Below are 72089 nucleotides of genomic sequence, written 5' to 3'. Positions count from 1 at the left end.
AGAAAGTGAGAGAGAAAAATATTGATAGATTGATTCATTTGTTTTTAAGGAGCTTATTTGTCAATGGGAAGGCAGAGAGACCAGCATGTACTGGAATAGCCAGCCCCTCAATACTCGGCTGTCAGCTCCGTAATCCGCACCCCCCACACACACACATACGGGCACACACTGAGGCACATAGGCTACACACATGTATGGACACACACATACACATGCACCAAAACGCGCATGGACACACACACACAAACTGAGACAGACACATACGGTACAAACAAACACTGAAAGACTCAGCAGCACATGTACAGTACATGTTCACACAGATACATTCACACGCACACATACTATGAGCAAACACTGACAGACTCAACTCATACAAGCACACACTGAGACTCTTCCACTGATAGGACAGTCGCCTGTCAGTCACAAAGCTAGCGATAACAGGGAAACACTACTGGTTTGTCAGTGTGCTGTGGTTGGCTACGGTCTAATTTATTTTCACGGAAGAGGGAAAGCATGATGCTTCTTCATCGGCTCCTGTGAGTGAATTCATTTAAACATCCCATGCAATGTAAGTGGCAACGATTAGTTGAAATCCACTTAATTATTGTTTTGTGGCGCATTCATTTATTTATCATAGGCCTTTAGCCAGCCATGGAGTTGGGGGGCATAGGCTATTTGCTGTTCTTTGATTGACGACCGAACAGTTTGTGTTGACTAATTTATTAAAAAGGTGTCGAACTGACTGAATAAAGGCAATCTCCCACATCGATTTTCTATTCATAAATCACACAATGTGGTTATATGTCCATGTTATGGCATCGAGACAAGTAAGCCAAAGATCTTGTTTTCCTCTGAATAAAAGCCCATGTTGCTCTTGCCAGTGACCACTAAAGTTTCTTGTCAGTGTAGCCTAGTGATGGTTTGGGTTGTTCGTGAACAAACATATTTTTTAACGGATCTTTTAGGTGAACGGAACCGAATCGCATTGATGAGGTGAGAGAGCCATTAATTTGGCTCCCAACTTTGCATACTGGTAGGCTACTGCTGCTTTTTGGCAATTATCTGTAGATAAATTACAAAAACATTAGATGAATATATTGAATCCTCAGTACAATAGGTAATGAACAATAGGTAAGGGAAATAGACTCATTCTGATTCAAAACAAAAAACTGATTATAGGAGGTTATGAAAGGTAATGTGATGAAACATATATGGCATTGATATAGGCCTACTGATTCCACTTAAGTGTCAACAATGGAGTAGTCAACTACTGCTTTCTGTTTCGCAAAGCCAATCTTAGACACTTGCTTCATTCTTCAATCATTACTGGAGGTCTATTTATGGTTGCCTGACTTGGTTTAAAATTGGGGTGCACAATCTGAGGGGGGGGTCTGGGGGTCCTCCACCTGAACAATTTTGCGTTTTTAAAACCATTTTCCTGCAATTATACTGTATATTATTTCTCAATAGGGAATCCATGTTTACCTGACATAACACAACATGTATGTTATGGTTTTTGCCATAATAGACTACATTGAAAGAGTAGACTAGGTTCAGTTTTTGCTACAAAATAAATTAAATTAAAAGGCTAGACTAGACTACTTTTTCGGACGAGATTACTGTAACGGTCTTCTTCCTCCTCTGACGAGGAGTAGTAGGAAGGATCGGAGGACCAATGCGCAGCGTCGTAAGTGTCCATATTTTTTATAAAGAAATTGAACGCTGAACAAAAACAACAAAGTGAATGAACGAAACCCAAACAGTTCTGTCTGGTGCAGAATACAAACAGAACTCAACAGAAAATAATCACCCACCCCACACAGGTGGGAAAAGGCTACCTAAGTATGATTCTCAATCAGAGACGACTAACGACACCTGCCTCTGATTGAGAACCAGACCAGGCCAAACACAAAAACACCACATAGAAAAAGGAACATAGAGAACCCATCCAACTCATGCCCTGACCATACTAAAACAAAGACATAACAAATTGTGGCAGTTCATATCTTGTGGTCAAACTGTAAAGATGGATTGAATCTCAAGAGAAGACAGGTTTAATGTTATAAAAAGGGTATCTTACTTAGAAAACATTCCTGATCATATAAGTCTAGACAATAAAAGCAACTAACACAATGAATTCATTTCGGATGGAATAAATGCATTAGAATGTACCAGAGGCCACCACAATACAGCTCATTCTACAAAACAAAATCCCGGGAGGTATGCACCTGCTGGCTAGTTTTTCTATTTGTCTGGCTATTCCATATACTTATGGAAAACACTACACTACACTACACACACACACACACTCTCCTCTCTCTCTCTCTCTCTCTCTCTCTCCCCTTCCTCACCCACACATGACTGAAAGTGTTATCCTTCGGGAGGCCCCAGGTCAGTAGCGAGCCAGGCCTGTCTAAGAGGCAGCAGAATGCAGGCCATCTGACACCGTGTTCACCTGCAGGTTTAAGACTGGCAAGGTAGGATCTCGCTCTCTCGCTCACTGACACACAGAGTTCACTCTGAGTGCACTTACGTAACCTGTCACGAATATATAAAACTATGAATACATTATCAACACGCTGGCTCTTCAGGTGAGAGGACGTTTGACTGTTTAAACATTACATTATACCATTTACGTGGAGCAAAAAATGTGCATGTAAAGTGCTGTGAAAAAGTATTTACCCCCTTTTCTGATTTTCTCAATTTTTGCATATTGTTGACACTGAATGGTATCAGATACTCAACCACAACCTAATATTAAATAAAGTGAACCAATAACGCAAAATGTGGAAACATTATATTTAATTAGCACAGTTATGCAACACCCAATGCCCATGTGTGGAAAAAGGAATTGCTCCCTTACACTCAATAACTGGCTGTGCCACCTTTAGCAGCAATGACTCCAACCAAACACTTCCTGTAGTTGTTGATCAGTCTCTCACATTGCTACGGAGGAATTTTGGCCCACTCTTTCATGCCAAACTGCTTTAACACAAAAACATTTTAGGTTTTTGAAGGTGAGATTGATTATCGCTAGTAGCCTAGTTAAGAATGTTGGGCCAGTAACTAAAAGGTTGCTGGTTCAAATCCATGAACAAATAAAAACTAAACAAGGTTTTCATCACTTTTGATGTTTGTTGCTTTGAACTGGACAAATTGGAAGGACCCATTTTACATACAGTATTTTATGTAAACAATAAATGAGCCCCATTGAACACAAATTAAGGTCGGTCTACACACAACATGAGGGACAGAGTTTTCCTGTGTGTGTGTTGCAAATGTATTCTTGCACTTGAGGCACGTGTACTGTGGGTTCCTGTCCTTCTTGGGTCCACACACATTGCAGCGTTTCTTCTGGTTGCTACCGGCTGCAATCTGGAATGATGAAAACACTTAGTTCAGGAATTTTACTACCAACTCACTCACATACAGAATATACTTACAGCAGGCCAAGGTAGGAGAGTCAGACACACACACATGCAACAACATCACTCACACTTACTTCCAATATTGGAGTTGATGGTTCTGTGGGTCGGGGTAATGGGGCACCAGCATCATCCTCCTGAATCCTCCTCACGATGGCTGCAGAAGCTGGGGTCCTTGGGATATGTTGTCTCCTCTGGATTTGCGGTCTTACCAATGCCTTTCCCAGCTCCTCGAGAAAGAGCTGTTTCCTCTGGAGCTGCCCTCTGTTCCAATCTGGGTTCAATGCCATCCAGATGACAAACACGTTGTACTCTGAGATGTCCAAGATGTTGAAGAATATCACACGTGGCCAGCATAGGGTTCTTCTTTTGCAGCTGTAGCCAGTAACCAGCTTGTCTTAATTGTACACCCCTCCTTATGTGGCATTGTAATCCATCAAGATTTCTGTTTTTTGATGTTCCTGGCCACAGATTCTCCCATCCCTATGCAGTGTACACATGAGTACCACATTTGTGCCTTTCTTTGGCATGTAGGGCACTAGGGACGTGTTGGCCGTGAACACAAAGGTAGAGGAATTGATATGCCTTTTCCACATATTCAATAGCTGAGGTAGGAGCTCTGGCTTGGTTTTCCGTACTGTTCCTTCCATCATCAGCTTCCTCTTGAGGAGCTCCTGTCCCAGCTTGTGCGAAGTAAAAAAGTTATCACATGTAATGTTGTGGCCACAGAGTCCCTGTGTCACGTCCAGGACAACCCGCATCCCTTGGTTCTTCTCAGCTCCATCTGTCTTCCCTTATACACTTGCAATTTCCACGCATATGATGTCGACCGCATTATCTACCAAGAGAATTCCCTTCGATTATAATCAACGCTGTATATATTCCCCCCCATGCAGACACATCGATGGCCCTGAACAAACTTTATTTGACTCTATGCAAACTGGAAACCACATATCCTGAGCCTGCATTCATTGTAACTGGGGATTTTAACAAGGCTAATCTGAAAACAAGACTCCCTAAATTCTATCAGCATATTGATTTTGCAACCAGGGCTGGTAAAACCCTGGATCATTGTTATTCTAACTTCCACGATGCATATTAGGCCCTCCCCCGCCCTCCTTTCGGAAAGGCTGACCACGACTCTATGTTATTGCTTCCAGCCTACAACCAGAAACTAAAACAGGAAGCTCGCGCGCTCAGGTCTGTTCTACGCTGGTCCAACCAATCTGATTCCACGCTTCAAGACTGCTTCGATCACGTGGATTGGGATATGTTCCGCATTGCGTCAAACAACAACATTGACGAATACGCTGATTCGGTGAGCGAGTTCATTAGAAAGTACATCGGCGATGTCGTACCCACAGCCAATATTAAAACATTCGTAAACCAGAAACCGTGGATTGATGGCAGCATTCGTGTGAAACTGAAAGCACAAACCACTGCTTTTAACCAGGGCAAGGTGACCGGAAACATGACCGAATACAAACAGTGTAGCTATTCCCTCCGCACGGCAATTAAACAAGCTAAGCATCTGTATAGAGACAAAGTAGAGTTGCAATTCAACGGCTCAGACACAAGAGGTATGTGGCAGGGTCTAAAGTCAATCACGGATTACAAAAAGAAAACCAGCCCCGTCGCGGACCAGGATGTCCTGCTCCCAGACAGACTAAATAACTTCTTTGCTCGCTTTGAGGACAATACAGTGCCACTGACACGGCCCGCTACCAAAACCTGGGGACTCTCCTTCACTGCAACCGATGTGAGTAAAACATTTAAACGTGTTAAACCTCGCAAGGCTGCAGGCCCAGACGGCATCCCAAGCCGTGTCCTCAGAGCATACGCAGACCAGCTGGCTGGTGTGTTTATGGACATATTCAATCAAACCTTATCCCAGTCTGCTGTTCCCACATGCTTCAAGAGGGCCACCATTGTTCCTGTTCCCAAGAAAGCTAAGGTAACTGAGCTAAACACAGTTGACAGGGAGAGGACATTTATTTTTCTGCTGAGTTTATGTAATATAAATGTGTAGCGAGGTGCAGAGTGTGCCCTTTATGAAAATGTGTTCTTTTATATGTCCTTCACAGAAAATTTGCCAAGGCGGATGATTCTCAGGTTGAAACAATTATTCATTGCATTTTACTTTTATTATAGAAAATGGGTCCAACAGACGTGAACACCACAAAAGATGGTGGGGGATCCTGTATCTGCATCCCTGAGCAGGTAGTTAATAACAACCTTCACCAGGGCTGTCTCAGTACTGTGCATGGTCTGAAGCCAGACTGGGTCAAGGGATGTTTTTTTGAGCAATTTTGAATACTGATGAGAGTAGGCTGAGTCTGTTTTGAACAGTGATGTTGGAATAGGGTCAAGAAGGCCACTGGTAGTTTTCATTTTTTAGATGGTCTCTTCTATGGAGTTGATTGTAGCCTTGAAGAACTCAGCAAATATGTTGCATCGTTCGGTAGTTGATGTAGGAGGGCCAGAGTCTGTAAGGTGAATTAAGGTGGAAAACAAGGTCCTGTGATTTCCTCAGTCGTTCTCTATCATGGCAGAGTAAAAGGTGGCTGCTTTTAATGCTTTGATAGCAAGCCTGGTGGTCTTTATAGGCCAGTATATGGAAAGTTAGGCCAGTTCTTCACCACAGACGCTCTAGTTTGCTGCCATGGGTTTTCATATGCAGTTCCTCTGTGAACTGTAGTCATGACTGTTGTTTTTTCAGGGGCAAGACTGTTTAAGATGTTCCGAAGAGTGCTGTTATACAGGTCAACCATCTCATCAGTGGTGAACTCATGACAGTCAGCTTGTTGGGCAGGGCAAACAGACTCCTGGAAGATGGATGTGTCAAGGAACTTGATGTTTCGGAATTTAATACTACGCTTAATACTACGCTTGGGGCAGAGCTGATGTTGAGGAGTACATTGTCACGGCCCTATGGTCAGATACACCTAGCTCGTGCACATCTAGATCTGAGGCAGGAACTTCTCCATTGGTGATGAGGTCTAGTGTACGTCCACGATTGTGTGTGGGGATGTTGACATGCTGCACCAGATTAAGGCAATCTAGCAGGTTCAGGAAGTCAGTGGAAGAGGAACATTTTGTTGAATCAATGTGAATGTTGTCCAAATCGTCCCAAAGTTTTAAGAAATGTATTGTAGCACAATAAAGTTACTTTAAGATGATTTAGACACCAAAAATCCAAATAATATCAGGGATGTAATATCTGGGATATTCACTTACTTTGGTTTAATGCTATAAATGCTAAAAAACTGGAGACAGTGACCAGGTGAACAAAACCCAAGCATGGATTGATGTCTTATATTGTTCATAGACTGCTTACAGGGTAAGGAAACCAATACGTAATTGTGTTATTTGTGTGAATTATCCCTTCAAGTACACATCCCAGACCGTTCACTGCGTAGATACACCAATATGCAAAAAACAAAAACAAACAAATGAAAAAGATAAGCACCCAATAATATCTGGAAATGTTGGTGTTGAGGAATACAGCTACACAATCAATGGCATGGGGTGTGTCTTCATCCGGTGAAAAGCAAGAGCTGGTGAACACCCCAACATTTAGTGGAGTTGCTGAATTCAACTGCAAGCTATAAAAACAAAGAGAGTTGCACACTTTACATATCAATTCACAGTCATTTATTGGGTAAACCACCAACGTTTCGACATTATCTTGTATTCATCTTGACTATTCATCTCTGAATTTGAGCGAAATGTCCCTTTAACCTCTTGATGCACCCATCCCTTCGGATGTTTGCACTCACGAGACTCCCAGTTACACAATAAATGTTCCTTTTGTTCCATGAAGATTATTTTTATATCCAAAATACCTCCATTTGGTTGGCGCGTTATTTTCAGAAATCCACAGGCTCGGAGCGGTCATGGCATTGTAGATGACCGTAATGTTCGTAGAAACATGTCAAATGTTTTTTATAATCAATCCTCAGGTTGTTTTTACAATATATAATCGATAATATATCAACCAGGACTGTAGCTTCTTCAATAGGAGAGAGAGAGAGAAATGTTTGCTCCAAGCTGTTGCGCATGCAAAACGCTGCTGGCACCCAGCCATACAATGACGCAATGTGATCTTTCTTGCTCATTTTTCAAAATAAAAGCCTGAAACTATGTCTAAAGACTTTTCACACCATGGGGAAGCCATAGGAAAATGAATCTGGTTGATATCCCTTTAAACGGAGCGAAGGCAGGCTATGGAACAGAGAGCTTTCAGGAAAAACAACACGTCCGGGTTGGATTTTCCTCAGGTTTTCGCCTGCAATATCAGTTCTGTTATACTCACAGACAATATTTTGACAGTTTTGGAAACTTTAGAGTGTTTATTATCCTAATCTGACAATTATATGCATATTCTAGATTCTGGGCCTGAGAAATAGGCTGTTTAATTTGGGTATGTTTTTCATCCAAACATCAAAATACTGCCCCCTACATTTATCAGATGTTTTCAGACCTCAAAAGTAATGTCAAGAAGAGTGCATTTCGCATGCCAACGATTACAACATCATGCTATATGCCTCAACCCCAAATTAGTGGAAAAGATAAGCAAAACAAATCAGGTTCTCTCTCAAAATTACACTTTTCAAATAAATTAATAAAACAAAAGTCCACAACAATGCTTAAACCACATCAATAAACCATTTTTGAGTTCTGGGAAAAATCTACGATTTTCATCTCAAATATGACTAGTTTGTAATGTGAATACCCATAAATGATTAAGGTGTTTGACAATGTACCACTTTAAACAGTATGTCATTGGTTTTAGTTAAAATAACTAAAATTAGTTAGTTATTCTTTATCAATTAAATGCATTTAAAGTCCTACAAAATCTACCTGGATGCATTACGATAATGAGATTTTGACTAAACATTTTATTTAAAAAAGTTTACTTATTTGATTTAAGCTGAAAACTACTTAAAGAGCCAGAAACCAAGCATAATGTTATTTAAAATGGTAGAAAATTATTTATGTTTTTGTAGAGGCTATATAACTTCATTCATCACAGATTTTGTTTCACGGCACCCATGTTGTCCAAAAAGTAGACTCAAGTCTTTCAAAAAGCGCCTGGATTTTCGTCAAGACTCCTGGAAGAAAGTAAAAGGTGGATTTTTTCTGATGACATGCATTCTACAGTACGAACCTCATACTAACGGTCAAGCATGGTGGTGGTAGTGTGATGGTTTGGGGATGCTTTGCACCCTCAGAAGCTGGATGACTTGCAGGAACCATGATTTTGGCTCTGTCACAGATTTCTAAAGGAGAATGTCAGGCCATCCGTCTGTGAGCTGAAGCTGAAGCACAGCTGGGTCATGCAGCAAGACAATGATCCAAAACACACAAGCAAGTCTACATAAGAATGGCTGAAATGCAACAATTTTTTGGAATTAAGAATGGCTGAAATGCAACAAAGTTTTGGAATGGTCAAAGGCCAGACCTAAACCCGATTGAGATGTTGTAGCAGGACCTGAAATTAGATGTTCATGTCTGAAAACCCACATATTTCACTAAGTTAAATGTTCTGCATGGAAGAGTGAGCCAACATTCCTCCACAGCGATGTGAGAGACTGATCAACAACTCCAGTCATTGCAGCTAAAAGGTGGACTGATCAACAACTACAGGAAGTGGTTGGTTGGAGTCATTGCAGCTAAAAGTGGCACAACCAGTTATTGAGTGTAAGGGGTCAAGTACTTTTTCACTCACGGGCATTAGGTGTTGCATAACTTTGTTAATAAAATAAATTAAATGATTGTCAATATTTTGTGTTATTTATTTACTCAGGTTCAGTTTGTCTAATATTAGGTTTTGGTTAACGATGTAAAAACATTGTGTCAAAAATAAGCAAAAATAGAGAAAATCTGAAAAGGGGCAAATACCTTTTCACAGCACTGCATGCTCCTAACCAAAGCTTGTCACAGTCTGAGTCAATGTATGCAGTAAAATGCCAAGGACAGATAAAATAACAATGTACAATCTAACGAATGTCAATTTGTCAATATCTTTAAAAAATAATATGCTAGCAGCTAACCAGAGAGAATATAGTGTCTTTACTTTATTTGATGGTGTACAGTAAGTCACAGACACATAGCCTATAACATTAGCACAGCCTAGGGAACACAGAGTTTCAGTGTTACTCCTGACATCATGGGGCGGCCTGGATGTTGCTTTGGGGGCATTTTTGCCTTGCCTGGAAAAACATTGCGGGGAAACACTGCTCTGTCTAGATCCCTTAGTCCTTCCTGCTACAGCTGATTGGTGGAAACATGGGCCCTGCAGGTGGCTGGGGTCCTTGGATGGGAAGAAAAAGATGATTATGTAAAGAGATAGGGATGAGGGAGAGAGAGGTGTTGGGAGACCCTGGATGGGTACATCCTACAGTAGAATGTCAGGGTCAAGAAGGAGATGAGAGAGGGATGAGGGAGGAGGAACAATACAACATTAGCAAACACATTCAGGGTGAAGGGGAGAAAATAAAAAGGTGAATTTTGCTCTAACCAACAACCCGACCCAAATCAATGCCCCCCATCCGGGCACACAGCACCCTGTATGGAGTATGGATGACAGGGACATGGCCTTGGATCTCTACCCAGGATAGGGGGCTAGGCTCTGGGCCAGAGAAGTCTGGGGACACTGGCGAGGTGGAGCAATAGGAGGTAGGTTGTTGTGTTAAGGCCGGAGGCAAAGAGAGGGAGAGGTAGAGAGAATGAAGGCAAAACAGGGATATCTAGCTAGAATCGGTACAGTGTGAAAGGCGATAGGCGTGTCAATAAGGCCGAGAGGGGACAGAATAATTTTTTTGGACCAAATTCCATTTAATTAAAAAAATATATGTTGCTTTCTTGGTCTCTTTCTCTGTCTCTTTGTCAAAGTCGTTCTGCCCCGGAACAGGCAGTTAACCCACTGTTCCTAGGCCGTCATTGAAAATAAGAATTTGTTCTTAACTGACTTGCCTAGTTAAATAAAGGTAAAAAAATAAATATAATTTAAAAAATAACAGCTATCCTCCTGGTAAATTGGACTGTGCCCCCTAGTGGTAGCCTAAAACAACTGAAGATGTTTGCCAGGCAAACGTTATCTTTCTGTTTAGAGTTCATCCGGTCAAACAAAACAAATAAATAAATACAGTAGCTTATGCTTCTTTCATCAAACATCAACTCCTCTTGCCAATCATAGTCATAGATAAAGCCCAAAGAGTCACAACAAAGTGACAACCATTATGACTTCATGCCATCTGTGTTCCAATAAATAGCAAATATCATTGAGTATTTGGATTTGTGAACAGTTCTTAGAAAGTAGCTTACACTATTACGGGGTGGATATAAGAGTTGTGTGTGTGTGTGTATAATGTCATTTAAAAAAAGTCAAAAGTCGTCTTGATAATGTATTCACAGTTTAATATATTCATGACAAGTGCACTCAGAGTGAACTGTGTGTGTGTGTGTGTGAGCGAGAGAGTCAGATCCTAGCCTGCCAGTCTTAATACCTGCAGGTGAACATTGTGTCAGATGGTCTGCATTCTGCTGCTTCTTAGACAGGCCTGGCTCGCTACTGCCCTGGTGCCTCCCGAAGGATAACACTTTCAGTCATGTGTGGGTGAGGAAGGGGTGTGTGTGTGTGTGTGTGTGTGTGTGTGTGTGTGTGTGTGTGTGTGTGTGTGTGTGTGTGTGTGTGTGTGTGTGTGTGTGTGTGTGTGCATGCCAGTGTGTGTGTACTCAAGTGTGCATGTGTGAGAGAGAAATGGTGTGAGAGAGAGAGTGATACTATGATGCATGTTTTTTAGTAGCTAAAATAGCCTCACTCTGATCTCCGGCTTGCTTGGCTAAACACTGAGTGGCCAACGGAAGAGCTATGCCTCTCTCAGAGGCATGAGGGGATCACTACTCTCCTGGCATCACTATAAACATCAGGTCCGACAACAAAATCATGTCAATAACAACATAGTCACCATGTTCATAACCCATTTGACCTTACCAGAGAGATGACTAGCAATCAGCATATTGCTGATATCCACCCAGCTAACAACAAACGTTCCCACATCAAACGTTCCCACAACTTTAGAGAACGTTCCCTTAAGGGCCTCATTAATTCATTATTAAGTAATGTTTTCAAAGGAATGTTCCCGTGAATGTTCCCACAAGTATTTCACTACACTCGCATTAACATCTGCTAACCATGTGTATGTGACAAATAACATTTGATTTGATTTGATGTGCAAGCAATGTTTCCGTGATGTGCAAGCAAGAGACCATTCCCTTAATGTCAAATACAACTTACCCAGAACATGGTTACCATGTATTCAGAACACAATACATTCGTGTTCTAGACATGTTTCATGCGAACGTTGCAAGAACATTCATATGTCCAGTTTTCTGTGGGTTAAGGGAGCTCCCAAATTAAGTAAGGCCTGGCCATTTTGTTTGTTTATACCCTACGATTTTTACCATATATATGTCAGCACCAAAACACAATATACAGTGCCTTGCGAAAGTATTCGGCCCCCTTGAACTTTGCGACCTTTTGCCACATTTCAGGCTTCAAACATAAAGATATAAAACTGTATTTTTTTGTGAAGAATCAACAACAAGTGGGACACAATAATGAAGTGGAACGATATTTATTGGATATTTCATACTTTTTTAACAAATCAAAAACTGAATAATTGGGCGTGCAAAATTATTCAGCCCCCTTAAGTTAATACTTTGTAGCGCCACCTTTTGCTGCGATTACAGCTGTAAGTCGCTTGGGGTATGTCTCTATCAGTTTTGCAAATCAAGAGACTGACATTTTTCCCATTCCTCCTTGCAAAACAGCTCGAGCTCAGTGAGGTTGGATGGAGAGCATTTGTGAACAGCAGTTTTCAGTTCTTTCCACAGATTCTCGATTGGATTCAGGTCTGGACTTTGACTTGGCCATTCTAACACCTGGATATGTTTATTTTTGAACCATTCCATTGTAGATTTTGCTTTATGTTTTGGATCATTATCTTGTTGGAAGACACATCCCCGTCCCAGTCTCAGGTCTTTTGCAGACTCCATCAGGTTTTCTTCCAGAATGGTCCTGTATTTGGCTTCATCTATCTTCCCATCAACTTCTGGAGAGAGTTTGCTGCACTGAAAGTAAAGGGGCTGAATAATTTTGCACGCCCAATTTGTCAGTTTTTGATTTGTTAAAAAAGTTTGAAATATCCAATAAATGTCGTTCCACTTCATGATTGTGTCCCACTTGTTGTTGATTCTTCACAAAAAAATACAGTTTTATATCTTTATGTTTGAAGCCTGAAATGTGGCAAAAGGTCGTCAAGTTCAAGGGGGCCGAATACTTTCGCAAGGCACTGTACCTGTTAATGAATATGTGTTAGTTATTAACTTCTTATGGTATAGGGGGCGCTTGCGTCCCACTTGGCCAAAAACCAGGGAAAATGCAGCGGGGCAAATTCAAATACATCGATATAAAAATCTAACTTTCATTAAATCACACATGTAAGATACTCAATTAAAGCTACACTCGTTGTGAATCCAGCCAACATGTCAGATTTTAAAAAGGCTTTTCGGCGAAAGCATAAGAAGCTATTATCTGATGATAGCTCAACAGTAAACAAAGAGAGTAGCATATTTCAACCCTGCAGGCGATGCACAAAACGCAGAAATAAAAAATAAAACATGCCTTACCTTTGACAAGCTTATTTTGTTGGCACTCCAATATGTCCCATAAACATCACAATTGGTCCTTTTGTTCGATAAATTCTGTCCGAATATATATGTTTAAATGTCAATTTATTTGGTGCGTTTGATCCAGAAAAAAACAGCTTCCAAAATGCGCAAGGTCACTACAAAATATTTCAAAAGTTGCCTATAAACTTTGCCAAAAAATTTAAACTACTTTTGTAATGCAACTTTAGGTATTTTTAAACATTAATAATCGATCAAATTGAAGACGGGTCTATCCGTGTTCAATACAGGAAGACAACAAACCAAGCTACAATTCAAGTCTTGCGCAACTCTCAACAGTGTTATGCAGTTCCTAGATGGCCGTACTTCTTCATTGCACAAAGGAATAACCTCAACCAAATTCCAAAGACTGGTGACATCCAGTGGAAGAGGTAGGAACTGAAAACAAGTTCCTAAGAAATATCCTTTCCCAATGAGTACTCACTGAACAGACAGAGACCTAAAAAAAGAAAATCTGAACGGTTAGTCCTCTGGCTTTTTCCTGCTACATAAGTTCTGTTATACTCACAGACATGATTCAAACAGCTTTAGAAACTTCGGAGTGTTTTCTATCCAAATCTACTAATGATATGCATATATTATATACTTGGCATGAGTAGCAGGAAGTTGAAATCGGCCACGCTATTTATCCAAAACTGAAAATGCTGCCCCCTATACTTTAAGAAGTTAACCTCTTAGAGCTCTAGGGGCGCTATTTCATTTTTGGATAAAAAACGTTCCCGTTTTAAGCGCGATATTTTGTCACGAAAAGATGCTCGACTATGCATATTCTTGAGTTTTGGAAAGAAAACACTCTGAAGTTTCAGAATCTGCAAAGATTTTGTCTGTAAGTGCCCCAGAACTCATTCTACAGGCGAAACCAAGATGATGCATCACCCAGGAATTAGCAGAATTTCTGAAGCTCTGTTTTCCATTCTCTCCTTATATGGCTGTGATTGCGCAAGGAATGAGCCTACACTTTCTGTCGTTCGCCCAAGGTCTTAGCAGCATTGTGACGTATTTGTAGGCATATCATTGGAAGATTGGCCATAAGAGACTACATTTTCCAGAGGTCCGCCCGGTGTCCTTTGTCTAAATTTGTGCGTAATCTTCAGGTGCGGGCATTTTCTCCTGGGATTCAGGAGAGAAAGCATGTGTCCAAGAACGATGTATCAATGAAGAGATATGTGAAAAACACCTTGAGGATTGATTCTAAACAACGTTTGCCATGTTTTCAGTCGATATTATGGAGTTAATTTGGAAAAAAGTTTGCGTTTTGAGGACTGAATTTATGGATTTTTTTTGGTAGCCAAATGTGATGTATAAAACGGAGCTATTTCTAATACACAAGGAATCTTTTTGGAAAAACTGAGCATCTGCTATCTAACTGAGAGTATCCTCATTGAAAACATCAGAAGTTCTTCAAAGGTAAATGATTTTATTTGAAGGCTTTTATGTTTTTGTTAATGTTGCGTGCTGGATGCTAACGCTAATGCTAACGCTAAATGCTAACGCGAAATGCTAACTCTAGCTAGCTACTTTTACACAAATGATTGTTTTCCTATGGTTGAGAAGTATATTTTGAAAATCTGAGATGACAGTGTTGTTTACAAAAGGCTAAGCTTGAGAGATGGCATATTTATTTCATTTCATTTGCGATTTTCATAAATAGTTAACGTTGTGTTATGCTAATGAGCTTGCTGATAGATTTACACAATCCTGGATACAGGGGTTTTTTCATAGCTAAACGTGACGCAGAAAACGGAGCGATTTGTCCTAAACAAATAATCTTTCAGGAAAAACTGAACATTTGCTATCTGAGAGTCTCCTCATTGAAAACATCTGAAGTTCTTCAAAGGTAAATTATTTTTTTGAATGCTTTTCTGTTTTTTTGTGTAAATGTTGCCAGCTGAATGCTAATGCTAAATGCTACGTTAGCCATCAATACTGTTGCACAAATGCTTGTTTTGCAATGGTTGAGAAGCATATTTTGAAAATCTGAGATGACAGTGTTGTTAACAAAAGGCTAAGCTTGAGAGCTAGCATATTTATTTCATTTCATTTGCGATTTTCATGAATAGTTAACGTTGCGTTATGGTAATGAGCTTGAGTCTGTATTCACGAACCCGGATCCGGGATGGGGAGATCAGAAAGGTTAATACTCTGTTTGATTTGTATTTTGGTTTTAGGATGTCGTACACAAATTAAATGTTTAAGTTTCTTTGTTTCTTTTTGGATGCACCCAAAACTCTTGATTAGAAGACATGTCCTGATGCACAACATTTTTGACATATCTTTAAATAATGTCCGAGGGACAGGAAAATAAACACTCACTTAATAGGGCTGACTGACCTTTGACCTCTGTTCTGACTTGCTGGTGAGGCCTGATCACCCTCACTAGAAAGACTGGAGACATTGGGTCAAATTTAAATGGGCTAATAATTAGAATAAGTTTATCATTGATCAATTGTCCCATGAGAAGGACAGAGCGAGTGTGTTGCCCCTGAATGGACACCTGTATCTAGTCTATTTTACCATTACCTTATGGAATACAATTATTTTCTCATGGAGTTATCAAGAGTTGTAATTCTAATTTGATTTGTTATTCTGATTTGTTTATTTTTAATTTAACAGGCAGTGGTGTTGTTTTTTTGGGCCACATGAATAACGATATGATTAATGTCTCCAAAGGGGGAATTACCATTCCACTGGGGCCCATTGATAAATATGCACATTTATTTTCTTCACATGCCTGCTTGCAAAAGGAGCAAATATATGTTGGTATTGCTTGACACTTAGTCCACATGGATTTAAGCTTTCCCCACACCAAGTGTTATATGTGTATTGCTCTTGTTGTTTTTTTTTCTTTGTTTTTGTCTTGCTTCAATATCAAATCTCACCAGATTGGGTCTGCTGGAGGGTCAGAAGTTCTCCCTAAGTATTAACTCTGCAGTGAGATCGCCAAGATGATAGGGGAGTATTAACAAATTTGGAGAGAAAAAAAATAGTTTAACTTCTTGGATATAGGGGGCGCTATTTTAATTTTTGGATGAAAAACGTTCCCGTTTTAAACAAGATATTTTGTCACGAAAAGATGCTTGACTATGCATATAATTGACAGCTTTGGAAAGAAAACACTCTAACGTTTCCAAAACTGCAAAGATATTGTCTGTGAGTGCCTCAGAACTGATGTTACAGAAAAAACCTAGATAAAAATCCAATCAGGAAGTGCCACATTTTTTGAAACCGCCTCATGGCAATGACTCCTTAAATGGCTGTGAAGGAGCTAGGAGTCAGCTTACATATTCCCCAAGGTGTCTGCAGCATTATGACGTATTTGTAGGCATATCATTGGAAGATTGACCATAAGAGACTACCAGCTGGTCGCTTGGTGTCCTCCGTCGCAATTATTGCGTAATCTCCAGCTGCAGTATTTTTCCGTTTTCTTTTGTTGAGAAGGCAACTGCCACCACTGATAGATTATCGAATAGATATGTGACAAACACCTTGAGGATTGATTCTAAACAACGTTTGCCATGTTTCTGTCGATATTATGGAGCTAATTTGGCTAAGTTTGGCGTTGTAAGTGACTGCATTTTCCGGTGTTTTTCTTAGCCAAACGTGATGAACAAAACGGAGCTATTTCGTCTACACAAATAATATTTTTGGAAAAAATGAACATTTGCTATCTAACTAAGAGTCTTGTCATTGAAAACATGCGAAGTTCTTCAAAGGTAAATTATTTTATTTGAATGCTTTTCTTGTTTTTGTGAAAATGTTGCCTGCTGAATGCTAGGCTTAATGCTATGCTAGGCTATCAATACTCTTACACAAATGCTTGTGTAGCTTTGGTTGAAAAGCATATTTTGAAAATGACAGTGTTGTTAACAAAAGGCTAAACTTGTGTTTGAATATATTTATTTAATTTAATTTGCGATTTTCATGAATAGGAAACGTTGCGTTATGGTAATGAGCTTGAGGCTATGATTACGCTCCCGGATACGGGATTGCTCGACGCTAGAGGTTAAAGTGTGTGTTGTTATTCTCTTTGACATTTCTTTTTTGAAATCTGTATTATTAATATTGGTAGTAATTTGTCATACAGTAAAGGTTTTGTCTGGAATGTGAGAGAGGGTGATACCCCTAGCCGGTCTCAACCCACAGCCACCAGCAACAATGACAAATTCCCTAACCACTGTCCCCTTAAAACCTCTTAGGGATCCATTAACGCTCGAATCCCGTTAGCGGGATAGATTTGACAACATCCGGTGAAATTGCAGGGCAAACTACAGAAATATATATTTTTTTAACATTCATCACAACAACATTCGTAATACATCAAAATAAAGCTTAACTTCGTGTTAATTTGTGTCAGATTTTAAAAAGGCTTTGCGGTGAAAGCACACCATGCGATTATCTGAGGACAGCGCCCCGCATACAAAACATGAAAACCATTTTTCATCCAGGCAGGTGCGACACAAAAGTCAGAAATAGCGATATAATAAATGACTCCTTTGAAGATCTTCATCTTTTTGCAATCCCAAATGTCTGAGTGACACAATGAATGGTCATTTTGTTCGATAAATTCCTTCTTTGTATCCCCAAAATGTCAATTTATTTGGCGCGTTTGAATCAGAAACACACCGGTTCCAAACTGCTCAACATGACTAAGGTATTGTCGTGTCTTTGGCTATGCCGGATTAAGTGATATGACATGCTTTTCTATAAAATAATTTATCCGTAATTAATATTACCTGATTAATCTAATCATGTAAATGTAATTAACTAGAGAGTCGGGGCACCATGAAATAATATTTATAGAGCTGTTATCTTCGGAATAAACTCTTAAAGACCTAGTAATATTTTACATCAATAGTAGTCAATATTAATCGTCATCTTAATTCAGTCTCATCTGAAAGTTGTAAATTCTTGGTTATCTGCATTAACCCTGGCTAACAAGTTGAATCAGCAATACAAAATTGGTTTTAATTATTTATTTACTAAATACCTAACTAATCACACAGAATTACACATACACATAATTAAATCATAACTTGATTACAAATTACATCATAAAGGAAAACGTCCCTAGCGGACGGAACAGATGACAGCTGGTTACACAAAAGAAAAGGGCTGGGTTTGAGTGAAAGAGCGGGAAGACTGAGGAACAAAGGGCGAAGCTGTGCTATCAGAATCTTATGCATTCTAAATTTCCGCCCATTTGGAAAAGGAAAATGCAATGAATATTTACTGAGCTGCGCTTCAGCAGGTTGGTGGTAGATGGAAGGCTGTGTTGCCCAACCGAGTCCTTTGTCCTTTGAAGAATGTCTCTGCTGGTTAATTGGATACGTTGTAGTAACGTCGTTGTGTGGTAGACGGGATACTCTGTCTGTTCATTCCTAACCTGCGTTTGCAGCTGCTGTTGCTAACTCAACGGCTAGGAGGTATCACTTCTGTAGTGAATAAGAGTTCAAAGTTCATACCATTCGCAACCAAAGCTCACGCTGATGTAGGCTTCATTCTGTAGTTATTATCTGAACCATTCTGACATCGGACAGTCGTCCTCACATCCTCGGAAAAGGAGGTTATACTGTCGTCAAGGCTTTATATAGGAAGGGAGAGGAGGGCGTGTTTGAAAAGTTTTATAGCCCATGTCCCTTCACAGGGGCAGGCCACTGATTGAGCAGAGCCCTAAACTTATGAAAACCCAAATCTCACATTTTAGAAGCTAAAATCATATTTCATCCCATCACAAATCATTTCATATTCAAACATTTAAATTGAACAACAATTCCATGTGAATCCAATAACTCTGATGTGTAGACTTTCCACTGTAGAGTTTATGTCATCTTATCATTTATGAGAATGTCGCAGATGACAACCGAACTGACATCATATTCATTAAGTACCACCGCATATGTTCAATTGGTCGGATTACCAGAATATAGTTAATTTCCCCCCACCTTCTGATGTTTCCAGAATCTCTATGTTAACCAAGGGTTTTGCAAATGTAACATCAGTAGGTTAGAGAGAGGAAAAAGGGGGAAAGAGGTATTTATGAATGTCATAAACCTACCCCCAGGCCAATGTCATGACAGTATCTAATAAGTTACCTGTAAACTTGGTCCAAACATTTCAAACAACGTGTCTAATCCAACCTCAGGTAACCTAATATGTAAATAATTGATCAAATGTAAGACCGAATAACCTGTTTTCAATACCGTAGAAAAACGTGGAGCTCGCTCCTGTTCACGAACACCAAAAGGCTTGAGTCCATCTAAGTGACACATGGAAAGAATAGGACTACTTCTTCATATCTCAAAAGAAAAACATTGAACAATTTCTACAGACTGTTGACATCTTGTGTAAACCATAGGAACTGCAATCTGGGCCCTAATAAATCAGGTTTCCCATAGAAGAACATTGGAAAACACAATGACCTCACAAAAATTCCTTGATGGTTTGTCCTCGGGGTTTCGCCTGCCAAATCAGTTATGTTATACTCACAGACATTATTTTAACAGTTTTAGAAACTTTAGAGTGTTTTTTATCCAATACTACCATGCATATGCATATCCTAACTTCTGGGCCTTAGTAACAGGCAATATACTTTTGGCACGCTTTTCATCCGGACATGAAAATACTGCCCCCTAGCCCAAAGAGGTTTTAATTAAGGGATATCTCTAGAACATGTGCTTATTGGGCCAGTATAGTTAGGCCCTGTCCTGTCCAGAAGAAACTCTACACCCTCCTCAAGTTTACATGTGCTTAGCTCCATTCCGTTGCTTTTTTTATCCAGGAAAATGTAAATATTACAAGCATACCCATAACATGATGCAGCCACCACCGTGCTTTAAAATATGGAGAGTGGTACTCAGTAATGTGTTGTGTTGGATCTGGTCCAAACATTACATACAGTAACAATTTGTATTCAGAACAAAAATGTAATTGCTTTGCAGTATTACTTTTGTGTCTTGTTGCAAACAGGATGCATGTTTTGGATTTTTTTTCATTTCGTACAGGCTTTCTTATTTTCACTCTGTCAATTGGGTTAGTGTTGTGGAGTAACTACAATGTTGTTGATCCATTACCCAGTGTTCTTCTAAAACAGTCATTAAACTGTTTTAAAATCACCATTGGCCTCATGGTGAAAACCCTGAATGGTTTCCTTCCTCTCTGTCTACTGAGTGTATTCATACACCATCCAAAGTGTAATTAATAACTTCACCATGCTCAAAGGGATATTCATTGTCTGCATTTTCTTATTCGTTTTTACCCATCTACCAATAGGTGCCCTTCTTTGCAAGGCATTGGAAAACCTCCCTCTTCTTTGTGGTTGAATCTGTGTTTTTAAATTCACTGCTTGACTTTGGGACCTTAGAGATAATGGTATGTGTGGGGTCCAGAGATGAAGTAGTCATTAATAACTTTTAAAAACACTATTATTCCACACAGAGAGCGTCCATGCAACTTACTAAGCAAAATACATAGTTTTACTCCTGAACTTATTTAGGCTTGACATAACAAAGGAGTTGAATAATTATTGCCTCAAGACAATCCAGCTTTACATTTGTAATGAATTTGTAAAAAATGTAGGCCAAAGACAAAACAATCTCAATTTCATAAATTTTCAATTCAGGTTGAAGCACAACAAAATGTGGAAAAGTCAAGGGGTGTGAATACTTTCTGAAGGCGCTGTAGAACAAATACCTCAGTTCTTTTTTAGCCGTTTTGCTGTGGACTCCAGCCCAACCACTGTCTTTAATTAATATTGGCTTAGGCCCCATTGCTCCTGTCACACCAGGGAGTTTCCTGAAGGCCCTGCCCATCAAATCCCCCACAACACTGGTGAAAAATCCATTGGCAGTGCCCCCATCCTCATGGTCCCACCACCCCCCTCTTCCTCTCTCCATCTCTCCATCTCTCCTACAATCAGTCTTTCATCTCTTCTCCCTCTACTATACTGTCCCCTCTATACCTCTCTTCCTCCTCCATTCTTCCCTTACTCCTCCTCTCTCCCCCACCTCTTTTCCTCTCCTCCCTCCTCCACCCAGACCAAAACTAAATTGTGTGGTGACAGTTATTAAAAGCCAACCATTCCCAGGTTTGTGGTATGCAAATAACTTGTATAATATGTGTTGCCCTTATTTGTGAAAGTACAGCAGTCTTTAAGAACATGACTGTAAAAATGGTTAAATCCCCTTGGATTGATGAGGAATTGAAAAATCGTATGCTTGAGAGGGATGAGGAAAAAGGTATGGCAATAAACTACACTATGAAACAAAGATAAATTACATAAAGAATGATAATAAAAAGCTTTGGAGCACCTTAAATGAATTTTGGGGAAAAAAAGCCAACTCGGCTCCTTCATTCATTGAATCAGATGGCTCATTCATCACAAAGCCCACTGATATTGCAAACTACTTTAATAACTTTTGCATTGGCAAGATAAGCAAACTTAGGGATGACATACCAGCAACAGACGCTGACACTACACATCCAAGTAAATCGGAACAAATTATGAAAAACAATAATTGTACTTTTTAATTCTGTAAAGTCAGTGTGGAAGAGGTGAAATAATTATTGTTCTCCATCAACAATGACAAGCCACCGGGGTCTGACAATCTGGATGGAAAATTACTGAGGATAATAGCAGATGATATTGCCACTCCTATTTGCCACATCTTCAATTTAAGCCTACTAGAGAGCATGTGCCCTAAGGCCTGGAGAAGCTATAGTAATTCCGTTACCCAAGAATAGTAAAGCCACCTTTACTGGCTCAAATAGCCGACCAATCAGCCAACCCTTAGTAAACTTATGGAAAAAATGGTGTTTGACCAGATACAATGCTATTTCACGTAAACAAATTGACAACAGAATTTCAGAATGCTTATGGGGAAGGACACTAAACAAGCACGGCACATACAAAAATTACTGATGATTGGCTGAGAGAAACTAATGATAAAATGTCTTGTTAGACTTCAGTGCAGCTTTGACATTATTGACCATAGTCTGGGGCTGTAAAAACATATGTGTTATGGCTTTACACACCCTGCTATAATGTGGATAAAGAGTTACTTGTCTAACAGAACACAGAGGGTGTTCTTTAATGGAAGCCTATCAATTATAATCCAGTTAGAATCAGAAATTCCCCAGGGTAGCTGTTTAGGCCCCTTGCATTTTTCCAAACGACATGCGACTGACTTTGAGTAAAGCCAGAGTTTCTATGTATGCGGATGACTCAACACGATACACTTCAGCTACTACAGTAACGGAAATGACTGCAACACTCAACAAAGAGCTGCAGTTAGTTTCAGAGTGGGTGTCAAGGAATAAGTTAGCCCTAAATATTTATAAAACTAAAAGCATTGAATTTGGGAACACTCACTAAACCCTAAAACTTCTAATAAACTATATGGAAATTGAGCAAGTTGAGATGACTAAACTGCTTGGAGTAACACTAGATTGTAAACTGTCATGGTCAAAACATATTGATGCAGTAGTAGCCAAGATGGGGAGAACTCTGTCTATAATAAAGTGATGCTCTGCCTTCCTAACACTATCAACAAGGCAGGTCCTACAGGCCCTAGTTTTGTCTCACCTTGACTACTGTTCAGTTACGTTGTCAGGTGCCACAAAAAAGGACACGTCCCAGGAAGAGAATGGGGATCCATAATAAATACAAATACACTGCTGCTCTCTCATTTAGCCATTTGCACCTTACGGATTGTGGTTGTTGTGGATGGCTGTTCACAAATCTACAGTATGTGTATTTTACCCAATAATGATTTAATTTAAGAAAACTGCCTTTCAATCAGTTTTTTGGGGATCAGGGTTGTATTCATTACGGAAACTGTTTACCATTTATGAACCAAACGGCGGGACCTACCTTTCTATCAGAGAAAGGTAGGTCCCTTCCTGTTTTGTTCCACTGGCTTCCATTTAAGAAACGTTTTGAACAGTGGACAGCCAGTGAAAAAAATTGCTCTTGCAACAGCTGCATAGTGCGGATCCCAGCCTATGGAATAAATGTTTGAGTTTTTCTCTTCCGGAGGGCCCCAGCCCACCAAATCCCCCCAAAACACTGGTACAAAATCCATTGGCAACGCCCCCACCCCCATGGTCCCTCCTTCCCCCTGTTCCTCTCGCCATCCCTCCTACAATCCTCATTTCATCTCTCCTCCCTCTACTATACTGTCCACTCTATACCTCTCTTCCTCCACCTTCTCCCCCTTTCTTCCCTACTCCTCCTCCTCTTTTCCTCTCCTCTCTCCTCCACCCAGAACAAAACACTGTGTGGGGACATTGATTAAAAGCCAACCTTTCCCAAGATTGTAGTATGCAAGTAACTTATATCATGGACAGTGGACAACCAGTGAAAAATGTGCTCTTGCAACAGCTGTATTGTGCAGATCCCAGCCTCTGGAATAAATGTTTGAGTTCCTCCCTTCCTGAAGGCAGTTTTTGAGTTCCCTCTCTTCTAAACTCCTCCGTGGTATTGTGCTCCATACTGTCAAAAACAAGTTTCATTTAAGAAGACCACAGGTTGGGCTTTTATTGCTCAATCTAATATGTGCTGATTCCCCCAGAAAATCCGTAGGCCTAAAGGACACATGCTCAAAATCGTACACTTTTGATACACTTCAACAGCTGCAACTTATCGAGATATCCAAGTGTCAACAAACAATAGGCCTATGGCAAATGCAGCACATGGAAAACATTTTTCACATGCAAATAGCACTTTTTGTTAGTACTCAAAGCATGCCATTCCAAGAGCAGCATTTATTTTTCAACATTACGCAACGAGCCCAATCAGTCATCCTTTGGCTAATTAGTCCTTCATTTTTTGGTTATGCTCAGGGAAAACAAGTTGGCCAATCTACAGTGCCTTGCGAAAGTATTCGGCCCCCTTGAACTTTGCGACCTTTTGCCACATTTCAGGCTTCAAACATAAACATATAAAACTGTATTTTTTTGTGAAGAGTCAACAACAAGTGGGACACAATCATGAAGTGGAACGACATTTATTGGATATTTCAAACTTTTTTAACAATTCAAAAACTGAAGAATTGGGCGTGCAAAATTATTCAGCCCCTTTACTTTCAGTGCAGCAAACTCTCTCCAGAAGTTCCGTGAGGATCTCTGAATGATCCAATGTTGACCTAAATGACTAATGATGATAAATACAATCCACCTGTGTGTAATCAAGTCTCCGTATAAATGCACCTGCACTGTGATAGTCTCAGAGGTCCGTTAAAAGCGCAGAGAGCATCATGAAGAACAAGGAACACACCAGGCAGGTCCGAGATACTGTTGTGAAGAAGTTAAAAGCCGGATTTGGATACAAAAAGATTTCCCAAGCTTTAAACATCCCAAGGAGCACTGTGCAAGCGATAATATTGAAATGGAAGGAGTATCAGACCACTGCAAATCTACCAAGACCTGGCCGTCCCTCTAAACTTTCAGCTCATACAAGGAGAAGACTGATCAGAGATGCAGCCAAGAGGCCCATGATCACTCTGGATGAACTGCAGAGATCTACAGCTGAGGTGGGAGACTCTGTCCATAGGACAACAATCAGTCGTATATTGCACAAATCTGGCCTTTATGGAAGAGTGGCAAGAAGAAAGCCATTTCTTAAAGATATCCATAAAAAGTGTCGTTTAAAGTTTGCCACAAGCCACCTGGGAGACACACCAAACATGTGGAAGAAGGTGCTCTGGTCAGATGAAACCAAAATTGAACTTTTTGGCAACAATGCAAAACGTTATGTTTGGCGTAAAAGCAACACAGCTCATCACCCTGAACACACCATCCCCACTGTCAAACATGGTGGTGGCAGCATCATGGTTTAGGCCTGCTTTTCTTCAGCAGGGACAGGGAAGATGGTTAAAATTGATGGGAAGATGGATGGAGCCAAATACAGGACCATTCTGGAAGAAAACCTGATGGAGTCTGCAAAAGACCTGAGACTGGGACGGAGATTTGTCTTCCAACAAGACAATGATCCAAAACATAAAGCAAAATCTACAATGGAATGGTTCAAAAATAAACATATCCAGGTGTTAGAATGGCCAAGTCAAAGTCCAGACCTGAATCCAATCGAGAATCTGTGGAAAGAACTGAAAACTGCTGTTCACAAATGCTCTCCATCCAACCTCACTGAGCTCGAGCTGTTTTGCAAGGAGGAATGGGAAAAAATGTCAGTCTCTCGATGTGCAAAACTGATAGAGACATACCCCAAGCGACTTACAGCTGTAATCGCAGCAAAAGGTGGCGCTACAAAGTATTAACTTAAGGGGGCTGAATAATTTTGCACGCCCAATTTTTAAGTTTTTGATTTGTTAAAAAAGTTTGAAATATCCAATAAATGTCGTTCCACTTCATGATTGTGTCCCACTTGTTGTTGATTCTTCACAAAAAGTACAGTTTTATATCTTTATGTTTGAAGCCTGAAATATGGCAAAAGGTCACAAAGTTCAAGGGGGCCGAATACTTTCGCAAGGCACTGTATATTTCCATATTTCCAAGTCCTATTCTTGAAGATCAAAGGGTTATTCAGTTAATTGAAATTACTAGAAATCTGACAGACTGTTATTTTTACCCCTTTTTCTCCCCAATTTCATGGTATCCAATCGTGTCTGATGTGGATGGACAAAATCAACATGGGTGCGATGGCACACATGGACACATGCGCGTGCATACTGTAGTAAGCATACAACGCCCCCAGCATCAGTTTTTTTATGCATGTGATATCAGAATGCACCTACTTTTCCAAAATGTGATTGTAAACCTGTGCTGCCCTCAAATTATCTTTTGGCTATGTTTCAACTTTCAATTTCAAATGATTTTCTAAGAAGTTTAATTTTCTTACAACAGTTTGGATGGATGTTGGATGCAACTATGAGATGGATGTAACACACTTCAAAATATGAGTCCCTTGCTTTGTCAGGCCAAAATAAATCCTGCATTTCCAATTTCAAAATAAGAGTCCCAATATTTGCCATGTATGTTTTTTATGTAGATTTTATTTCAATAGTAATATAACATCGAGCTTCCGGTTCCTATTTCAACATTAGGATGTTTGAGTGCCTGCTTGGCGAGAACATCCACTTCCTCATTCCCCTCTACTCCCACATGAGCTGGTACCCAGAGGAACATCACAAATACCACCATCTGTCTCACCCTATACAAGCAGGGGCAAAATCTGAATCAATACATTTGTCTGCTCTGAGAGATTCAATTCAATTAAGCTCATCAGTGCTGTACAGGAGTCAAAGCAGATAACTACTTTGTCTGGTGTCACCTCTTCCACCCTCTGCAGCCAAGAGTATGGCCAGCAACTCCATTGGTGTAAACATATACATTATCCATTGCTCTTTTTGTCAGTGCCCCCTTAAAAGCAGGAACTCTAAAAACTGCAACTGTCATCCCTGTTTTAGGACCCTTAGATCCATTTGTGAATACATTCAAGAAAGCAGAGTACTGTGTTCTTAAATGTTCACTTTCCAATATATACTGCACCTACTCCTTCTGCACCAGCTCTCACCCTCTGCAACGGCTTTATGAGTTGACTGGATTCCTGGAGTAGCTGCGCCCTCTACTGGACACTTGGTGAACCTAGCCAGATCAGTCAATTTAGACTTTGTTACATCTGATCAACAAATCATACAAACATAGCTAATAGCCTTCAATAGGCTATAGATAATAATGAATACTTAAAGCCCTGTAGATCATTAAAGTCCCGTAGATCAATTAATTGCCCCCTTTTTGTTTAGAAAGCCCTACTACACAAGCTTCCAACATTGTTGCTAACGTACAAAGGAATGAGGTACCCACACTGCTCCCAGGATTGGTTAACTGTTGAGGTCACTCTGGTCTTGACCAATTTAGGTAAATCCTCCTTTAGTTTTAGTGCCCCACATTAATGGAATAGCCTACAAAGTTCCTTGCATCTTGGTTCCCTGGTGCCTCTAGGGCAGGTTCGGGCTCTGGTGTTGAATGAATTCATTATATCAAATAACATTTTATTTGTCACATGCGCCGAATACAACAGGAGTAGACCTCACAGTGAAATGCTTACTTACAAGCCCTTAACCAACAATTCAGTTTTAAGTAAATACCTAAATGCTAGAGCAGCAGTAAAATAACAATAGCGAGGCTATGTACAGGGGGTACCGACACATAGTCAATGTGTGGGGGCAACGGTTAGTCGAGGTAATATGTACATGTAGGTAGAGTTATTAAAGTGAGAATGCATAGATAATATCAGAGAGTAGCAGCAGCGTAAAAGAGGGGGGTGGGGCAATGCAAATAGTCTGGGTAGCCATTTGATTAGATGGTCAAGAGTCTTATGTCTTGGGGGTAGAAGCTGTTTGGAAGTTTCTTGGGACCTATGCTTGGCGCTCCGATACCGCTTGCTGTGCGGTAGCAGAGAGAACAGTCGGACTAGGGTGGCTGGAGTCTTTGACAATTTTCAGGGCCTTCCTCTGACACCACCTGGTATAGAGGTCCTGGATGGCAGGAAGCTTGGCCCCAGTGATGAGCTGGGCCGTACACAGTACCCTCTGTAGTTTCTTGCGGTCGGAGGCAGAGCAGTTGCCAAACCAAGCAGAGATGCAACCCATCAGAATGCTCTTGATGGTGCAGCTGCAGAACCTTTTGAGGATCTGAGGACCAATGCCAGTTTGTTGGTGATGTGGACATCAAGGACCTTGAAGCTCTCAACCTGTTCCACTACAGCCTCATCGATGAGAATGGGGGCATGTTCGGTCCTCTTTTTCCTGTAGTCCACAATCATCTCCTTTGTCTTGATCATGTTGAGGGAGAGGTTGTTGTCTTGGCACCAAATGGCCAGGTCTCTGACCTCCTCCCTATAGGCTGTCTCGTCATTGAAGGTGATCAGGCCTACCACTGTTGTGTCATCAGCAAATTTAATGATAGTGTTGGAGTCGTTTCTGGCCGTGCAATCATGAGTGAACAGGGAGTACAGGAGGGGACTGAGCACGCACCCCTGAGGGACCCCCATGTTGAGGATCAGCGTATTTTTACTGACCCTTACCCTTACCCCCTGGGGGCGGCCCGTCAGGAAGTCCAGGATCCAGTTGCAGATGGAGGTGTTTAGTCCCAGGGTCCTTAACTTAGTGATGAGCTTTGAGGGCACTATGGTGTTGAACGCTCAGCTGTAGTCAACAAATAGCATTCTCACATAGGTGTTCCTTTTTTCCAGATGGGAAAAGGCAGTGTGGAGAGCAATAAAAATTGCATCATCTGTGGATCTGTTGGGGCGGTATGCAAATTGGAGTGGGTCTAGGGTTTCTGGGATAATGTTGTTGATGTGAGCCATGACCAGCCTTTCAAAGCACTTCACGGCTACAGATGTGGGTGCTTCGGGCGGTAGTCATTTAGGCAGGTTACCTTAGTGTTCATGGGCACAGGGACTATGGTGGTCTGCTTGAAACATGTTTGTATTACAGACTCAGACAGGGAGAGGTTGAAACTGACATTGCCAGTTGGTCAGCGCATGCTCGGAGTACACGTCCTGGTAATCCGCATGGCCCTGTGGCCTTGTGAATGTTGACCTGTTTAAAGGTCTTACTCACTTTGGCTGAACAGCTGAGAGCAGAACAGCTGATGCTCTCATGCATGTTTCGGTGTTACTTGCCTCGAAGCGAGCACAGAAGTAATTTAGCTCGTCTGGTAGGCTCGTGTCACTGGGCAGCTCTTGTTTGTGCTTCCCTTCGTAGTCTGTAATAGTTTGCAAGCCCTGCCACATCCGACGAGCGTCGGAGCCGGTGTATTATGATTAGATTTTTGTCTTGTATTTAGTCCTGTCCTGCTTTGCCTGTTAGATGGTTCGTCGGAGGGCATAGCAGGATTTCTTATAAGCTTCCGGGTTAGAGTCCCCCTCATTTAACTTCTTGGTGACAGGGGGGCAGTATTGAGTAGCTTGGATGAATAAGGTGCCCAGAGTAAACTGCCTGAAACTCTGTCCCAGATGCTAATATATGCATATTATTAGTAGCATTGGATATAAAACACTCTTAAGTTTCTAAAACTGTTTGAATGATGTCTGAGTATAACAGGACTCATATGGCAGGTTAAAACCTGAGACAAATCCAACCAGGTAGTGGGAAATCTGAGGTTTGTCGTTTCATTGAAGTGATTGCCTATCCAATATGCTGTGTCTATGGGGCCAGATTGCACTTCCCAAGACTTCCAGCAGATGTCAACAGTCTTTAGAATGTTGTTTGAGGCTTCTATTGTGGAAGGGTGTGCAATAAGAGCTGTTTCAATAAGTGGACTAGGCTGTGGCCAATCAGTTGTTTACTATGCGGGTGCGCAGTTCCTTCTTTTTCCTCTGTAATTAATACGCTATTGTTCGGTTGGAATATTATTGAAGATTTATTATAAAAAGACCCTAAGGATATATTGTAAACATCGTTTGACATGTTTCTACCAACTGTAATGGAACTCTTGACTTTTCGTCTGGATTTTGCGCTCGCGCATTGTGCCTTTGGAATAGTGAACTAAACGCGCAAACAAAACGGAGGTATTTTGACATATATATGGATGTAATCGAACAAAACAAACATTTCTTGTGTCCTGGGAGTGCATTCTGATGAAGATCAGCAAAGGTAAGTGAACATTTATAATGCTATTTATGACTTTTGTTGACTCCACAATTTGGCAGTTAACTGCATGGCTTTCTTTTGTGGCTGAACGTTGTTCTCAGATGATTGAATATTCTGCTTTTGCTGTAAAGCTTTTTTGAAATCTGACACAGCGGTTGAATTAAGAACAAGTTTATCTTTGATTCTATGTAAAACATGTATCTTTCATCAAAGTTTATGATGAGTATTTATGTTATTTGATGTGGCTCTCTGCAAATTCTCCGGATGTTTTGGAGACATTTCTGAACATGGCGCCAATGTAAACTGAGGTTTTTGGATATAAATATGAACTTGATCGAACAAAACATACATGTATTGTGTAACATTGAGTCCTGGGAGTGTCATCTGATGAAGATCGTCAAAGGTTAGTGATTAATTTTATCTATTTTTCTGCTTTTTGTGACACCTCTCTTTGGTTGGAAAATGTCAATGCTTTCTGTGACTAGTTGCTGACCTAACATAATGATATGTTCTGCTTTTGTCGAAAAGCCTTTTTGAAATCGGACACGGTGGATTAATGAGAAGTGTATCTTTAAAATGGTGTACAATACTTATATGGTTGAGGAATTATAATTATCAGATTTCTGTTTTGAATTTTGCGCCCTGCAATTTCAGTGGCTGTTGGCGAGGTGGTACGCTAGCATCCCGAACGATCCCAGAGAGGTTAAGAGCGGCAGTTCTACCATTTATTTCAGTGTGGATGTTGCCTGTAATCCATGGATTCTGGTTAGGGTATGTACACTACCATTCAAAAGTTTGGGGTCACTTGTAAATGTCCTTGTTTTTGAAAGAAAATTTAAAAAAATTCTCCAATAATAACATCAAATTGATCCGAAGTACAGAAGTGTAGGAATTGTTAATGTTGTAAATGACTATTGTAGCTGGAAACTGAACTGAAACTGGCCCATTATCAGCAACCATCACTCCTGTGTTCCATTGGCACGTTGTGTTTAATTTAGATGTTAAATTCCAAAAAGACGCTTCTAGTTTTAGGAGGCCATACTTAGATGTAGACTAAACAAAAATATACATGCAACATGTAAAATGTTGATCCCATGTTTCATGAGCTGACATAAAATATCCCAGAAATGTTCCATACGCATAACAAGCTAATTTCTCTTAAATTTGTTACATCCGTGTTAGTGAGCATTTCTCATTTGCCAAGCTAATCCTTCCATCTGACAGGTGTGGCATACCAAGTAGCCGATTAAACAGCATGACACAGGTGCACACACCGCATTACACAGGTGCATCTTGTGCTGGGGACAATAAAAGGCATCATCTAAAATGTGCAGTTTTGTCACAAAACACAATTCCACAAAGCATGCAATTGGCATGAATGTCCACCAGAGCTGTTGCCAGAGAATTTAATGTTAATTTATCTACCATAAGCCACCACCAACGTAGTTTTTAGAGAATTTGGCATTACGTCCAACGGTCCTCACAACCTGAGACCACGTGTAAGCATACCAGCCCATGAACTCCACTTCTGGCTTCTTCACCTGCGGGAATTTCTACACAAACTGTCAGAAACCATTTCAGGGATGTTCATCTGCTCATCATCCTACCCAGGGTCTTGACCTGACTGCCGTTCTGCATTGTAACCAACTGCAGTGGGCAAATGCCCACCTTTGATGGCCACTGACACACTGCTCTCTTCAAGGATGAATCCTGGTTTCAACTGAGGGGGACAGTGCGGCCCCGTCCAACGCCAACCAGGCAGGATATAACCCCATCCACCTTGCCATAGCACAGCCCCCAAACCACTAGAGGGATAACAGCAGACTACCAACGTACTACCCTGAGACAAGGCTGAGTATAGCCCACAAAGATCTCCTCAGTGACTCAACCCACTCACATCGAGTAGAGCGTAAAAAGCCTGGGACAACGTGACGGACCCCTCCTAGGGACGGCATGTAAGAGCACTAGTAAGCCAGTGACACAGCCCCCATAATAGGTTCAGAGGAGAATCCCAGTGGAGAGAGGGGAGTCGGCCCAGTGCCTTGCCATTAACCCCTGGGTCAGATCACACTCAATCAAAGGACCTACTGAAGAGAGGAGTCTTCAATAAATACTTAAAGGTTGAGACAGAGTCTGCGCCTCTCACATGGATAGGTAGACCATTCCATAAAAAATGAGCTATATATGTCCTGCCTTCAGCTGTTTGCTTAGAAATTCTAAGGACAATAAGGAGGCCTATGTCTTGTGACCATAACATACGTGTAGGTATGTATGGCAAGACCAAATCTGAGAGATAGTTTGTAATGTAATGCTTTGTAGGTTAGCAGTAAAACCTTGAAATCAACAAGCACTGGCCTTAACAGGAAGCCAGTGTAGAGAGGCGAGCAGTGGAGTAATATGATTTCATTTTTTTGGTTCTAGTCAAGATTCTAAAAGCCGTATTTTGCACTAAATTATGTTTATTTAGTGCTTTGTCCAGTTAACCTGAGAATAGAACATTGCAGAAGGCTGAACTAGAAGTCACAAAAGCAAGGATTCACTTTTCTGCATAATTTTGGGCAAAAAATTTCAGATTATTGTGTGTTTCCGAAATGACATCACCAAGAGGTGGAATATATATAGTGAAAACAATAGTGGTCCTAAAACGGAACCTTCAGGAACACCGAAACCTACAATTCATTTGTCAGAGGACAAACCATCCACAGAGACGAACTGATATCTTTCCGACAGATAAGCTCTAAACCAGACAAGAACTTGTCCATGTAGACCAATTAGGGTTTCCAATCTCTCCAAAAGAATGGGATGATCGATGGTGTCAAAAGCATCTCGAAGGTCTAGGAGCACGAGGACAGATGCAGAGCCTTGGTCTGACGTCATTAACGTTTCTGGCGCAGGCGTTCCACTAGCGACGCACCTCGACAACATCCGGTGAAATTGCAGAGCGTGAAATTCAAATAACAGAAATATAAATATTTAACATTCATGAAAATACAAGTATCATACTGTTATGTTCCCCAGTTTCTGTGTTGTAGTTTGTGTATTTGAGTGTGTGTTTCAGGAGATGGTGTCCTGAAATTCCCCAAGCAGCTGATTGGTCGACTCCACGGCTAATTGGAGCTGACCCCGCCCCCTCGTCAAGTTACAGCTGTATCCCATTAGACTCCTTCTCCAGTTTTAAAAGCCAGTGTTCTGTTGTTCAGGAGAGAGAAGATTGCTGAGAGAAGATTGCTGAGAGAAGATTGCTGAGAGAAGAGGCTGATGGCTATAGCATATGTTGGTTGTTTCTCAGGCAGTTGGTATGTACTATGTTAGTTGTAGTTGGGAGCAGCTTTGGTATGTTCTGTGTGAGTTTGAGCCTATTTGATGTCCTGTGTTTGTCAGTGTGTTTGTGAAATTGTTAATAATATTCTGTTTCATTTTTTCCCAGGGGGTAAGGGGAAGGCACCTAGGGAGTACTTATGCAAGAGGCCCGCGGGCATACATATACGCGTAGTATATTCACTGTTTAGGCACACTAGGTAAGACCTGGGCGGACCACCCCCTGTATTTTGGTTAGGGCTCCAGGTGGTGCTAACTCAGGTAAATAGTGATTAGGCAGGTAAGATAGGAGAGGGGGCTTTGATATTTACCCTCTTTGCTTTGGTTCCAACCAGCCCCCTTTCCCGGAATTACCGTGTGAAGGAATAAATTCCTAGTAAACGGTAAATTCTCTGCCTTTTGTCATCCTTACTCGCACCTGCAGTCCATACCTCTTTCACTTCACGGAGAGTTGAGTTGTAGCAGGATGTTGCATTCCCTCTTCATAGAGGCATGCGTAACACATACATCAAAATAAAGCTTAACTTCTTGTTAATCCTGTGTCAGATTTCAAAAGGCTTTTACGGCATGCACCCATCTGAACCAGTAGTAAACAAAAGAGCTAGCGTAGCAGGCGCTACACAAAACGCTGATATAAAATATGCATTACCTTTGACAAGCTTCTTTTGTTGGCACTCACATATGATATTTATGTCCCATAAATATCAATTGGTCCTTTTTTTTCGACCTCTTAGAGCTCCCCCCTACTTTGTGCAATTTCTGCCTGAAGACATACGCAAATCTAACAGCCTGTAGCTCAGGCACAGAACCAAGGATATGCATGTTCTTGGTACCATTTGAAAGAAAACACTCTGACGTTTGCAAATGTGAATTGAATGTAGGAGAATAACACAATAGATCTGGTTTAGATAAAAAAACACTTTTTTAGTATCTTTAAAATGAGCAAGATAAAACAAATATTCAGATAGGCTGATGCGGACAATTTCAGTGAAAAATATAAGAGGGCATCAGTACTTGTGCAAAGTTTCAGAATGATAACTTCCAAAATGAGTGTGCTACCTGACATTTATCATTAAGTCACCCAGGTGTCCCACAAGTAGCCCAAATGTACCCAAGTGGTCAAATTGGTGAAGGTATACACTTCCCCCCCCAGGGAAGACCCTCAGTCCTCTATCAAATATTTGTATATAGCCCCAGCCTAAAACCCCAAACAGCAAGCAATGCAGGTGTAGAGGGTGCAACAGGACAGCAATTTGAGTAAAAATGAAAAGTTTAGGGTTCCATAGCCGCAGGCAGAAAAGTTAAAACTGGAACAGCGGCAAGGCCAGGTGGACTGGGGACAGCAAGGAGTCATCATGCCAGGTAGTCCTGACGCATGGTCCTAGGGCTCAGGTCCTCCGAGAAAGAGAGAATTAGAGAGAGCATACTTAAATTCACACAGGACAAGACTCCCATTCGGAGTCAGTGTCACTGTGAAAGAAAATGTTCAGTTAGAATAGTTTCACATATGAGCCCTTATTCAACAGGTATAATAAACAGATATATATATATATGGAGTACATATGGTTATATGGGAACATAAGGTTGAATATATTATTATGACCTGCTAGTTCTACTGTCTCTTTTATATTATGACATTTCAGCTAGATCTACTGTCTCTTTTATATTATGACAGACCAGCTGTATCTACTGTCTCCATTTCACTTTGGCCATTGTTGTGGGCCTGCCCTCCCCTCAACAGCCTCAAATAAGCTATTTCATGTGGGTTAGGGTGGGGCGGCAGACACACGCATCTCACATTTCATGACATTACATGTTTATATAATGCCTCTAAAATAAATTTAAAAAATCACAAATAATATTTATATTATTAATTTCAAACAAGGGCATTAGCATGATAAGAACTTACCAGTCCAAAACGATGTCCTCTCCCGTTCAAAAAATATTCCTCCACAATCGCTAAATGAATCGTCCTACAACAATCTCTTTCTCACCTTCCCAATCAATTTATTCTAAAATTGTGTGGACATCTGCATATCTAGACTTAGATTTAGCTTTCCCTGACTTAGTCCTCAAACTGATTGATAAATAAACAGCTGAACGTGCGCGTTTTACCAAACAATGCAGTGCGTAATATGTGTTTCTCCTTCCGGTATGAAACTTCAATAGCGGATGACTCTCTTTAAGCTGGAGCTTACTACATGGGTTAGTTTTGCAACACATAAACTTGACCTATTGCTCAGCTCATTGGCTATCTACCCAGCTAGATTTCAAGACGATCAGTGGTCATTGGGTTAAAAGACAGTCAATCAACGAAACAGCGGGCAAATCATTGGTGCACAATGATGTCATGACTTGTTGTCTTCAAATCGGTTTCTTTCAGTCCCGCGAAATGGCCCATCAGGTTTGATTGTGTTACAAACAAACCAGTTGATTGCAGTGAAACCAAACATGACTGGAAAAGTCACGTTCTGTGTGGGTTATTTACCTGGAATGTGTTGTTGAAAATGGAATGATACAGAATTCACGACACAAGCGGTTCGTGTTAGGCTATAAAAACTGATTTTATCAAACAAAAGATAATTCATTGTGTAACAATGAGCATTGGAATTGCAAACAGACGAAGATCGTCAAAGGTAAACTATTTATTTTATTGCAGTTTGTGACTATGTTACGCCTGTGCTGGTTAAAATTGTTGTTTTTTATGGGGCTCTATGCTCAGATAATCGCATCGTATTCTTTCGCAGTAAATCCTTTTTTAAATCTGACAACGCAGTTGGATTAGCAAGATTATAGGCTTTCGATACATGTGAGACACTTGTATTGTCATTCATGTTTATATGACTATTTATGTAGCGATCACCGTATGTTGTGGAATTTCAGCCCACTAGTGGGTTCCGTGCGCAGAGAGGTTAACTTGTTATGGCTGCAATCCCGATATCGGGATAAGTGTCAACAAAAACCGCTGAATAGCATTCAATAAATATTACTAAAATATTTATATTCATGAAATCACAAGTGCAATATAGGAAAACACAGTTTAGCCTTTTGTTAATCCACCTGTCATGTCAGATTTTGAAATGATGCTTCAGCGAAAGCAATCCAAGCATGTGTAAGTTTATCGATCGCACTACAAAACATTACGTACACTTAGCATCAGGAAGCTTGGTCACAAATCAGAAAAGCAATCAAATTAATCTTTTACCTTTGATCTTCGGATGTTTCCACTCATGAGACTCCCAGTTACACAACAAATGTTCCGTTTGTTCCATAAAGATGATTTTTATATCCAAAACGCGTCAAACAAACGGAGGTATTATGTTCAGAAATCCACAGGAAAGAGCGGTCACGACAACGCAGATGAAAATTCCAAATAGTTTCCATAATGTCCACAGAAACATGTCAAACGTTTTTTATAATCAAAAACAATAGCTGTTCAAATTCTGTTGCGCGAGCAAAACTCATGTGACCACTTGACGCGATGTTATCGTTCTGGCTCATTTTTCAAAATAAAAGCCTGAAACTGTCTGAAGACTGACACCTTGAGGAACCGATAGGAAAAGGAATCTGGTTCATATCCCTTTAAATCCAGCAAAGGGAGGCTATGGAACATGGAGTTTTCAAAATAGAGCCACTTCCTGTTTTGTTTTTCCTCAGGGTTTTGCCTGCAATATCAGTTCTGTTATACTCACAGACAAAATTTTGACAGTTTTGGAACCTTTAGGGTTTTCTATCCAATAATAATATGCATATATTAGCAACTGAGACTGAGGAGCTGGCCATTTACAATGGGCACCTTTTCATCCAAGCTACTCAATACTGCCCCTGCAGCCATAAAAAGATAACCAGGAGGAGAGGCCTCATTTAATACAGTAAATTCATCACGCTTGAGCCATGTTTCAGTCAGGCCAATCACATCAAGCTTTTGATCAGTTATTAGTTAATTGACTAAGTGAGGGATCTAACATTAAAGTAGTCCTATTTTGAGTTGAGGTATTATCACAGTCTCTTATTCCAGTGAGATTGCTAAAGCGAATAGCGCCATGTTTAGATTTTCCTGACCTAGATCGAGGCACAGACATGGTCTCAATGTGGAAAACTAAGCTGACTACTACACTGACTGTGCTAGCAGCAGACTCCACTAAGCTGGTTGGCTAACAGCCTGCACCCTATCTCATTGTGGAGCTAGAGGAAGAGCCCTGTCTATTTTGATAGATAAGATTAAAGCACCCCTACAGCTAGGATTTGTATTTAAGGATCCCGCTCTTCCTGGGGTCCTGCAACATTAAGGCAGTTGTATACAATTTAAAATATTACATGACATTACATTTCAGAACACTTACGCAAAACATTTAGTGTGTTCCCTCAGGCCTCTACTCCACTAACATGTATTTCCATTTACATGTGTATCGAGTGCATGTCTTATCATGTGTATGTCTCTGTCTGCCTGTGTGTGTCTCTTCACGCTCCTCCATAAGGTGTATTTTTATCAGTTTTTTAATCTGATCCTACTGCTTGCATCAGTTATCTGATGTGGAATAGAGTTCCATGTAGACATGGCTCTATATAGTACTGTGTGCCTTCCATAGTCCGTTCTTGACTTGGGGATTGTGAAGAGACCTGTCTTGTGGGGTATGCATGGGTGTCTGTGCTGTGTACTAGTACTTTAAACAGACACCTCGGTGCATTCACAATGATCGCACTTCTTACAAAAACAAGTAATGATGGAGTCAACTTTTATGTTTATGTTGTGAAACTGCAAAATACAGAAAATAATATACTTTAGTATTCAATTCACACCGACATACTGTAGCTGTACATTAAACATTTGAAGTTGCATAAATACAAAGCACGCGCTAAGGTACCATGAATCTGGCATGATGCCAAACCATATAGCTAATTGTTACTCATATGTTAATTGGCTAACTCCTTTCATTACTCTAATGTACAACCATCTATGTAGAATAACAAAGCATATTACACTAGAAACAGTAACAAAACTACAGTATTGTATATTTTACAATTCGTTTGCATGACGCACGAGCAAAGTAATACAGCTAACGACATACATGAAAGGCCTTGCAATCTGTGTGAGTAAATGCAACCAACCAACATTATGTAAGCAACTCTATCAATAACAAGATTATCATCATTAGCTAAATGCTTGAATCGAACTTACAAATAAACATTTTCCAAGGCTGAAGCGTGACAAGAAATAAGTACATTGAAAGACCTGCACCGTAGCGTTGTTTGTAGCTGCTTCTATGCGTGCAGAACAAATTCTCTACTTCCTGTTTGCGTAGTCTTTCTAAGTACCAGAAAGCTCCACTAGGGGGAAAATAACACCATTGAACACAATGAAAATCAAATTTAAGCACTGTAATAAAATAATCTGTTACCTTCTAACAGGATGGCAGCACAGACACGTTTTGACCATGACAGTTTACAATCTAGGGTTACTCTAAGCAGTTTAGTCACTTCAACGTGTTCATGTAATTAATTAGAAGTTTTAGATAATGTTTATGGTTTAGTGAATGATTTGTTCCATACACAATGCTTTTAGTTTTAGAACTATTTAGGACAAATTTATTCCTTCCCAAACATAACTCTGTTAAGTTTTGACTCAACACGATACATTGACACACTGGCTTTACTCATGGCCAGAGGTATGTAATTAGTAAAGGGGCCTAGACAGCTGCCCTGGGGAACTCCTGATTCTACCTGGATTATGTTGGAGAGGCTTCCATTAAAGAACACCATCTAATCTGTTACACAAGTAACTCTTTAGCCACAATATAGCAGGGGGTGTAAAGCCATAACACTTATGTTTTTCCATCAACAGACTATGATCGATAATGTCAAAAACCACACCGAAGTCTAACAAAACAGCTCCTACAATGTTTTTATCAATTTCGCTCAGCCAATAATAATTTATGTAAGTGGCGTGCTTGTTGACTATCCTTCCTTACAAGCTTGCTGAAATTCTGTTGTCAATTTGTTTAGAGTAAAATAGCATCATAGTGTGTGGTCAAATAAACATTTTTTCAAAAGTTTACTAAGGGTTGGTAATAGGCTGATTGGTCGGCTATTTTATTGATTTCATGGTCCTTGTTTGTTAAGATAGACTCGATCCTAACATATGCTGTCACACCTCATCAGACAAGATTTGGTCCTGTTTGCGGCTGAGTTCCAGAAAGTTGGTCAAGATCTACAAATTGTATATTTTGGGAGGGGCAGAAAAACATAGCGATTGAGTTGAGACTGCTGTAGAGCTCATCAGTCCCCTTAACTGGGAGGAGGACACAATTACTTGATGCCAGCACACTTTTCTAATTTATATTCACACTGAAGCTATGCTGCGCTAGGTGACCTCTGATTGTTTTATCCTAACATTGTTGCTGCCAACGTGGATAACAATAACCCTACGTTCGACAGGTTTAGCCTTAGTCAGCACCATATTCAGATTAGCCATTACGTCGGTAGCCCTGCATCCTGGTAAACAGTACAATCACTGGATTATTATTTTTACATCAAATCTTGCAGGTAATGGAGTCGCCAATGACTAAGGTTTTCAATTTGTCAGAGCAAATGGTAGGAGGCTTCGGCGGCTCACACCCCATAATGGGTGAAGGAGAGACCTGATGAGTTTTTTTATGTTATATTTTACCTTTTATTTAACTAGACAAGTCAGTTAAGAACAAATTCTTATTTACAATGACAGCCTACCGGGGAATAGTGGGTTAACCACCTTGTTCAAGGGCAGAATGACAGATTTCAGGGGTAGATTGACTCGGGGATTCGATCCAGCAAACTTTCGGTAACCACTAGCCTACCTGCCGCCCAAACAAGGCACATCCTCTGACTCCGACTCATTGCTTAACTTCTTATGGCTGCAATCCCGTTAACGGGAGCGATTTGACAACAGCCAGTCAAAGTGTAGGGCGCCATTTTCAAAACAAAATACATGAATCCAAAACAATCCCGCACAAAACAAGGGCGGGACAACCTACTACATATAAGGACGTTAATTAAACTAAAATACACACAGGTGAAACTAATAAGACAAAACCAACAGACAAACGAAAAAGGGATCGGTGGTGGCTAGTAGGACGGTGACGACGACCGCCGAGCACCGCCCGAACAGGCAGGAGAGCCAACCTCGGCGGAAGTCGTGACAGTACCCCCCCCCTGACGCACGGCCCCCGCAGCGCGCCGCCACCGTCCTCGAGGACGACCCAGAGGACGAGGTGCTGGGCGATCCGGGTGGAGGTGGAAATCTCTCAGGAGAGAAGGGTCCAAAATATCCCTCACCGGAACCCAGCATCTCTCCTCTGGACCGTACCCCTCCCAGTCCACGAGGTACTGTAGGCCCCCCACCCGGCGTCTCGAATCCAGAATGCCCCGAACTGTGTACGCCGGGGACCCCTCGATGTCCAGGGGGGGCGGAGGGACCTCAGGCACCTCACCTTCTTGCAGGGGACCAGCCACCACCGGCCTGAGGAGAGACACATGAAACGAGGGGTTAATACGGTAATACCTAGGAAGTTGTAACCTGTAACACACCTCGTTTATTCTCCTCAGGACTTTGAACGGCCCCACACACTGCGGCCCCAGCTTCCGACAGGGCAGGCGGAGGGACAGGTTTCGGGTCGGGAGCCAGACCCTGTCCCCCGGTGCAAACACGGGGGCCTCACTGCGGTGCTGGTCAGCGCTCCTCTTCTGCCGTTCGCCCGCTAACCGTAGTGAGTCCTGAACGGCCTTCCAGGTGTCCTTGGAGCGCTGTACCCATTCCTCCACCGCAGGAGCCTCGGTCTGGCTCTGATGCCATGGGGCCAGGACCGGCTGGTAACCTAACACACACTCAAAAGGAGACAAGTTAGTTGAGGAGTGGCGTAGGGAGTTCTGGGCTAGTTCAGCCCAGGGAACATACCTTGCCCACTCACCAGGCCGGTCCCGGCAATAGGACCGCAGAAACCTGCCCACATCTTGGTTTACGCGCTCCACCTGCCCATTACTCTCGGGGTGAAAACCTGAGGTTAAGCTGACCGAGACCCCCAGTCTCTCCATAAACGCCCTCCATACTCTGGACGTGAATTGGGGACCCCGATCAGAAACAATGTCCTCAGGCACCCCATAGTGCCGGAAGACATGGGTAAACAAGGCCTCAGCAGTCTGCAGGGCCGTAGGGAGACCGGGCAACGGGATGAGACGACAGGACTTAGAAAACCGGTCCACAACGACCAGGATCGTAGTACTTCCCTGGGACGGGGGAAGGTCGGTAAGAAAGTCCACCGATAAGTGTGTCCACGGCCGTTGTGGAACGGGGAGGGGTTGTAATTTCCCTCTAGGAAGGTGCCGAGGAGCCTTGCTCTGAGCACACACTGAGCAGGAGGAGACATAAAATCTCACGTCTTTAGCTAGCGTGGGCCACCAGTATCTCCCTCTCAGACTCCGCACTGTCCTCTCAATGCCAGGATGACCCGATGAGGGGAGAGTATGAGCCCACCGAATCAGCTTGTCCCGGACCCCCCTCGGTACGTACTGAGTTCCCACTGGACAGTTGGGGGGGGGCCGGCTCTGACCGTGAGGCCTCCTCTATCTCCGTGTCCACCTCCCATACCACCGGTGCCACGAGACATGACGGTGAAATGATGGGAGCTGGCTCAACGGGCCGCTCCTCGGTATCATAGAGGCGGGACAGCGCGTCGGCTTTGGTGTTTTGGGAGCCTGGCCGGTATGAGAGGGTAAACCGGAACCTGGTAAAAAACATAGCCCATCTAGCCTGACGTGGATTTAGTCTCTTCGCTGCCCGGATATACTCGAGATTACGATGGTCAGTCCAGATGAGAAAGGGGTGTTTAGCCCCCTCAAGCCAATGTCTCCACACCTTCAGAGCCTTGACTACAGCTAACAACTCCCGGTCCCCCACATCATAGTTTCGCTCCGCTGGGCTGAGCTTGCTCGAAAAGAAAGCACAAGGGCGAAGCTTGGGTGGCACGCCCGAGCGTTGGGACAGCACGGCTCCGACCCCAGCCTCGGACGCATCCACCTCCACTATGAACGCTAAAGAGGGGTCCGGATGCGCCAACACGGGCGCATTGGTGAACAGCTCCTTCAAACGAGTGAATGCTCTGCCCGCCTCTGCTGACCAGCGCAAGCGCACCGGTCCTCCCTTCAGCAGCGAGGTGATGGGAGCAGCCACCTGACCAAAACCCCGGATAAACCTCCGGTAGTAATTGGCAAACCCTAAAAACCGCTGCACCTCTTTCACCGTGGTCGGAGTCGGCCAATTACGCACGGCTGTAACGCGGTCATCCTCCATCACCACCCCAGAGGTGGAAATACGATATCCCAGGAAGGAAACGGACTGCTTGAAAAACTCACATTTCTCCGCCTTGCAATACAGGTCATGCTCCAGCAGTCGCCCAAGTACCTTACGCACCAGAGACACATGCGCCGCGCGTGTGGCAGAATAGATCAAGATGTCATCGATGTACACTACCACTCCCTGCCCGAGCAGGTCTCGGAGAATTTCGTCTACGAAGGATTGGAAGACGGCTGGAGCATTCTTCAACCCGTATGGCATGACGCGGTACTCATAATGACCAGATGTAGTACTAAATGCAGTTTTCCACTCATCTCCTCCCCGGATACGCACGAGATTATACGCGCTCCTCAGGTCCAGTTTTGTGAAGAAGCGCGCCCCGTGAAATGATTCCACCGCCGTAGCGATGAGAGGTAGTGGGTAACTAAACCCCACTGTGATGGAATTTAGACCTCTATAATCAATGCACGGACGCAGACCTCCATCCTTCTTCTTCACAAAAAAGAAGCTTGAGGAGACGGGTGATGCGGAGGGCCGAATGTACCCCTGTCTCAGCGATTCAGCAACGTATGTTTCCATCGCTACCGTCTCCTCCTGGGACAATGGATACACGTGACTCCTAGGAAGTGCAGCGTTCTCCAGAAGGTTTATCACGCAGTCCTCTCGACGATGAGGTGGTAATTGGGTCGCCTTCCTTTTACTGAAGGCGATAGCCAAATCGGCATATTCAGAGGGAATGCGCACGGTGGAGACTTGGTCTGGACTCTCCACCGTAGTCGCACCAACGGCAACTCCTCTACACCTACCTGAACACTCCTCTGACCACCCCTTAAGAGCCCCCTGTCGCCAGGAAATCACCGGATTGTGTTGAGCTAACCAGGGAACCCCCAACACCACTGGAAACGCAGGTGAATCTATAAGGAACAGACTAATCTGCTCCTTATGATCCCCCTGCGTTACCATGTCCAGTGGCACCGTAGCCTCCCTAATCACTCCTGACCCTAATGGTCGGCTATCTAAGGAGTGCACGGGGAAGGGTTGGTCTAACGACACCAGGGGAATCCCTAGCCTTAACGCAAGCCCACGATCCATGAAATTCCCAGCTGCGCCTGAATCGACTAGCGCCTTATGCTGTAGAGAGGGAAAAAACCCAGGGAAAGAAGTCAATACATACACATGACCGACAGGAGGCTCTGGGTGAGTCTGGTGCTTACTCACCTGGGGTGATCGAGCAGTGCTCCGCCTGCCATCCCGACTCCCAGACGAGTTCCTCCAGCACCGGTCTGACGTGTGCCCTCGTCGACCACAACTGGTGCAGGAGGACACTCCTCCTCCGGTCCCCCTCGAAGCTGCCCCTCCTAATTCCATAGGGATAGGGGCAGGAGGGCTGGGAAGTGGAAACGACAGGGCCTGATCCGAACGCCCGCGGGCAGCCAGCAGATTGTCGAGACGGATAGCCAAGTCAATGAGCTCATCCAGTGTGCAGGTGGTGTCCCGACATGCCAGCTCCCTGCGGACGTCCTCCCTGAGACTGCATCTGAAATGATCGACCAAGGCCCTGTCGTTCCATCCTGCTCCTGCGGCCAAGGTCCTGAACTCCAGAGCGAAGTCCTGTGCGCTCCTCGTCTCCTGCCGCAGGTGGAACAGCCGTTCACCCGCCGCCCGACCCTCTGGTGGATGGTCAAAAACAGCTCGGAATCGGCGGGTGAACTCTGGGTAATTATCCCTCGCCGAGTCCGGACCATTCCACACTGCGTTGGCCCACTCGAGGGCTCGCCCAGTCAAGCAGGAGACGAGGGCGCTCACACTCTCCTCTCCAGAGGGAGCAGGACGCACGGTAGCCAGGTATAGTTCCAGTTGAAGGAGGAAACCCTGGCACCCAGCCGCCGTTCCGTCATACTCCCGTGGGAGTGTCAACCGAAGAGCCCCGGAGCCCGATGTGGTCGCAGGAACAGGAGGTGCTGGAGAAGGGGGTGCTAGCGATGATGTGGGAAGACCACTCCTCTCCCATCGATCCATCCTCTCCATCATTTGGTCCATGGCAGAACCAATCCGATGAAGCACGCTGGTGTGGTGGAGGACTCTCTCCTCCATCGATGGGAGAGGAGACGCGGCTGCTCCTGCTGATTCCATGGGTGGTGCGGGATTCTGTCACGTAATATCAAGGTGGGTGGAATCAGGCGCAGAGAGCAGGTTACAGTGAGTCGATAGTTATTTATTCTCCGAAAACCAAACACGGTCAACCCAAATATGCAGGGTGAAATAATCCAACACAGGATCAAAATATTATCGGAGAAAATAACACACACGTATTAACCCAAAATACATGAATCCAAAACAATCCCGCACAAAACAAGGGCGGGACAACCTACTACATATAAGGACGTTAATTAAACTAAAATACACACAGGTGAAACTAATAAGACAAAACCAACAGACAAACGAAAAAGGGATCGGTGGTGGCTAGTAGGACGGTGACGACGACCGCCGAGCACCGCCCGAACAGGCAGGAGAGCCAACCTCGGCGGAAGTCGTGACACACAATACATGCATGTTTTGTTTGATAAAGTTCATATATCAAAGAATCTGAGTTTACATTGGCGTATTAGATTCACTAGTTCCAAAAACATCAAGTGATTTTGCATAGCCACATCGTTTCAACAGAAATACAGAAATATCATAAATGTAGATATACACATGGAATTATAGATATACCTCTCCGCTGTGTCAGATTTTTTTTAAAGTTTACGGAAAAAGCAACCCATGCAATATTCTGAGACGGAGCTCATAACTGTAGCCAAATTAGCCCCCATGTTGGAGTCAACAGAAACCAGAAAATACATGATATGTTTCCTTACCTTTGATGAACTTTATCAGAATGCAGTTCTAGGAATACCAGGTCCACAATAAATGCTTGATTTGTTCGAAAACGTCCGTTATTTATGTCCAATTAACTACAGTGGTTAGCGCGTTTGGTAAACAATTCCAAAGTCACAAAGCGCGTCCACTATAACGTGACGAAATGTCCAAAAGTTCTGTAACAGTCAGTAGAAACATGTCAAACGATGTACTGAATCAATCTTTAGAATGTTGTTTCCATATATCTTGAATAACGTTCCAACCGGAGAATTAGAATGACTTCAGATGACTGGTGGAACGCAGGTCCTTCCCCTGTGAACGCACCTGGTGAAAGCATGGTCAACTCGTGGCAGTGGTGACTATTTCCTGTCTCATTCGACATTAGAGTCAAAGTTCTATTGACATCTAGTGGAAGGCGTAGGAAGTGAAAACTCATCCATATCTTGCTGTGATTTCAATCCGAGCTTGGTTGAAAATCTGCCACCCCAGAAAAAATACAAACAGGAAGTGGAATTTCTCAGGTTTTTGCCTGCAATATCAGTTCGGTTATACTCACAGACATAATTCAAACCGTTTTAGAAACTGCAGAGTGTTTTCTATTCATTAATAATAATAATATGCATATATTAGCAACTGAGACTGAGGAGCTGGCCGTTTACAATGGGCACCTTTTCATCCAAGCTACTCAATACTGCCCCTGCAGCCATAAAGTTAAAGGGGAGAATCCGTTGACAGTTTGTCAGCTGAATGAGCGGCAGCGGCTGGTTGAGCATGCCAACACCATTTCTTTCCAGAAGCCTTGAGACTGTGGGGACTGTGCAGGTGGATTTATATTTATATCTGTACTTACTGCTGGCACAGACACTTCATATGGTGTGGGGGCTGTGGTGTGGGGGCTGTGCTTTGGCAAAGTGGGTGGGGTTATATCCTTCCTGTTTGGCCCTGTCCGTGGGTGTCCTCGGATGGAGCCACAGTGTCTCCTGACCCCTCCTGTCTCAGCCTCCAGTATTTATGCTGCAGTAGTTTGTGTCGGGGGGCTAGGGTCAGTTTATTATATCTGGTGTACTTCTCATGTCCTATCCCGTGTCCTGTATGAATATAAATACATGTATGCTCTCTCTAATTCTCTCTTTCTCTCTTTCTTTCTCTCTCTCGGAGGACCTGAGCCCTAGGACCATGCCTCAGGATTACCTGACATGATGACTCCTTGCTGTTCCCAGTCCACCTGGCCGTGCTGCTGCTCCAGTTTCAACTGTTCTGCCTGTGATTATTATTATTTATACATGCTGGTTATTTATGAACATTTGAACATCTTGGCCATGTTCTGTTATAATCTCCGCCCGGCACAGCCACTAGAGGACTGGCCACCCCACATAGCCTGGTTCCTCTCTAGGTTTCTTCCTAGGTTTTGGTCTTTCTAGGGAGTTTTTCCCTAGCCACCGTGCTTCTATACCTGCAGTGTTTGCTGTTTGGGGTTTTAGGCTGGGTTTCTGTACAGCACTTTGAGATATCAGCTGATGTACGAAGGGCTATATAAATACATTTGATTTGATTATTTCCTACACTTAAATTGCCCTTGCCTATTGCTTGCATTTTAAGCTGGGCTTGCAACTCAGCCATCTTCACCATAAGGAGATAGTTCTCCTGCATATTATGAGTACAGCTACAGAAATTACATGGCATATCGTTAATGTTAACGCTTTATCGGCTGGTGGAGGTCCTGTAGAACCATGTTAAGATAAAGCGTCCGGGGTGAGAAAGTTGACTGAAAAAAGTTGAACAAGGACATAAGTAAAACTTGGTAGATTTGTTAAATGCAGCGTTTTGATCAAACGGTTATTAAAAGTAAAAAATGAAAAGTTTCAATTCCTGGAAGCTAACAATGTCACAGTTTTTCCAAGGCCTGTAATACTCACCCATTGAGCATGTTTGGGATGCTCTGGATCGACGTGTACGACATCATGTTCCATCCAATATCCACCAACTTCGAGGAGGCCAGCCTGTCTCCCAAGATCCTGGTGAACATTTACTGCTGCACAGTCGAGAGCCTTCTACTAACTGCGCCCCAATGTGGTTTGGCGGATGCTCCGTGGCCGACTGGAAGGCCCTGCAACGGGTGGTGAAAACCGCCCAGCTCCCTGCCATCGTAGACCTCCAGTGCAAGCGATGTCTATGTAGGGCGCAAGGCATCATCAGGGACCCTTCACGTCCATGACACAAACTGTTTTCCCTCCCCCCTCAGGTAGGCAGTACAGGTCTCTATGTTCCTGCACTAGCAGGCTCAAGAGCAGTTTCTTTCCAGCTACTGTAACCCTGCTGAACTCTGTGACACGGCACTAGCCATTTCCACCCCCCCCACCGCTTAGTACTGCCTCTCAGGGACCTTGTTGCACTACTTTCTTTGGACTCTTCACGGTCCTACTGGACTCTGACATTGCTTTGCAAAGTCTGATTTAAGGACTTTCAGTTGTACATGTCTACCTCGGTGACCTCATTGCTGCTATCTCTGCATTTCCGTTGCATGCCTCCTTGCACTTTCAATGTTCCTTCATTGCACATTTATACATCCCACTTAATAACATAAATTGTACTTAATTGTTTTACACTTTTATTTGCACTTCTGGTCAGATGCTAACGGCATTTCGTTATACTGTACTTGTCCTGGTTCAATGACAAAAAAATGTAATCCAATCTTATCTTATCCAATTAATGTGGATCTTCAATAAATACAAATAGCACTTGTTGGATGCAAATTAGGCGAGGGGAACATTTTCAACAATCTTCAACTGATTCAGAAAATTATTTTCTGAATCAGTCGAGTGATTTAAAGTGCTATTGTCTGCCTTATTTATAGCAGGTTATAGTAAGAAAGGTAATGAGTTCATGTTTTCATATTTTTCTGTGCTTTGGATTGGACAACTAATGTAGTCCACTGTGCACAATTGTGTATAGGCTATTGCACAACAGACAATGATATTTTTCTTTCCATTATTCTAGACATTTTGAATGACAACATGAGACAACATGGGTTGCCTAGTGGGAAAGTTGCCTAGTGGGGATACCTAAAGGTCTACAGTAGCCTCAACAGCACTCTGTAGGGTAGCACCATGGTAGCCGGATGACAGCGAGCTTCCGTCCTCCTCTGAGTACATTGACTTCCATACAAAACCTAGGAGGCTCCTGGTTCTCACCCCCTTCCATAGACTTACAAAGTAATTATGACAACTTCCCGAGGACGTCCTGACATGTTGTCCACCCAAGCAAAGGATCAGAGAATGAATGTACTACTGAAAGTATAAGCTACAACTAGCTCGCACTGTTGTGCGTAATGTGTTGAGTAGTTCAATCAAAGAGAGAAATGCAATAGTTCATTACAATAGAAATACAGATTAATTTATTCCAAAATGAAGGAGAAGCAAGAGAGAAATGGAGTGTCTTTTTTTCACCTTCAGTTTCACTTACTTAGCTAGCAAATGCAGCTAGCTAATTTAGCCTACTGAAACACCCTGCTCAAACAGAGGGATACTATGTTAGCTAGTTGACTATGTCTATACAACACAACACTGGAACTCTTCCAAGTCAATGTAAGCTTTTGGTTTTACAAATGTATTGCCACCTGGGTCCCCGGTGTAACTGCTTACTGACTACACTGTAATGGTACTGCATAATTTAAGTGGATTTACTAATGCATTAGTTCTATTAGCTATGCTAACTAAGACGTTAGTTCAGCTAATATGGTGACAACGACATATGCTGTGTGTAGAGGTTTGGCTTGGAAAGTTGTTTTTGCCTGGTCACATACAGCTGATGTGTTGTGCACTGAAGTCCACAAGCGAAGGGAAGAAGTGCATAGACCTTTAATCTTCATTTAATTGGCAAGTCAGTTAATTAAGAACAAATTCTTATTTACAATGACGGCCTACCAAAAGGCAAAAGAACTCCTTCGAGGATGGGGGCTGGGATTAAAAATAAATAATAAAAAAAAATAATATAAATATCAATAAATAACATAAATATGGGACATAACACACATCATGGCAAGAGAGACAACACAACACTACATGAAGACAAAATTGCAAGGCAGCAACACATGACAACACAGCATGGTAGCAGCACAAAACACAGTACAAATATTATGAGATTGTAGAGACAACAATACATCATACAAAGCAGCTACAACTGTCATTAAGAGTGTCCATGATTGAGTCTTTGAATGAAAAGATTGAGATGAAACTGTCCAGTTTGAGTGTTTGTTGCAGCTCGTTCCAGTCGCTAGCTGCAGCGAACTGAAAAGACGAGCGACCCAGGGATGTGTGTGCTTTGGGGACCTTTAACAGAATATGACTGGAAGAACGGGTGTTGTACGTGGAGGATGAGGGCTGCAGTAAATATCTCAGATAGGGGGTGAGGCCTAAGACTGTTTTATAAATAAGCATCAACCAGGTATACAGAGATGACCAGTTTACAGAGGAGTATAGAGTGCAGTGATGTGTCCTATAAGGAGCCTTGGTGGCAAATCTGATAGCCGAATGGTAAAGAACATCTAGCCGCTCGAGTGCACCCTTACCTGTTGAACTATAAAGAATGTCTCCGTAATCTAGCATGGGTAGGATGGTCATCTGAATCTGGGTTAGTTTGGCAGCTGGGGTGAAAGAGGAGCGATTACGATAGTCCAGACATAACTTTAGCCTGAAGCTTTGATATGTGCTGAGAGAAGGACAGTGTACCGTCTAGCCATACTCCCAAGTACTTGTATGAGGTGACTACCTCAAGCTCTAAACCCTCAGAGGTAGTAATCACACCTGTGGGGAGAGGGGAATTCTTCTAACCAAACCAGATTACCTTTGTTTTGGAGGTGTTCAGAACAAGGTTAAGGGTAGAGAAAGCTTTCTTAGTGTCCAACAAGCTATGTTGTAGAGCATTTAACACAATATCCGGGGAGGGGCCAGCTGAATATTAGACTATCATCTGCATATAAATAGATGAGAGAGCTTCCTACTGCCTGAGCTATGTTGTTGATGTCAATTGAGAAGAGCGTGGAGCCTAGGATTGAGCCTTGGGGTACTCCCTTGGTGACAGGAAGTGGCTGAGAGCAGATTTTCTGACCTTTATACACTGCACTCTTTGAGAGAGGTAGTTAGCAAACCAAGCCAAAGACCGCTCAGAGACACAAATATTCCTTAGCCGGCCCACAAGAATGGAATGGTCTACCCTATCAAAAGCTTCAGCCAGGTCAATAAAAATAGCTGCACACATTGCTTAGAATCAAGGGTAATGGTGACATCATTGAGGACCTTTAAGGTTACGGTGAAACATCGATAATTTAAGCGGAAACCAGATTGCATACCAGAGAGAATAGTATAGACATCAAGAAAGCCAGTCAGTGGATTATTGACAAGTTTTTCCAACACTTTTGATAAACAGGGAAAAATATAAATAGGCCTATAACATTTGGATCAACTTGATCTCCCCCTTTAACAACACTGTCATCTCAGATTTTCAAAATATGCTTTTGAACCATAGCTAAACAAGCATTTGTGTAAGAGTATTGATAGCCTAGCATTGATTAAGCCTAGCATTTAGCATGCAACATTTTCCACAAAAACCATAAAAGCATTCAAATAAAATAATTTACCTTTGAAGAACTTCAGATGTTTTCAATGAGGAGACTCTGTTAGATAGCAAATGTTCCGTTTTTACAAAAAATATTATTTGTGTCGACTAATCGCTCCGTTTTGTTCATCACGTTTGGGTAAGGAAAAATAAAAAAAGTCATTAAAATGCGAACTTTTTTCCAAATTAACTCCATAATATCGACAGAAACATGGCAAACGATGTTTAGAATCAAACCTCAAGGTGTTTTTCACATATCTATCGACGATAAAATCCATTGTGGCAGTTTACTTTCAATTCTGAAGAAATGGAATGCGCATGGACCTAGAGATTACGCACACAGGACACCGGGCGGGACACCAGGTAAATGTAGTCTCTTATGGTCAATCTTCCAATGATATGCCTACAAACACGTCACAATGCTGCAGACACCTCGGGGAATAGACAGAAAGCGCAGGCTCATTCCTGGCGCATTCACAGCCATATAAGGAGACATTGGAACACAGCGCCTTCAGAATCCGGGGCATTTCCTGTATGAAACTTCATCTTGGTTTCGCCTGTTGCATTAGTTCTGGGGCACGCACAGATAATATCTTTGCAGTTTTGGAGACGTCAGAGTTGTGTCTTTCCAAGGCTGTCAATTCCATGCATAGTCGAGCATCTTTTCGTGACAAAATATTGCGCTTAAAACGGGCACGTCTTTTTATCCAATAATGACACAGCGCCCCTATAGGTTCAACAGGTTAAATAAAGGACGAACCATGGCTGCCTTTCAAGCAATGGGAACCTCTCCAGAAAGGAGAGACAGGTTAAAATGGTCTGAGATAGGCTTGGCGATGATAGGGACAGCAACCTTAAAGAAAGGGTCTAAACCCAAGTTTCAGGAGCTCCTCTAGCACCTCGGACTCAGTGACTCCCTGCAGGGAGAAACTTTGTAGCGGGGCAGGGGAAAAAGAGGGAGAAGCATCGGGGATTGTCGCATCAGAAGCGGTGGGAGATGAAGAAATGTTGGACGGGCAAGGAGGCATGGCTGAGTCAAATAAGAATCCTGAGTTAATGAAGTGGGGATCAAAGAGCTCATGCCTCTTGTCAGTAACAAGCACATCATCAACTGTAAGGGACATGGGCAGATGTGAGGAGGAGTTAAGATGTGAGAAGGAATACAAAGTTGCTGTTGGACTAATGATTACACCCTATATCAGCTAGATGCAGGAAGTAGTGTGCAAGGCAGTGTTGAATGTCACTTTCTGTCCATGTGTCACAACCTACTGTCATGGTCGTTGAAATGAGTGGACAAATGCGCGTGTGTAGATTTCCACATATTTTAATAAATCGAAACTCACCAAACAAAAACAAACAAGCACAAACGAAATGTCACGTTCTGGGCTGCTCACAGGCAGCTACACAAAAACAAGATCCCACAAATAAAGTTGAGAAAAAGGGCTGCCTAAGTATGATCCCCAATCAGAGACAACGATAAACAGCTGCCTCTGATTGGGAACCATACTAGGCCAACAAAGAAATAGAAGAATAGATTTGTCCACCCAAGCCACACCCTGACCTAACCAAATAGAGAATAGGAAAGGCTCTCTAAGGTCAGGGCGTGACAGTACCCCCCGCAAAGTTGCGGACTTTGGTTGCCAGTGTAACAGTATAGCTCGAACCAGCAACACAACGACAACAGCTACCATCGAAGCAGCATTACCCATGCAGAGCAAGGGGAAGAACTACTAGAAGGCTCAGAGGGAACTACTAGAAGGCTCAGAGCGAGTGACGTTTGAAACGCTATTAGCGCTCGCTAACTAGCTAGCCATTTCCCTTCGGTTACACCAGCCTCATCTCGGAAGATGAGATCATAAAAGATCAGAAACAGCGCAATGCTTGACACACAACGAAGAGCTGCTGGCAAAACGCACGAAAGTGCTGTTTAAATGAATGTTTACTCGCCTGCTTCTGCCTACCACCGAATCAATCAGATACTTAGATACTTGTATGCTTGCATGCTCAGTCAGATTATATGCAACGCAGGACACGCTAAATAATATCTAGTAATATCATCAACCATGTGTAGTTTAACTAGTGATTATGAATGATTGTTTTTTATAAGATAAGTTTAATGCTAGCTAGCAACTTACCTTATCTTACTGCATTCGCGTAACAGGCAGTCAGTCTCCTTGTGGAGTGCAACGAGAGAGAGGCAGGTCGTTATTGCGTTGGACTAGTTAACTGTAAGGTTGCAAGATTGGATCCCCCAAGCTGACAAGGTCAATTTGTCGTTCTGCCCCTGAACGAGGCAGTTAACCCAACGTTCCTAGGCCGTCATTGAAAATAAGAATGTGTTCTTAACTGACTTGCCTAGTTAAATGAAGGTATATAAAAAAATAAAAAAATAAAAAATTAAAATCGGTGCCCAAAAATACAGATTTCTGATTGTTATGAAAACTTGAAATCGGCCCTAATTAATCGGCCATTCCGATTAATCGGTCGACCTCTAACCTATACCCTTTTTTGCATTTTCTTCAATAACATGTCAACTTTTATACAAACAATGGGGACTGAGTAGCAAAACATTCTGTAATGGCAAGCTGGGCCTGGTGTAGATTAGTGTCATTGATGATTACTGTTTGACTGATGACCTCTATGAGTTAGGGTCAAGGGTCAGGGGTCAAGCTTGAGTACAGTAAAACTGGGTCGAAGCTACAGGAAGTCATTAAGAAGATTCCACTGGTACTTCCTGAGGCGATATCCTGTACAGAATGTGGAATGTTCATCGACATAGCTGCAATGTAGATTGACATGGGTCAAACAGGACGGGACGTTACATTACTCTGTTTGGATTGCAAACGCACCAAAAATGTTTTCAAGTGGTTTCTATTGACATTATGTAGTAGGTTCAGAATTTCCAGGATTTTCTTTTTTCAACTACAACTCTGAGAGAATCAAGTGTAAGGTTTACAGCTAGTGCAGCTTCAGTGCTATTGTACAACAAATAAGTGCCTAACACCAATTCAATCAGTTGCAAATAAAATAAAAAATTAATTCTGTATTTTAGAGACAGGTGTGGTTCGTGTCAATATCCAATGACAATGTCCCCAAGATGAACTGAGTCAGTTCGTAAACATTCTAAATGTACAGGCAGTGAGCTTTTACGGTTATCGGCAATTGATTGAATTGGGACCTAAGTCAACCATTCAGGTCAGCAACTTTAGTTCACCAAAGCCTGCCCCGCAGCTCTATCTCCCCTAGAGCTCATGTAGTAAAGCAGGACTTCAAAATACCCTTATCGCTGTTATGTCCTCTCAAAGGAGGATGCGCTAATAGAGTCTGGCTTCAGAGGCTTATGCTAGTCTAGCACTAGCTCATTTGCGCTTTCAACTGAGCGTTGTAAAGAGAAGCGCTCCCGGCCCAGGCCTCTCGACCTCACTAGCCAATTCATACCCAGTATCTGAAGGAATGCTGTGCCAGGCTTTACAGTATGGAAACAGGAAAGTCAATTGTACAGCTGAATGCATTCGACTGAAATGTGTCTTCCACGTTTAAACCAACCAGTCTGAATCAGAGAGCCTTAATAATCAGATCAAATGCTATTTGTCACATGCACCAAACACAACAGTGAATTGCTTCCTTACAAGCCCTTAACCAACAATGCCTTTTTAAGAAAATACTTAAAAAAAAGAAAGAGATAACAAATAATTAAAGAGCAGCAGTAAATAGCAGGGATATATACAGGGGGTACAGGTACAGAGTCAATGTGCGGGGGCACCGGTTAGTTGTGGTAATTGAGGTAATATGTACATGTAGATAGAGTTAAAGTGATTATGCATAAATAATAAACAGAGAGTAGCAGCAGCGTAAAGAGGGGGGTGGGGCAATGCAAACAGTCTGGATAGCCCTTTGATTAGCTGCTCAGGAGTCTGAAGGCTTGGAGGTAGAAGATGTTAAGAAGCCTTTCAGACCTAGGCTTGGTGCTCCGGTACCGCTTGCTGTGCAGGAGCAGAGAGAACAGTCTGACTAGGGTGGCTGGAGTCTGACAATTTTTAGTGCCTTCTATACCGACTGGTATAGAGGTCCTGGATGACAGGAAGCTTTGCCCCAGTGATGTACTGGGCTGTACGCACTACCCTCTGTAGTGCCTTGCAGTCAGAGGCCGAGCAGTTTACATACCAGGCAGTGATGCAACCAGTCAGGCAGGAGGCTCTCGATTAGGCAGCTGTAGAACCTTTTTAGGATCTGAGGACCCATCTCCTGAGCGTGAATAGGAATGGTCGTGCCCTCTTCACGGCTGTCTTAATGTGTTTGGACCATGATAGTTTGTTGGTGATGTAGACACCAAGCAACTTGAAGCTCTCAACCTGCTCCATTACAGCCCCGTCGATGAGAATGGGAGCGTGCTCGGTCCTCCTTTTCCTGTTTTCCACAATCATCTCTTTTGTTTTGATCATATTGAGGGAAAGGTTGTTGTCCTGGCACCACACGGCCAGGTCTCTCTGAGGGGCCCCCGTGTTGAGGATCCGCAAGGCGGATCTATTATTACCTACCCTTACCACCTGGGAGCGGCCCGTCAGAAAGGCAGGGGGGGAGAGGTTGAAAATGTCAGTGAAGACACTTGCCAGTTGGTCAGCGCATGCTCGGTGTACATGTCCATTAAATCCATCTGGCCCTGTGGCCTTTTGTATGTTGACCTGTTTAAAGGTCTTACTCACATCGACCACGGAGAGCGTGATCACACAGCCGTCCGGAACAGCTGATGCTGTCATGCATTACACAGTGTTACTTGCCCCGAAGCGAGCATAGAAGTAATTTAGCACGTCTGGTAGGCTTGTGTAAATGGGCAGCTCATGGCAAGCCCTGCCACATCTGATGAGCGTTGGAGCCGGGGAAATATGATTCAATCTTAGTCCTGTATTGATGCTTTGCCTGTTTGATGGTTCGTTGGAGGGCATAGCAGGATTTATTATAAGCTTCTGGTTTAGAGTCCTGCACCTTGAAAGCGGCATCTCTACCCTTTAGCTCAGTGTGGATGTTGTCTGTAATCCATGGCTTCTGGTTTGGTGTGTATGTAAGGTCACTGTGGGGATGAAATCATACATCGAATTGTACACTTATTGATGAAGCCAGTGACTGATGTGGTGTTTCAGTCTGTGCTAGCAAAACAATCATGTAGCTTAGTATCTTCTTCATCTGACCACTTTTTTATTGATCGAGTCACTGGTGCTTCTGGCTTTAGTTTTTTCTTGTAAGCAGGAATCAGGAGGAAAAATGATGGTCAGCGGAACGCTAGCAGAACCCAAAGTGCCGGGCGCCATATTCCAAACAACAAAAATCTCATAATTAAAATTCCTCAAGCATACAAGTATTTTACACCATTTTAAAGATAAAATTGTCGTTAATCCAGCCACAGTGTCTGATTTCAAAAAGGATTTACAGCAAAAGCACCACAAACCATTATGTTAGGTCACCACCAAGCCACAGAAAAACAGCCATCTTTTCCAGCCAAAGAGAAAAGTCACAAAAAGCAGAAATAGTGATAAAATTAATCACTAACCTTTGATGATATTCATCAGATGACACTCATAGGACTTTATGTTACACAATACATGTATGTTTTGTTTGATAGAGTTCATATTTATATAAAATAATCTGAGTTTACATTGGCGTGTTACGTTCAGTAGTTCTAAAACATGCGGTGATATTGCAGAGAGCCACATCAATTTACAGAAATACTCATAATAAACATTGATAAAGATACGACTATTATACATGGAACTTTAGATAAACTTCTCCTTAATGCAACCGCTGTGTCAGATTTTAAAAAATTTAACGGAGAAAGCAAACCATGCAATAATCTGAGTACAGCCTTTAGACAACAAAGCAGCCAAAAAGATAGCCGCCATATTGGGTAGTCAACATTACTCAGAAATAGCATTTTAAATAGGCACTTAACTTTGATGATCTTCACGAGAATGCACTCCCAGGAATCCCAGTTACACCATAAATGTTTTGATTTGTTCGATAATGTCCATCATTTATATCCAAATATCTTCTTTAGTTAGGGCGTTTGGTAAACAAATCCAAAAGCGCGTTCAGGTTGCACCGAAGGTCGGACGAAAGGTTCAAAAAGTTCCGGTACAGCCTGTAGATACATGCCAACCTAGGTGTGGAAACAATCTTTAGGATGTTGTTAACATAAAACTTAATTAATGTTACAACCGGACAATTCCTTTGTCTGTACAAATGAAGTGGATCGTATCTACCTTTCACGTGAGAGCGCCAGACCGAGGCTGTGGCACTCTGCCAGACCACTCACTCAAAGAGCCCTTATGAGCCCCTCCTTTAGTGTAGAATCCTCAAAACAGGTTATAAATACTGTTGACATCTAGTGGAAGCCTTGGGAAGTGAAACATAACTAATATCACCCTGTATCTTCAATGGGGGCTGAGTTGAAAAACTACAAACCTCAGATTTCTCACTTCCTGGTTGGATTTTTCTCAGGTTTTCGCCTGCCATATGCGTTATGTTATACTCACAGACATCATACAAACAGTTTTAGAAACTTCAGAGTGTTTTCCATCCAATATTAATAATATGCATATATTAGCATCTGGGACAGAGTAGGAGTCAGTTCACTCTGGGCACGCTATTCATCCAGAAGATGCTGCCCCCTATCCCAAATATTAACATGCTGGTAGAAATGAGGTAAAACTGATTTAAGTATCCTTGCATTAAAGTCGCCGGCCACTAGGAGCGCCGCTTCTGGAGGAGGGTTTTCCTGTTTGCTTATGGCCATTACAGCTCATTGGGTGGTGTTAAATAGACAGTTACGAAGAAGACAGATGAAAACTCTCTCTGTAAATAGTGTGATCTACAGCTTATCATGAGATACTCTACCTCAGGCGAGCAAAACCTCAAGACTTCCATAGATTTCGTGCACCAGCTGTTGTTTACAAATATGCATAGACTGCCACCCCTTGTCTTACCAGGCCGCTATTCTATCCTGATGAAAAAAACATAAAACCTGCCAGCTGTACGTTATTCATGTCGTCGCTCAGCCACGACTCAGTGAAACACAAGATATTACAGTTTTGAATGTCCTGTTGGTAGGATATACAGTGGGGAGAACAAGTATTTGATACACTGCCGATTTTGCTGGTTTTCCTACTTACAAAACATGTAGAGGTCTGTAATTTTTATCATAGGTACACTTCAACTGTGAGAGACGGAATCTAAAACAAAAATCCAGAAAATCACATTGTATGATTTTTAAATAATTAATTTGCATTTTATTGCATGACATAAGTATTTGATCACCTACTAACCAGTAAGAATTCCAGCTCTCACAGACCTGTTAGTTTTTCTTTAAGAAGCCCTCCTGTTCTCCACTCATTACCTGTATTAACTGCACCTGTTTGAACTCGTTACCCATATAAAAGACACCTTTCCACACACTCAATCAAACAGACTCCAACCTCTCCACAATGGCCAAGACAAGAGAGGGTGTAAGGACATTAGGGATAAAATTGTAGACCTGCACAAGGCTGGGATGGGCTACAGGACAACAGGCAAGCAGCTTGGTGAGAAGGCAACAACTGTTGGCGCAATTATTAGAAAATGGAAGAAGTTCAAGATGACGGTCAATTACCTTCGGTCTGGGACTCCATGCAAGATCTCACCTCAATGATCATGAGGAAGGTGAGGGATCAGCCCAGAACTACATGGCAGGACCTGGTCAATGACCTGAAGAGAGCTGGGACCACAGTCTCAAAGAAAACCATTAGTACACTACGCCGTCTTGGATTGAAATCCTGCAGCGCACGCAAGGTCCCACTGCTCAAGCCAGCGCATGTCCAAGCCCGTCTGAAGTCTGCCAATGACCATCTGGGTGATCTAGAAGAGGAATGGGAGAAGGTCATGTGGTCTGATGAGACAAAAATAGAGCTGTTTGGTCTAAACGCCACTCGCCGTGTTTGGAGGAAGAAGAAGGATGAGTACAACCCCAAGAATACCATCCCATGGAGGGATGCTTATCTGCAAAGGGGACAGGACGACTGCACAGTATTGAGGGGAGGATGGATGGGGCCATGTATCGCAAGATCTTGGCCAACAACCTTCCCTCAGTAAGAGCATTGAAGATGGGTCGTGGCTGGGTCTTCCAGCATGACAACGACCCGAAACACACAGCCAGGGAAACTAAGGAGTGGCTCCGTAAGAAGCATCTCAAGGTCCTGGAGTGGCCTAGCCAGTCTCCAGACGTGAACCCAATAGAAAATCTTTGGAGGGAGCTGAAAGTCCGTACTGCCCAGCGACAGCTTTGAAACCTGAAGGATCTGGAGAAGGTCTGTATGGAGGAGTGGGCCAAAATCCCTGGTGCAGTGTGTGCAAACCTGGTCAAGATCTACAGAAAACATATAATCTCTGTAATGGCAAACAAAGGTTTCTGTACCAAAAATAAAGTTCTGTTTTTCTGATGTATCAAATACTTTTGTCATGCAATAAAATGCAAATTAATTACTTAAAAATCATACAATTTGATTTTCTGGATATTTGTTTTAGATGGTAGAATTACAGACCTCTACATGCTTTGTAAGTAGGAAAACCTGCAAAATCGGCAGTGTATCAAATACTTGTTCTCCCCACTGTACGTGATCGTAGTTCGTCTATTTTATTTTCCATTGATTGTATGTTGGCTAATTGGACTGATGGTAAAGGGAGTTTACCCACTCACCGTCAGATCCTTGCAAGGCACCCAGACCTTCGTCCCCGATATCTCCGTCTCTTTCTCCTGCAAATGATGGGGATGAGGGCCTCTTTTCGGTCATAAGACATGGTGGCAAAAACATTACGTTCAAAATAGCACAACTGGTTAAGGGACCGTAAAGCAGCAGCCATCTCCTCCGGCGCCATCCTACTACTCCAATCGACATCCTAGTCATCGGCGCCCGGAGAACAGTGGGTTAACTTCCTTGCTCAGGTGTAGAACGACAGGTGTGCACCTTGTACGCATTTTGATCTGATCTTTGTACTGCAGAACTAAGCACAGTATCAAGCCATTCTCAATAAGACGTTGGCCTATTTGTAAAAGAGCTCTATTTAAACCACCACTCCAATCTAAATTGTGAATTTCTGAGTCTACTCTACAAAGATCACAAATACACCCCCCCCCCCCCCCCTCCCACCGTCTGTCTGTCCGTCCGTCCGTCCTCTATCGGCTAACTCAGTGGAACGCGAAGGTCCCTCCTCCTGACTCCGGCTGCATCCTGTATTTTCCAATTATCACCTTTTAAAGGCCAGATGGGTGCATTCCAACTCAAAGTCATGCTCAAGTACTTTCATGCTAAAGTTCATTACAACTAGGCTCGAAGGATGGCTAGTGAGGTAAACTCCTGCTAGGCTGTTAGAGGCTACTTGGACAGGCTTTCACTACTTCAAAAGCATGAGCAGGTCTTGTCATTTTACACTCCAGACATTGGTTTTATCAGGAAAACGATGACTCAGTTTATCAGAGGCCGTCAGGAGGATATAGGCTCTCTGAACACAGAGAGGATTTGACAGGTGAACACAAGATACTGTATATTTCTATCCAGACCAAAGTGCTTGGCAAGGGAAATCGGGCCTTTTACAATACACTGGATTGACTATGGATAGAAGTTGCATCTACGTTGCTCCTATCAGTCTCTAGACGTGTTGCCCAAACATAAAATATCATGTAATAATGCTCCTGGTAAACTACAGTTCATACAATAGCCTTCAGATGCCTATTTTGACCAGCCTTTGGCCAAACTTTCTCATTCTGAGCTGATCAATGCTCCTTTTCCAGAGAGAGCTCAACTCTGCTTATAATTCCAACTCATTAAGTTTATTTTATGATTTTGCTTCATTAAAAATATTTTTTATCAGTTGCACAAAGAATATTTTACATCTATTTTATGTAGGTCAATTTCTTATGCCCATTGAAATTCCCCCGCAATCAAAGGCCTCTTCCCTCTCTATTCATAGCAGTGGTGGTATTATTATTTTTACTATTCCATTTGCTTAGCACATTAATGAAGGTAACTCGAAGTGCCCTGTAGGGCTCCTTCTCTCTTCCCATCTCTCGTTGTTTGCTCACTAGTGTAAACCTGTGTTTGATTTCTCCTCTCCCCTCTGCGCTCTCCGACTGCATATAGCAGCATTTAGCTGTGAATTAATTTGCATGTTTGGATATACCCTGCTGGGGTGTGATGCTGCTGGTGCATAATAAAAAATCTGCAACACTACATATGTGCAGATTGGCCTTGTGGGTATTTTCGCAGCGCTGAGCTGTGCTGTAGTTGGGGTGAGGAGGAACCGAGGGCAGGGGGAGGGCGAGCAGGGAAGTCAACGGGGGTACAAAGACGAGGACATGATAAGTTGAGGGGCAGCGTAATGACACATCAAACAGCAGAGAGAGCGGAAGTCAAACATGAGACAAAGGGACACTATGCTTCAAAATGAAGTGGAATATCTAAATTACTGTATATGGCCTGTGGATGGACAGAGAGAATACAGAGTGTTGTGGTGGCTCTAAAATGGGAGACATAATGGTGCGTGTGTGTGTGTGTGTGTGTGTGTCGCTCTTTCACACTGATGTACCGTTGATCTTTCAAGACAGACCCAGGGGAGTTTGTGTGCGTGACAGAAAAGAGAAAGAGAGACAGACAGATACGAGTGTGACCGTGTGTGTGTCTGTGTGTGTGTGTGTGTGTGTCTTGTCCCCCAGCACCAGGTCAGGACACGCACTCTCAGCCACAGCCCCCCATACCAGCAGCCCCTTAACACGGTGTGTCTAATGCTGCTATTAAGTGTTTGGGGGGGTTAGCAGCGTGTGTCCGCAGGTTTTTGGTTGGGGAGCGTGAAGAGTCACCTATCCCGACAGCTGTGGCGCAAAAGGAGACAGAAGCCTAGAGAGGAAGTAGCGCATCGCTGCAGACGCCACTAAAAGGCATTGCGATTCACCCGTGTCCCGGGCTACGCTGCCTTCTGATTGGCTAGATCTGTCCCTGTGGTTAATGTGGGCAGACAGGACACAGGCGCCTGTGCTCAGACTCTAAAGGGTAAAGACTGTTGTCTTTAGGATGGGACTGTATTATAAAAAGTCTCCAAAACAGAGTTCGTGAAGCAACTGAACTAAATGACTATCGCCCGTAGCACTCACTTCTGTCACCATGAAGTGCTTTGAGAGGGTAATTAAACTTCTTAGAGCTAGGGTCTATTTTCCTGAATTTCCGCCTGACTGATGTGCCCAAAGTAATTTGCCTGTTACTCAGGCCCAGAAGCCAGGATGTACATTTAAGTGGTAGCATTGGATAGAAAACACTTTGAAGTTTGTGGAAATGTTAAAATAATGTATGAGACTAGAGTTTGCCCACTGACAAATAAATGATCAGTCTATAATTTTAATGGTAGGTTCATTTGAACAGTGAAAGACAGAATAACAACAAAATAAAATCCAGAAAAACGCATGTCAAAAATGTTATGAATTGATTTGCATTTTAATGAAGGAAATAGGTATTTGACCCCTCAGCAAAACATGACTTAGTACTTGTTGGCAAAACCCTTGTTGGCAATCACAGAGGTCAGATGTTTCTTGTAGTTGGCCACCAGGTTTGCACACATCTCAGGAGGGATTTTGTCCCACTCCTCTTTGCAGATCTTCTCCAAGTCATTAAGGTTTTGAGGCTAACGTTTGGCAACTCGAACCTTCAGCTCCCTCCACACATTTTTTATGGGATTAAGGACTGGAGACTGGCTAGGCCACTCCAGGACCTTAACCTTTTGCGTGTAGGGGGCAGTATTTTCGTTTTTGGCTAAAAATAAAAACGTACCCATTTGAAACGGCCTATTTCTCAGCCCCAGAAACTAGAATACGCATATAATTGTCAGATTAGGATAGAAAACACTCTAAAGTTTCCCAAACTGTAAAAATATTGTCTGTGCGTACAACAGAACTGATATTGCAGGCGAAAACCTGAGGAAAATCCAATCAGGAAGTGCCTCTTATTTTGAAACCTCTCTGTTCCTATGCATGCCTATCCTCCATTTAAAGGGATATCAACCAGATTCCTTTTTCTATGGCTTCCCTAAGGTGTCAACAGTCTTTAGACATAGTTTCAGGCTTTTATTTTGAAAAATTAGCATGAAAGATCACATTGCGTAAGTGGAGAGGTGGGGGCTTTCAGAGTGAGTTTTGTGCTACAGAGTAAAGCGGCCATTGTTTCTCCCAGTGTTATTGTAAAAACCTACACACCCTGTTGACATATTATCGAATATATATTTTAAAAACAACCTGAGGATTGATTAAAAAAAACGCTTGACATGTTTCTGTGGAGATTATGGATTATTTGGAATATACGTCTGCGTTGTCATGACCGCTCTTTCCTGTGGATTTCTGAACATAACGGAGGCATTTTGGGTATAAAAATAATCTTTATGGAACAAAAGGAACATTTGTTGTGTAACTGGGAGTCTCGTGAGTGAAAACATCCGAAGATCATCAAAGGTAAACGATTAATTTGATTGCGTTTCTGATTTTCGTGACCTAGTTACTTAATGCTTAGCGTACTTAATGTTATGTTATGCTATCGATAAACTTACACACACGCTTGGATTGCTTTCGCTGTAAAGCATAATTTCAAAATCTGAGACGACAGGTGGATTAACAAAAGGCTAAACTGTGTTTTGCAATATTGCACTTGTGATTTCATGAATATGAGTATTTTTTTGTAATATTATTTGACTGTGGCGCTATGCTATTCAGCGGTTGCTGATGAAAATGATCCCGTTAACAGGATGGGTAGCGTCAAGAAGTTAATGTGCTTCTTCTTGAGCAACTCCTTTGTTGCCTTGGCCGTGTGTTTTGGATCATTGTCATGCTGGAATACCCATCAGCGACCCATTTTCAATGCCCTGGCTGAGGGAAGGAGGTTCTAACCCAAGATTTGATGTTACATGGCCTCGTCCATCGTCCCTGTGATGCGGTGAAGTTGTTCTCTCCCCTTAGTAGAAAAACACCCCAAAGCATAATGTTTCCACCTCCATGTTTGACGGTGGGGATAGTGTCCTTGGGGTCATAGGCAGCATTCCTCCTCCTCTAAACACGGCGAGTTGAGTTGATGCCAAAGAGCTCCATTTTGGTCTCATCTGACCACAACACTTTCACCCAGTTGTCCTCTGAATCATTCAGATGTTCATTGGCAAACTTCAGACGGGCATGTATATGCGCTTTCTTGAGTAGGGGGACCTTGTGGGCGCTGCAGGATTTCAGTCCTGGGGGGGGAGGTAGTGTGTTACCAATTGTTTTCTTGGTGTCTATGGTCCCAGCTGCCTTGAGATCATTGACAAGATCCTCCCTTGTAGTTCTGGGCTGATTCCTCACCGTTCTCATGATCATTGCAACTCCACGAGGTGAGATCTTGCATGGAGCCCCAGGCCGGGTGAGATTGACAGTTCTTTTGTGTTTCTTCTATTTGCGAATAATCGCACCAACTGTTGTCACCTTCTCACCAAGCTGCTTGGCGATGGTCTTGTAGCCCATTCCAGCCTTGTGTAGGTCTACAATCTTGTCACTGACATCCTTGGAGAGCTCTTTGGTCTTGGCCATGGTGGAGAGTTTGGAATCTGATTGATTGATTGCTTCTGTGGACAGGTGTCTTTTATACAGGTAACAAACTGAGATTAGGAGCACTCCCAAATTAGCAGGGAATCAAATCATTTGTCCTCACTGTATAACACAATATAACCAACCAGAATTATTTATTTTTTTAGCTCCCAGGCTATTATGATGGAAAGCTATGTGTCCTATGCAATTCTAGCTCCAAGATTGCAATTCCTATGGCTTCCACTGGATGTCAACAGTTTTTGATCAAGGTTTCAGGCTTGTTTCTTCCAAAACTAGGAAGAATTTTGAGTTTTGGTACAAAGAGTCACAGTGGAAAATCAGTCTGTCGGCGAGCGACGAAGAAGACAGGATTGCAAATCAGATGTAGATTTTCAAAAGTAAGAGATTTATTTAATAGCTATTCGTGATTTTATGAAGCCTGTGCTGGTTGAAAAATATGTTGATGTGGGGCGCCATCCTCAAACAATCGCATGGTATGCTTTCGCTGTCAAGCCTATTGTAAATCGGACAATGTAGTTCAATTAGCAAGCTTTTAAAACTTCTTTGGGAAAGGGGGCAGCATTTTCACTTTTGGATGAGTAGCGTGCCAAGAGTAAATTGCCTCCTACTCAGTCCCAGATGCTAATATATGCATATTATTGTTAGCATTGGATAGAAAACACTCTGAAGTTTCTAAAACTGTTTGAATGATGTCTGTGAGTATAACATAATTCATATGGCAGGCAAAAACCCAAGAAAAAATCCAAACAGGAAGTGGGAAACCTGAGGTTTGTAGTTTTTGAACTCAGCCCCTATTGAATTCACAGTGGGATATGGCTTATTTTGCACATCCTAAGGCTTCCACTAGGTGTAAACCATCATTAGAATGTCGTTTCAGGCTTCTACTGTGAAGTGGGAGCGAATAAGAGCTGTTTGACTAAGGGGTCTGGCAGCAGCCTCGTTCTCAGTCACGCACGTTCACATGAGAGATATCTCTCGGTCCATTGCTTTTCTACAGACAATGGAATTCTCCGGTTGGAACATTATTGAACATTTATGATAAAAATATCCTAAAGATTGATTCTATACTTAGTTTGACAAGTTTCTTCGACCTGTAATATAACTTTTTGAATTTTTCGTCCGACTGGACCTGAACTCGATTTTGGATTTGTTTACCAAATGCCCTAACAAAAGAAGCTATTTGGACATAAATGGACATTAATTATGGACATTATCAAACAAAACAAACATTTATTGTGGAACTGCGATTCCTGGGAGTGCAATCTAATGAAGAGCATCAAAGGTAAGTGAATATTTTTTATGCTATTTATGACTAATGTTGACTGGCCAACATGGTGGATATTTCTTTTGGCTGGTTTGGGCTCTTGGCGCCGTACTCAGATTATGCTTTTTCCGTTAAGTTTTTTAAAAATCTGACACAGTGGTTGCATTAAGGAGAAGTATCTAAAGTCCCATGCATAACACTTGAATTGTCATCAACATATATAATGAGTATTTCTGTGAATTCATGTGGCTCTCTGCAAAAACATAGCATGTTTTTGAACTGCTGAACATAACACACCAATGTAAAATTAGATTTTTTTGGATATAACTATGCACTTTATCGAACAAAACATACATGTATTGTGTAACATGAAGTCCTATGAGTGTCATCTGATGAAGATCATCAAAGGTTAGATCATCTATTTGTGCTTTTTGTGACTCCTCTCTGGCTGGAAAAACGGCTGGGTTTTTCTGTGGCTTGGTGTTGACCTATCATAATCGTTTGTGGAGCTTTCACTGTAAAGCATTTTTGAAATCAGACACTGTGGCTGAATTAACAATAATTGTATCTTTAAAATGGTGCCTAATACTTTGAGAAATTAGATTTATGAAATTTCTGTTGATTTGTATTTGGCGCCCTGCAATATCATTGGCTATTGGCGAGGGGTTCTGCTAGAGGAACGGGGTTCCTCTAGCGGAATCCCAGTCCTAGACAGGTTAAACGATTTAAGATACTTGTATGTTCATAAATGTTTAACATTTCGATTATTTATTTGAATTGCGAACCCTCCAATTTCACCGGATGTTGTCGATAGGTGTCCCGCTAGCGGTGTCCCGCTACCTAACCCCACCTTCCCTTACACCCTAGACCAACTAGAACCCCACCTTACCTTCCACCCTAGACCCACTAGAATTTGCATCCCGCCCCAACAGATCCACAGATGACGCAATCGTCATCGCACTTCACAATCCCATCTGAACAGAAGGAATACCTACTGTATAGTTGAAGTCGGAAGTTTACATACACTTTTGTAAACTCGTTTTTCAACCACTTCACAAATCTCTTGATAACAAACTGGCAAGTCAGTTAGGACATCTACTTTGTGCATGACACAAGTCAGAAGTTTACATATGCTGTGCCTTTAAATGGCTTGGAAAATTCCTGCAAATTATGTCATTGCTTTAGAAGATTCTGATAGGCTAATTTGTAATTTTAGTCAATTGGAGGTGTACCTGTGGATTTATTTCAAGGCCTACCTTCAAACTCTTATTTTTTATTACCCCCTTTTTCTACCCAATTTCGTGGTATCCAATTGTTAGTAGCTACTATCTTGTCTCATCGCTACAACTCCCGTACGGGCTTGGGAGAGACGGAGGTCGAAAGTCATGCACAACCCAACCAAGCCGCACTGCTTCTTAACACAGCGCGCATCCAACCCGGAAGCCAGCCACACCAATGTGTCTGAGGAAACACAGTGTACCTGGCAACCTTGGTTAGCGTGCACTGCGTCCGGCCCGCCACAGGAGTCACTGGTGCACGATGAGACAAGGATATCCCTACCGGCCAAACCCTCCTTAGAGGGCATGCCCAAAAACTTGACTAATGGCGTTGTTTACTTCGAACGACCAACACACAGTAATCACATAACTTTTGTAGGCAAGATTTTTTTGAAAACGTTTGTTTTTCACTAATGCTTGTCATCATGCCTGTCTGATGTTCTGTGCCTGGCTGTGCTAATTACAAATAAATGCAAAAATGTGTGACCTTTCAACATTCTACCTACCTGAGATTCCCCCCGATTCTGCTTGTGGCTATCAAGAATGATGCAGTGACCAAAGATTATCAGATGGATTTTCAGGCTGAACTGATGGGGAATCCATTTCGATGACAGCTGAGAAGTGATACCATTGATGTATTTCCTTCACTAGCCTAGCTTGCTAGCCTAGTTGGACTAGCTGGGTAAGTTAACTAGCTAATGTTACAGTTCTATATTGAACCCTGAAAGCCATCAGCATCAACCAATTTCACTTATGCCATGCTAGTCACTACTAAACTGGTAGCTACCTTCGGCAGAGTAAACATGTTTGTTTTTTCATTCGATCATTGACTGATGTTAGCTAACATAAACTAGCTAATATTACACTTATTCTGTATTAATTTGGTAGCCATCAATTCCACAGGGACGCAAACCAGTCACCTTTCGGCCAAATTGGGGGGGCTTTGGATCGCCACTGGCTTTATGCGAACAAGTGACGTGCGTTTGGAGCAATACTGGCTGTATCCAAAGCTCAGCCAATCGTTCACATAACAACAGAATGCAGCACACGACTGAAGAGAAAAGAGACAACGAATTTGACTAGTTACAGAATCAGAGCTCGCTGAAAGAGTAGAGAGTGGAATGGCAGTTTACCAACTACAGCAACACATCCCCTGAAGATAACGAAGAGGTAGGCGAGAAGCCTGACCACAGAGACGCGGGTGACAAGGTGATGAAGCATACTTCATGAGCTGTAACCGAAAAACAACTGGCAGTTGGAAAGTTTGCAGTGAGGGAGAAGGGGTGGTGGAACAAGTATTGTTCGCATTGTTAAGTATCTTGCTACAATAGCTGGATCGAATTCTCCGTTAGCTAGCCAGAGAAATGTTGAGCAACATTAGCCAACTTAACTGATCAAATAATTAAATTTATGTTGTGAAAATTAGCTGGCTAATAATGTCAGACAGCTAACGTTATGAGGTGAAATGAGACATTGCTTGCAAGTGAATTCAGGAATCAAGTGTAGCTGGAGCTGGGCCTGTCTTAAGCTGGAAGCCACTATAAAGTTGAAAGGAATACCACACCCTCTTTCTCATTTCTTCAATACAGTGGATTAAAAGGGGTATGCCAGGTGTACTCTCTGCCTGAAAGAAATATATATATTGTTTTAGTTGTGTTGAATTTGACAGTAATACGTGTGTGAGTGAGGGGGGATTATTACATTTTTTACTCAGTAAATGTTATTTTTGCAGGCATGTAGCCTTGTGCACTTGTTCGACGTCTACTATAGTGGCCACTATAATAGAGCAAATATAGAATGCCTGTTTCCTTTTATTTCTTCTTTAAGATATTTTTTCCCCAAGTGCAATATCTAGATGTGTGTGGTCACAAGCATTCTATTATAAAGGCTGTCATGGCTGACTGCAATATCAGTGTATTGTTTTTTTCTCAAGACTTGAGTTTCATTTGCAGTAAAGTCTAGGCAACAAATAACATTGGATTGCTTTCTTTACATTTTTTTTGCTGTGAGTTAGGTTCACATTAACCACTTTTATTTTACACACAGAGACTGATCATGTAGATCATATTCTTTCTTTAATTAGTTAAAACCTGCATTTCTCCATACAGGCATTTTTTTGCATGTTTCAGTGCAAAAAAAATGGTCATCTTTTTGGGCCCTCACCAGTTTGCATCCCTGATTCCACCCTAGGAAAACACTACTAAACAAAAAAATAGAATTGTTGATATACATAACTCACTCTCTGTTTGTGTTGGCAGCAATGATGAATGTGTATAAATCATCTATGGTTGGTTAGTTGGTTCTCAGCCAGTCTCAGCTGCCTAGCAGTCTTGCAGCCAATTTACTGATGCTACTTAGACAACAGCAAGCTGACAGTATTCAAATGCCCATGTTAGGTATGGTTAGCTAGCCAGTCTAATAGAGATCAATACAATGATTAACTTGTGTATTGTTTTGTATTTTGCTGTAGGTGGTACAGAATCTGATTCCACAAACATGTGCATCCAACCCATAGCTCTGCACAAGGTGAAGGTAAGTTGGCCAAAATACTAACAAAATGATGGCTAAGATAGCTCAATTTACACTTAGCATGGTATAAACATGAATTTGGTAGTGTTTGTATGGTTTGGGTTGTGGGGTTACAGTTGGTTAGAGGTAGCCTGAGGACCTTCCAGACCATGTAATCAATTTAGTCAACCCCTCTTCTATTTTTACCTAAAACACAGGTTATCTGGAGTCATTCCACAGTCGCCTGCTGAAAAATATCCTAAAGCGGGAGCATTTTGGGTACACAAGCATGAGGGAAGAACACCTTGTGGTTATGGAACATAGCAAAATTGTGGGACAGATACCAGCGAGGGACACTGAAAGGTATAAATCAACACTACAACAGTAATGACACAACCACCTCATTCTTCTCTCTGCAAATTTTCAAAACACAATACAAAGTCTACAAAATTTCCCTGCAAATGGCTACTATTGACAAGAATGATCTGGCAATGTGAAATGATCTGGGAGAGGTAAACAGACATAACTTTGAGATGAGGAAGGGTTTTTTGTTTGTGCAGGGTTGTGGCTGTAAATGACAGTAAATGTATGGTTGTGTATGAGAGCAATTGAGGTGCCATTTCTCCTCAATCTCCCATACACAACAAGTCATACTGTGTAAAAACTGCTTTCCTAAGACTTTTCACCTCTTTAGCCTCCCCCTTGAATGATCTTTCCTCTCAAAAGTGGCTCCCAATGTCCCCTCATTGTCGCAAAACAGTATGCTAGCCAGTCCCATTCGGTTGACAACTTTACCAACAAAGGCGTGTCCCTTCTACAAAAAGTTTAAAATGCCAACACCACAACCATGTCTTTCCAGGAGACGTGGAGTACCAGCACATTTTCTGTAAGAGGACCAAATAGTTGGTGGTTAAGAAGCTCTACACCACTTTTGGCACAGTCTTATCCAGCTGGCCATTCACCGCAGACAGGACAAGAATCTTCATCCCCAATTACAACATTTTCCGTCAAGACAGAACTGCTAAGGCGGTCAGAATTGCAATCTACTGTAGAGATAGCCAGCAAAGTTCTGTCATTCTTTCTAGGTCTATTCCCAAACAGTTATAGTTTCTACTTTTAAAGATCCATCTCTCCAGAAATAAGTCCCTAATTGTTGCCACTTGTTAGACACCTTCAGCTCCCAGCTGTGCCCTGGACACTATATGTGAATAGATTGCCCCCCATCTATCATCAGACTTCGTACTGCTAGATGACCTAATTTGGCTCAACACCCCGGCCGTCCGGCAATCTAAGCTAGATGCCCTCAATCTCACACAAATTATCAAAGAACCTACCAGGTACAACCCCAAATCCGTAAACATGTGGGCCCTCAAAGAAATCATCCTGACCAACTTGCCCCCTAAATACACATCTGCTGTTTTCATTTCATTTTTTAAAACCAGGATCTCAGCGATCACTGCCTCATTGCCTGTATCCGCTATGGGTCCGCAGTCAAACGACCACCCCTAATCACTGTCAAACTCTCCCTAAAACAATTGACCTCATCCCGTTGAGGATGCCTGGTCATTCTTTATAAGTAATTTCCTCTCCATCTTAGATAAGCATGCTCCGTTCAAAAAATGCAGAACTAAGAACAGATTTAGCCCTTGGTTCACTCCAGACCTGACTGCCCTCGACCAGCACAAATACATTCTGTGGTGGACTGCAATAGCATCGAATAGTCCCCGCGATATGCAACTGTTCAGGGAAGTCAGGAACCAATACATGCAGTCAGTCAGGAAAGCAAAGGCCAGCTTTTTCAGGCAGAAATTTGCATCCTGTAGCTCTAACTCCAAAAAGTTATGGGACACTGTGAAGTCCACGGAGAACAAGAGCACCTCCTCCCAGCTGCCCACTGCACTGAGGCTAGGTAACAGGCTGTGGACACTAATTAGCATAACGCAACGGACAAAAAATATGAATAGAAAATATTCATATTCATGAAATCACAAGTGAAATATATTGAAACACAGCTTAGCCTTTTGTTAATCACCCTGTCGTCTCAGATTTTGAAATTATGCTTTACAGCCAAAGCAAGACAAGCATTTGTGTAAGTTTATCGATAGCCTAGCATAGCATTATGCCTAGCTAGCAGCAGGCAGCTTGGTCACGAAAATCGGAAAAGCAATCAAATTAAACTGTTTACCTTTGATGAGCCATCAGGACATCAGGGTAGGCAGAGTGTGCTAAAGTAGTGAATAAAACAAAATTAGGGAGGATGCTTCTGATGTTAACATGCATGAAACCCAGGCTTTTACGCTTCCAGAAGTCAACAAATGAGAGCGCCTTGGGACACGCAGGGCCTGGGTTAACCTCCAAATCATCCGAGGAACAGGAGTAGGATGAGGATACCGCGATAGGCTATCAAAACTGGTCATCTAGTGCGTTGGGGACAAAGAATAAAAGGAGCAGAATTCTGGGCGTGGTAAGATAGATTCAGGGCATAATGAACAGACAGG

General features: G+C 42.3%; 2 long non-coding RNA genes across 2 annotated transcripts in view; both read left to right on the top strand.

Moving 5' to 3' along the window:
• Positions 1-13853: 13853 nt before the first annotated feature.
• LOC149972764 (uncharacterized) lies at positions 13854-40291 on the top strand. Its single transcript, XR_016490726.1, has 3 exons — positions 13854-14588; positions 14890-15018; positions 32995-40291. It is a non-coding gene; the product is annotated as an uncharacterized LOC149972764 (long non-coding RNA).
• A 31137-nt stretch (positions 40292-71428) lies between these two features.
• LOC149972763 (uncharacterized) overlaps positions 71429-72089 on the top strand; it is a 3074-nt gene continuing 2413 nt past the window's right edge. Inside the window, exon 1 of the long non-coding RNA XR_016490725.1 lies at positions 71429-72089. This exon is cut by the window's right edge and continues 375 nt beyond it. This is a non-coding gene — a long non-coding RNA (uncharacterized LOC149972763).

This window comes from Oncorhynchus mykiss, chromosome 22, assembly GCF_057628025.1.
Source record: "Oncorhynchus mykiss isolate SJ-2025 chromosome 22, ASM5762802v1, whole genome shotgun sequence".
NCBI lineage: Eukaryota > Metazoa > Chordata > Actinopteri > Salmoniformes > Salmonidae > Oncorhynchus > Oncorhynchus mykiss.
This window is presented reverse-complemented; position numbering and strand designations above follow the sequence as displayed.